Genomic DNA, 53,840 nt, shown 5'->3' with positions numbered 1-53,840 from the left:
CAAAATAAAAGTAGTTCTTGCGAGAAGAGCTGAGTAGAAATAAAGTATAGCCACATAATATTCACACTATCCAAACTGATTGCTCACAAAATATGATGTACTTACAAGGATAGCGTAAATGCTTAATAAATATAGCTAGCTGCAGAAAAATGAGCATGTGAATGATAAATATTATTTAGCCAAACACACAACAAAAACAACACTTCTCTGACATGATCTTAACAATTAGAATAGTGGAGCAAAAGCTAAGAGCGGAAATTGCATAAATCATGATCTCCCTGTAGAAACGAATAACTAACTTGGAAATCACATGGGCATCCAATTGAACCCCTCAAGTTAGTAGACAATAACGTAAACTGAATTAGCATAATATGTATCTAACTGAGCCCTCACCCAACTTTCCTTCAAAATCATTATAAGTAAACATGAATATCTTGTGAACCCGGAGTAAGGACTAATGAATCACGGCCAGAAAAAAATAGGACATGCACAATCCAAATTAGCACAACTGAAGTACACATGGTGGGAGATGGATGCGCTAATACCTGCTGCATAGATCACGTCAAGATCTGGCAAATATGATTGAGAAGAGGAGATGCTCAGGCATCCCAAAGAAAATCACTCTCGTCTTTCGGCTGGGTAATTCCTAGTAGGAAATCAAAAAATTAAACCACCTTGTGATTTTCTCAAGCACTCGACATGTATAAACAATTTAATCTATGCCCAGGCTAGGAGAATAGAAGAACCTGTGGGATCGCTGAACCAGTAACAACAATGATCCGAGGACCGGGAGGCGGCGGCGTCCATGTCGGAGGGACTCGATCTGCGTCGGTTAGACCAAGAACGGCGGCGTGTCCACCTTGAAGTCGGAAGAGTCGTGCATGTGGGGGCAGTTTCTATCGTAATTTTCGGATCTAAACAAGGAGTTAGCCTGTGGCCCTGTAGGAGTAATTAACGGAATTGTTTTGTTGCGGGGAAAATTGGAGGGAGGGAGATCAAATGATTTTGGACCGTATGATATAGACGGATGGATGGTATGGATTCAATTTTCCAATGGCACTTCGTGCCTTTATAAGTAGTAGAGATAGAGATAGAGATAGAGATAGAGATGCGAGATGAGTAATTATCTCTACTACTTAAAAAGAACGAACGTGTTCCCCCTTCTCCCCCTACTTTCGTCGTCCTTTCAGTCGTCCATCCCACCAAAACAGGGAATATCTCACGCTGCAATCCAGCAATCAATCAGTCAATATCACTCACGCTACAATCCAGCATTTTGGTCATCCTAACTTTCCCAGAATATCAACTCGCGCATTTAATCAGCCTGGGCCGCTTTAGGAATCATCAGCCCAGAAATCACGCTATGGTAATCTCACAAATTACCTTCCTCAGACATTTCTCTACTATTAAAAAGACTAAGAGCATCTCCAACAGACGCGCTATATAGGCCGCGCGGCATAAAAACGTCCGATATAGCGCGCGCGGGAGAGAATGTGGCGCTCCAGCAGGCGCGGTAAACGGCGCGGCGCTGTAAAAATTTTAGGGCGCGCGGCATTTTGCACAATCCGGAGCGGCATATCTAGCGCGTCGGCTACAGCGCGCGGCATCGCTCGTCCAAGCGCGAAAAATCCCCCGCGCTGAAACTTCCTCTTCCGCCTCGCCGCCCGAGCGCCCAATCCGTCGTCTCCGCGCGCCGCCGGTGAAATCCCGATGATGGAGGACCCCTCCGGCACCCCTCCCTACTCTGTCCCACCCTCCGCCGCCACCACTTCCGCCGCACCACCGCCAAACCCTAGCGGCGGCGCCAACGGCGGCAACGCAACGGTTGCTGTGCGCGCCCTCTTCATCCCGCCGCGCGGGGCTGCCGCACGCGTACGGCTGCGCTGCCGCGCAGATGGCCGCGCAGGGCGCCGGCGCGCGGCCCGCGCCGAAAGAGGGGAAAGGCGCCGTCGAGCAAACGGCCGCACATCGGTCCCGCCTCCGTCGCGCCGCCGAAGAAAGCGAAGGCGCCCGTCCCCCGCCGGCCACAGCCTCCTCCTCCGGCGACGAACCAGGCGCCTCCTCCTCCTCCGACGACGACGAACCAGGCGCCTCCTCCTCCTCCTCCGCCGGGCGCACATACGGTGCACGATGAAATGCCCGAGGGGTAAAAAACACTACTTTTTGTCCAAATTCTACTTTAGATGCATACCTAGCCGGGAAGTGATGAATTTCATTGCAATGTAGAGTCGATGATGCGGCATTCATGGAGGCAATGAATGTTGGATCCTCGTTCATGCATGAAGAAGCCGCCGATGGAGAGGAGGAATATGAGGATGTAGACGAGGAAGGAGAAGGGTTGATTGAACCTCGGCCTCCCGGTCGGTCCGCCAACTACACCATAGCGGAGGACAAGTTGCTTTGCAAGACGTGGTTGACAATTGGAATGGATCCAACTACCGGTACCGATCAAACAAGAGAAACATATTGGATGAGGATGACGGACTACTTCAACACACACACAAGTGGGAACGAGCGAACCATGCGCTCACTTCGGTCCCGTTGGTCCGGCATCAACACCGATTGCCAAAAATGGGCGGGCGTGCAAGCCAACATCGATGTTCTCAATCCAAGTGGCACTAATGAGAATGATAGGGTAAGTCATTCTACTATGTTCACCATATGGCTCATATGAGAAGAATACGGTTCTACTTCATATAGCTCATCTATTTTCTTTTCCGCATATATGTAGAACTCCATGGCTCAAGGATTGTTTAGGGATGTGGGAAAGAAGAACAAGAAAGGCAACAAGATTGTTGGCAAGCCATTCACCTTGCATCATTGCTATGACGTGCTAGGGAATGAAGAGAAGTGGAAGACGCGCGGCAAGTTGGATGCGGCAACTATGGCAGCCCATGCTACCGGTGATGCAACAATCATCGATGATGATGATTCAAGTGATGAAGGGAAGAAGAGAAGCTCCACTCCTCACTCCGTCAACAATGGGCGGAGGAATGTGCATGGTAGGAAGACCGCCAAGGAAATGAAGGGAAAGAAGGCCGGAGATGATGACATTGCCATGGCTATGGAAAGGATTGCAAATGCAAGGTTGCAAGCAAATGAAGATAGAAAGATGCAACGAAACTTGGAGAAAGAGGCTATGGATGCTATTGAAGCTAGGAGAGCCGCTTTGGAGGAGAGGATTGCCGCCAACGAGGAGAAGAAGTTGGCTTTGGAGGAGAAGAGGCAAGCCTCCGAGGAGCATGCACGCCTAGCGGAGAAGGAGAGGAAGCTTTTCTTGATGGATACTTCCCATATGGATGAGAGGCAAAAGGAGTACATCAACCTTCTTCGCGACGAAGTGTTGGCCAAAAAGAGATTGTTGGTAGCCAACATGAACACTTCCACTACCGGCATGTTTGGAGGAGGCATGTTTGGAGGAGGCATGCCGACGTTTGGACGAGGCATGGGAGGCATGGCCGGCATGGGAAGCATGCCCATGCCCATGGCCGGCATGGGAGGCATGGCCGGCATGGGAAGCATGCCCATGGCCGGCATGGGAGGCATGGCCGGCATGGGAGGCTATGGAGGCATGGCCGGCATGGGAGGACCAAGCTATGGAGGAGTCTTTGGAGGGACCATGGGAGGCTCGGTGAGTGGTGTGTATGGGAGTATGGGAGCACCACCGGGAGGCTTCGTGTCTTCCATGAATGCTACTATTCCTCCTTCAACCCAAGATGACGAGGAAGAAGAAGAAGCTGTTGACTTGGAAAATACGGAAGTGTGATATGCATTTGTGATATGTGTTCCACTTTGTCCATTTGAACCATATGTCGTGTGTCATTGTTGAACTACGTCATTTTGTGTGTCGTTCTTGAACTATGTGATGTATGTTGCACTTTGTGTCCACTTAAATTATGGTACATTATTTATTTCATGAATTATGTGTGATTATTTGATCTTTGTGATTGCAAAATAGTATACAAAACTGTTTTCCGCGCCCGCGCGCGCTGTATTTTGCCGCGCCCGGCGGAGGACGATTTTTTCCGCCCGCGCACGCGCTGCATTTTGCCGCGTCCGGCGGGGGAAAATACGGCCCAGCGCGCGCTAGCTGTTTACAGCGCGCAGAATCAAAGGTTTAGCGCGCCTGTTGGAGATGCTCTAAACTTATTCCCTATTCTCCCTACCTCTTGCTACGTCAAAACCTTCGTCTTCCCGCTCGTCGCGCTTCCACTCGGCCGCATGCGCCTACATGGGCCAGGCCCACCTATCGAGTAGACGTCGCACTTCTTTCCTCGAGCGGTCGCGCCCCCAGCCCCCCCCCCCTCGCTCTTCTCTACCTTGGCCCTCATCCCGTCCAACCCTAGCCGCCTCTGCCTCCCCCCATGCGACGCGATCTGGTTCCTCCTCTACCGCGTGACCCCCATCCCGTGGGATGGTGGCGGCGCTGCTGGGCCAGCCAGCGGCGGTTCTGTCGGAGAGGCAGGCGCCGCGGCTCACGACGCTGCTGGTGAACTTGACGGTGGAGCGGAGCCTGTGGCTGGTGCGCGTCATGCTGGGCGTCGATGCCACCGTGGCCGACCTCGCGCGCGCCGCCGTCGCCGCCAACATCGCTGAGGGACGCAGGCCGCCGCTCCACACCGACGCCAATGAGGTCGACGCGACCGCACGGTTCGAGCTGCATCTCTCAAAGTATTCCCTCGACGGTAAGAGGACCTCGTTCGATTTCTGAAATTGTCCACTGTATCAATCGCTCATCGCTGATGATGGATTCTTCGTTTCTTGCAGCGCTGAACCTTGACGAGAATGTGCTGGATCTGGGGTCTCGCAACTTCTTCTCTGCGCCAGAATATTCTGAATGGATTATCTGTATCTCGCACCGCCGCCTCCACAGTGCTCCCTCTCGCTGAACCTCAAGAGTTAAGAGTGTTCATACATGCTTAGCACTTCAGTTTCAGATACAGGGCCAGTTCAACTGAAGGTATGCATGTATTCTTTCCAGTGACCTCTACGGCTCTACCTATCCTGGAAATATCAAATTGATGATCCTTCTGCTTATTCAGGTCTCAAATACTTAGTGATGGTATTCTATAAGAATTTTCTTGTTATCTTGTGCTAGATAGGATTCATTTTGTTTCAAGTACAAAATGCTCATATTAGTTATAGAGCTTTTCTGGTCTTATCAGGAGAGGATCAGAGTGTATAGTTTGTAAAAAAAACTGAAGTTCGACCTGCTCTTATATAATTCTTCGCAATGCATTATAAATTGCCACCAGAATCCAGTACACTGGTATTGCGTTGAATGTGTGGTTCCTTAGTTTGACCCGTTTGTATTGCTAATGAACTGTGATTCTGTTTTAAATGATAAGGCTGGTTTGACACCAGGTGGTGCGGAGGTACCTTGCAGCCTTGTCGACAGGGAAATGCTAGACATGATCAAGAGTATGCCAGAAGAGTTTCAGCCAGCCACCCCCAAGGGGCCTCACCCAAAATGGTGTTACATGTCCCATGTGGAGTGTGGGCCCTGGCCCGTCAAGTACCCACTTTAAGGTTGTCATTTCACATGATCCCTTTAGTGGAATGTGAAGTCTGAATGGATTGCATGGATCAGACCTGACCATTTATCCATGTCACGTACTGAGCTCAAACCCTATTATCCCTGGTGACTTACCGAAGTGGAAACAGACAAAGGATTCCTGGGGTGCAAAAATTATTGCTGCAATTGTGGTACACATAGTTGTTTGTATATGACAACTCTGTGTGATACGATTTTCAGAAGTTTGTTCCTCTTACTTTTCTGTAGGTTGTTGCTGAGATGGCTGCGATTTGATTTGGCTTTATCAAAGGATGTGTTTGCCTCTTTGATGAAGGAGTTAGTGTTTTAATTCTCTGCAGTTGTTGTAAAATTTTCTTATGTACATGTTCTTAAAGTAATGCAAAGTCTCAGCATTTTCAGAACTACAAGTAATACAGGTTAGTCTTGCCATTTTTTCTGGATACTGAATTGATAACCTCATGATAATTGTCAGAATCCTGTTTGCTCTAACGAGTTATTTACTTACCTACTCTATCTATATATGTCTAAACAGCTATTCTCACACATTGCTTCTGATGCGACGCTTAAACCATTGGGCCACTTTGGTGAAGCAACCAATGCTCCTAATTATACCAATATATGCAGGGGAGTATGTCAAGCAAGATCTCTCGGTTATATATGGTTAGAATTTAAATGCGATGGTAATTCTTGAATTTAAAATTATAATTTATGGCTTAAGTAGTACTTGGAGTCTTAGATTGGGTCAATGATTAAGAGAGAGGAAAAAGCTATTGCTGTTCCAAGCAATGGAAATCATTTGGTGTAATTACTACTTCAGTCAATCTAAGTATATAAGGCATTGGTCCAATTTTGTTTTGCAACATACATGGATGCACGTAAGAATTATCTTCCTCTGACTAAACCTTGATGCTTCTGCTCTTTCCATATAAAAAACTTGAGGCTGAGTATACTATCGTTGATATGTTCTTGGAACTTTACATGTCAAGCATTTATTATTATTTCAGACAAGATTGAAATTTATCATTAGATATTTATTTGTACGTCTGCTAATATGATTTTGCGCTACTTCGCTGGTCTTCTGGTGCAAAACCAAAATTGGCAAATGAGAAAGTGAAAGCTGACAGAGAAAAAAAAGCATAACAAAAGAACATGATCAAGGAAAAACGAGTCAAGAATCAAAAAGACTGATAATTGCTTGATGAAATTCCGGTATGAGACATGCGTCCATGGAGAACTCCTTCCTCACTACCTCGGCACTGTCACAGGTACATCTCTCTCGTCTCTCTCTTTGATGCCTTCTTGCGCTGGCAGGCATCATGAACGGGTAGATGTATATCCATCATTTTACGTGCTTGTGCTTGTACATGCTTCGTTCTTACTTTTAACAAGTACAAAATCCTTTGTTCTTAATTTTATCTTTGTCAAGGTAGATTAGGCCCCTGCTGAATATTGAAGAGTTGTATGTCCAACAATTGGGAATCCTTCGACTGTACTTGAAAAAATACTTATGATTTGTTCTTTCTGCTACCGTGGGGTTGGAAAGGATGCTAATTGTGGTAATCACTTTTTTCAAGAGAGTACTGTTTGATTAATGTTTTTAGTTCTGTTAATTAAAGAACAAAAAGTAGAGAAGTAATCATGTGTGTCTATGTTTTGTTTCACAATAACTATTTAATTAAGCTCCTACATGCCCTGTCTTTGGGAATTATTTCCAGTGCTAAATTAGGGGAGAGAGGCGCTGCCCCATGACACGGCTACAATTTGAAGCTGGTAATTCCGAGTGCTTAATTGTTCTTAGTTTTGTTAATTTCCTTATGCTAACAGACTAACACAATTATTGGACAAATAATTGTTTCAACAGCTTAGTGGAAGGAACATGTGGTGCACTATGAGAACATCAGATGATTTGTTGTTACCATTGAGTAAGGTGCTTATTTGGTATCATTTCTTGTATTTGGAATTTGTGATGTTAAATGGATCCCTGGACATGCGCCTTGAATTTGTGGGCCTAGCGGTATTCCTACTGCATTTGTGATGCATTCAGCTTTTAGGCTTTTAGGCATGTGATGCTGTTACCATCACAAGTTTATAGTGTACGACCATATTATCATTCGACCTGCAGAAACCCCCTTTTCGTTAAAGTAGTTTTAAAATTTTCTTCATTATATACTTAACAATATTTCTCTGGCTATTTATAGTATTCGGCAGAGGATGAGAAGATAAAGTAAATTATAATGGCCACATACCTTCAGAATTTTCTTAGGTTCTGTTGTTGCACAATGGGATTAAATTGGAATATAAGCAGCTCCTATCCTTATGAAATGCAAGTGCGTATTTTATGGTAGGACCATGTCTTTGGACCCTCTTCCCTACGTACTAGCGGTATCTACATAACACCACATGTGTCCATTACGTACTCAAAACATGTGAAAAAAGTACGGAAAGTGCGTTCATTTAACTATCTGATATTTGCAGAAATATATTTAAGAGTACCAACAATTAGTGTCATTCGAGTACGAGTGCCTAATTCTGCTCCCAAACAAACACAGTCAAACTAGATCATATCTGTTCCACTATTTTAACGTTCATAGGAAAAATGAATCTTCCACTAGACGAAAATGGTAGCCCCTGTGCACATACTATAAATATTGTGTACCGTTAAATGCTGACAAGCCTTCAAGATGATTTGCTACACATACTTCTCCTTTATGTGGACCTGTATCATGTTTCTATAAACCGTAGTATAACTGGTTGCATATATGATAAGTAGTGATGTCTGACCTTTTACCGTGTTTAAGCTATGTTTCCTCTTACATTTTCATATTAGCTTATAAGAAACAATTTCCTTATTTTTTGAAGTAAATGTACATCAGTGCCAGCTAGCTTCCCCTATGTATTGAAACTGATGAAGTAGACAGTCTGCATCGAGGTATCTATTATGTTAGCACCTGCCATCGAAAATACCATGTAAATTTTTATCCTTCTACCTATTGATTTAGCAAGTATAAACACTATCAATGCGCCACAATATCAATCCCTTAAGTATCCATGTAATGCCACACATTTTTATATCCACCTACCTATTGCTGTAGAAATCATGCACACTACCAATGAACCCTGACATCAAGTAGCTAAGTATCCATGTATAATATTATTGTACTTGATTTGGTCCTGATTTGCTTAAGTTTCCCCGTTTCATTGATGTTTTGAATCATCAATAACCGAGATGGGATTTCCGGTTGGTTTAGGGTCACATGAATTATGCCTCAATATGTAGAGTATTCAAATATATCATGACTTGAAGGTATGCCACCTTTTGCTTTTTTGTTTTTGTTTTGATTCACTAATTTCTAAACCTACTCATTCTGGTCTTGCTTCAGTTGCTTTACATCCATTTGTCCTTTCCCCCTTTTTTCTTGAGCATACAAAGTTAGGCATCTACTGCGGTTTTCATTACCTTTCATTGAGTACATGTTCCAGTTTTATTGGTTTTGAAGTATGTGTACTGTGATTAAAATAGGGAACACCGTGTCTTCTACATATTTTTTTTCATCTAAAAGGTATATATGTGGCATTACAAATTTTTCAAGAAAGGTATTATGGCATTCATCCTGGAGACCAAGATGCAAAATGACAAGCAAGCTTATCATTTGTCTAAGCTACAGCACTTGCAGAAACGGTTTTTGTGGTATGTCTTTTGCATATGCCAACACACATTGTAATATGAAAAGCTCATCATTCGTTCTACTATTTTTTGATAAATCATTTGTATCCCTTAAAGAATCATCGAGGAAAATTTATTTTGTGGATTGGTTGTAATCGATTCTGATCAGCCATTTTCTCCTATGCTATAGGCTGAATGTACTGGAAAATGCATTGGAGAGACTGAAACAGGAGATCTTAGAGAGGGAGAAAAGAGGTATGCAGAATGGGTCCGCAAAGAGACATACATGGACGCCAAGGAAAGCATGTAAATAAAGGATTGACACACAAATAATGTATTTAATTAAGTCATGTATTGAGGAATATACGGCACATGTTTCCAGTACTGAAACTCACTATCTTAATTTTATGATATATTGAATTTGATGCTAGGGAAGATGGTTACTTTGGTGCATGATCTTATAGCACCTTAAGGAAGTTTATAAATGTATTATGGTATCTATTTGTAAAACAAAACTATTTCTTGCGGTCTGCTATTATTACTGAATGGCTCTTTGTATTATTTATAAAACTACAAGGTGGTGTCATTTCATTTTTGTTTCAACAAATATGGAAATAAAACTTTGTCTGCTGCGCGAGCTCCCATATATACAAGAAATAAATCATTTACATCATCATATATCAATAAACCTTTGACATCATTACATTATCATAGATTGTAGTAAAAGTTGACATGAGAAATTGTTCTTTCGTAAGATGAACCAGGTCCACACATAGCATGATTCCACTTACCGGCATGGCTCCATTTTTTCCTATTTTTTTCTTTGATTTTTTATTTTAACTTTCTTTTTTGTTTTTGATTTTTCATTTATAATAGCAACTGCATGATATCATCGTTGTGTAGTGGAATTCATACTTGACGTTGCCGGAGGTGACAGCGGGGGTACAAAGATCGATCGACACAAGTGGATTTGGCTATGCTAAGTGTTGGAGAACTCAAGAGAGATAATGAGCGGTGAGGTGCCTTCGGTGGAGGAGTAAAATGCGAGGCACTAGGCTGCAAAAGAGACGGGTGGTGAGTGAGTCGCACTGTAGCGCGGTTCTTCTCCTTTTCGTTTGATGAGTGAGTTTTTAAGCTCGTTTTTTCCTATTTTTTTCTTTGATTTTTTATTTTAACTTTCTTTTTTGTTTTTGATTTTTCATTTATAATAGCAACTGCATGATATCATCGTTGTGTAGTGGAATTCATACTTGACGTTGCTGGAGGTGACAGCGGGGGTACAAAGATCGATCGACACAAGTGGATTTGGCTATGCTAAGTGTTGGAGAACTCAAGAGAGATAATGAGCGGTGAGGTGCCTTCGGTGGAGGAGTAAAATGCGAGGCACTAGGCTGCAGAAGAGACGAGTGGTGAGTGAGTCGCACTGTAGCGCGGTTCTTCTCCTTTTCGTTTGATGAGTGAGTTTTTAAGCTCATCTAAAGGCATCAGGCGCTTCTAGGAGGCTAAGCAAGTTCAAAGGAACTACAAACGTGTATCATTTCTCCTCCTGATAAATACGTCTATCATATTTATAATTTGCCAATTGGTGACTTCATTTTTTTGCACCAATTTGTTGGTCCATGTAATAGTTTCTCTGTTATTTTTTTTTAATAAATATGATATATCAATTAACAACTGACAAGCAATTGATTTAAGAGCGAGTATAGATAACAGAAAATGTCCTACACATATTGATTCATTCCCGACATGCAATAAAGCATTCTTAAAACTTGATTTTGGATAGAGAAGAAATATGACATGTTGTTACAAGATTGGGATAAAGAGGTGTGAGGTGAAAACTGATTAAATTGTAAAATAAATTGCCAGATGATACATTTATGCATCGCACCCGTGGCAACGCACGGGCATTTGTACTAGTATTCCTTAAAAAACGCATCGCATCAATGTTTCATCTCTGTTGTACTACCGCGCGGAAAGGCTCTTCTCGTCCACTCATTCTATCTCAAGAAAACAAATCGCCACAACACCCAGGAGGAGCTGCGGTGCACGGACGACTCCGCCAGACCGCCGCCGACAAGCGAGCCAGCGAGGAGGAGGCGCGGTGCAGGGAGAGCTCCACCAGACCGCCGCCGACGACCGAGGAGGAGGCGCAGGCCAGGCTCCATCGCCCCCGACGAGCGAGGAGGAGGCGTGGTGCAGCGAGGGCTCCACCAGGCGCCGACGACGAGGGAGGGGAGGCGCGGCGCAGCGAGGGCTCCTCCAGGCCGCCGGCGACCACGAGGAGGCGCGACGCCGTGAATGCTACCGCCGACGAACACAAATCGACGAGGCCGTCGTATAGTGCGCACCTTGGCAGGCGGCCAACGCATAGCGCGTATCTGGGGAGGCCGTCGATGTATCTGGGGTGGAGCAGCGATCCCGCCGGCCTCCTACGCGCCCCGCCCCTCCGATTACATCCGCCCAGGAGGAGAGCGGCGGATCAGCCGCCGAAGATGAGGCAGCGCCGTGCCGGCCGTGGACGAGGAGGCGGCGCTGCTGGCCTGATAGAGCGGTGGCTCGCACGAGGCAGGGCCCTGCCGGCCGTGGACGAGGAGACGGCACGGCGCTATGGCCTCAAATTCGTTATGGCCGCTATGGCCTCAAATTCATTGCAATTTCCGATGGCCTCAAATTCATCGCAATTCCCAGAAGAAACACGGCTCCCTCAAATTTCTTGATCTTGCTGCTTATTTTTTCTCTATATCTGAATCCTATTCCTTTTTCTTCCAATGTGTATCTATTTCATGTTACCTGACGGAAGGAACTGCTTCTCTCGCTGTAACCTTCATACAGGAGGGGCAATCGCGTTTTGGACGCGCTGCTCTAGAATTGTGGTGATCAATCGAGTAATCGACCTGTAATCTGTAGATTAATCGAGTGTTCCTGGTTCGTGTGATTCGACGGCAAGAACAACTTCACTAACAGCACGTCCAGGGACCTCTCTCCCCTTGCTGCCGGCAAGAACAACTTCACTAACGCACCCAGTGTGCGCTCCGCCCTGGATCCTGACGGATTCGCTGCTGCTGAAGCAATACGAATCGGGGCGGCCGAATCCAGCCGAGGCGAAGTGGTCCTTTGCTCACGACGCGCGCCCGGCCGCCGCGAGAGCACCTCGCCCTCGCGTGGAGCATCAGGCCGCAGCGCGAGGTGGGGAACGAGGGGCACAGCAGACGAGATGGGGAACGGCGCGTGGTTTTTTTAACCGGTGGGATGGCGCGGCGGATGGCCAGGAGAGGACCGCCGGCGGCGGGGGCAGCGGTGGACAGCCGAGACGGAGGCGGCTGGGAGAGAATAGGCGGCCGGTATCGGACAGCCGGGGCAGGGGCAGCCTCGGCTGGGAGAGAAGGGGCGGCCTGAAAGTGGCGGGGCGAGCAGCGCCGCTACTAACAGGTAACAACCGTGTATGGAGGCCGGCGGTGAGGCGACACGCTTGCGGAGGTGGCGGCTGGAGGAGGATCCATGGAGAGCTCGCCGGAGTGCAGGGAAAAGACACATCGGCGGTGGTGGCGTGGCGCCGTGGCCGTGCGGTACAGAGAAGTTTCGGTTGTGTTTGGGAATCGCTAGGTAGAAGACAACGACGAGATAAGGCTTGGGACGGGTCCACCATTGCTTTAACATCTAACGGATAATAAACGGTGTTAGACACGTGTCAGCCAGTTAGGGGGTGCTCACGTACCCCTGATCACCAGGCTTCATCCGTAAGCTAGAATGTTGATTAACATAAAAATAAGAAATTATCCTAAATTATAGATTAAAATAGAATAAAGAAAGTAAATACTTTATTTCCCATCCTCCTAACGTATTCATACACAATCAAGCTTCTCTCGCATGTCTCTTCCCTTTCCTCGAATATGCGTACGTACTCTCAATAGTTAATATGGTCCGGTTCGCAGGGGCGGAGACAGGGGGTCGAGCAGGGGCTAGACCCCCCAACGATCGGCCCCCCTATACATATATACGTCTAATTACTGCATGTAATCACGTAATTAGTCTTACAAGCCCATATCTATTATCGTATAGCTAGCTAGATATTCATCCAAGCCCAATAAAATAGCCCATTAAACCATCGTGGAGGATTAGAGATCTGAAAAAATATCGGTCGCTGAAATCTGGGAGCGTAGTTTGGCTAGTCTGAGGGTCCTCAATGCGCCGCCGATTGATCTATTGGCCTAGGGCGCCTATCACTGAATCATGGGAGAAGTAGAGGATGTCCCCATTGCGAACTATGTCTCCATCGCCGTCTGTGGGACGCCATGAGCGAGGCTACGGACGCTGCCGTCGTGCCGGCGTCGGCGTGATGTCGCCCATGCTAGGCGGCATCCCAACTTGGAGCCGAGCCATCCAACCGATCGAGCACCACACGCACATCTCTGAAGGTAGGTATACAGAATCACAGAATAATACTACTGCTTGCTTCGTGTGAATTACAATCTACTCGCCATCTAGTATTAGTCTGATCTGTAGACGATGTGTTTTTATACTGCCTAGATGGATGTGTTTCTCTCAGCAGTTATGCACCAATTATCACAGGCAGAAAAATAATACAACATATATAATATGTTATTAGAAACAAGTTTTGTTTCCAAAATTTGATCAAGTAGAAATTTTGGTTTTCTTCCATACTGCCAAACATTTATATCTGTATGGCTTGATGTCAATCCATAAACTATAGACTTGATATCAGTGATTTATTATCCCTTGAAAAAAAATCTCCGCCCCCCTCATGTTCAAATCCTAGCTCCGCCCCTGCCGGTTCGTGCGATGGAAAAAGAGGAGAATTTATCCATTGACCTGGCTTGTAATTCCAGGCTACTAGTATTAGTATTCAAAACAAAAGTTCAAAACTATATACACAGCCTAGCTTGTTCCTCTCGCCTCTTCAAGTCCTGATACTTTTTTGTTTGTTTGAGAGTAGTTTATCATGTTTACCGCGCGATTCAAGTCATGATACTTGTGTTGTCTTCATTTCAAAATAACTTCTGTATGTACTTTATGTACATGCATATTAATGTATAGATGCACCCATATCTCGAAGATGGAGTACTACTAACCCATTTTTATCCTATATATTACTTTTTTTAAAGGTGAAATTGCACAGTAAGCCAACTTAAAAAAACATTTTAAGTTTGTTGCAAATACTAAAATGTGAACCACGGTGACTGACATCTCTTTCCGGTCATGCATGTGTATGCATGTGTGGGTGGTCACAAGACTAATATAAAACCAATCTCCCAAATAATAAAATGCAAAACAAAGATTAACTCTGGAATGCCACCACCACACCAACAACAAAAGCTCTTTTGCTTCTTCCCCTTGACCCCTTCACACGACACCACAGAAGACATTAACAAGATTGAATTCAAGCAGCAGCCCGCGTTGAGCAGCAGCTGTTGGCTGATCAGGTCGTTTGTGTCGCCAGCAGAGACACGTTCTAGATATAAATCGCTGGCGACTTCGCTTGGATTCGTAAAGCTAGTTATGCGGTTGGCGAGCTGATTTTTTTTTCTCGAAATGGGGCTATGCCTCGGCTTCTGCATCATAATAATGGACACGGCCATTTATTATAAATAAGTTTAAAGTAGTAGTAGTATCGTTTACTACTTACGCATCACCGAGGATTGATACAAAAATCAACCATCCAAAACAACACATACTATAACTACAAATCAACATAACCTTCTAGTATGCGGTTAGCGACTGATATATAATAATAATAATAATAATCTCGATAAGAAAGTTCATTGCAGCGCAAGCCTTGACATTGATATATAATCGTTTCGTTTTTTCTTGAGGGAGATATATAATCGTTTGCAGCAGAATGCAACGTTGTCTACTCCAGCTCGGTTTACAAAACAGAAATTCGCCATAGAGTCAGTTGTAGTACTTAAATGTGTGACGTCGTGTGGCTCAGACAGTAGAAGAAACCTTCCACGTGGAAACTGATACTGTAAAAGACAGAAGAAATGTATACGGAATTAGTCGTACTACAAGAATTCCGATGACAGGAAATGAATTTTCTTCGTCCATCATACACACCTGGTCACCTGAATCTAGGGAGCAGTAATCAGTACACGTGGGATTTAGTTACTAGCCTTCTTACTTGGAGGAATATACTTCTGCCAAAGTCAATAGTGCAATTAGTGGTGGCGTTGAGTGCAAGTGGGGGAGCTGATTATAGCAAGTATAATAATGTGATGTCAGGTTTATCTAGAGCAGCTGGTAACATGCACCTACAGTATATTGTTTCCATTTCAAGGAATAAAGCACACACGTATTTTAAGACAAATTTTGATCATAAAAATTGAGCAACAAATTCTTGATTATATTATATGTAATTAGTATAGTTGGATTCGCATTGAAAAGCATTTTTTAATGATATTAATTTTATACAAATAATCTTTATCTATTTAAAGTAATTCTTGGTCAAACAAAAAACTCGTAAAGTGAGGATGTCTTATTCCTTGAAACGGATGCACACACCAAGCAAGTCCCTCAACATCGCGGAGACTTGAACCTCCCTTAGCTAGTCCTTCCCTCCGGCCTTCATGAAATTCTCTTCTTCCGACTTTCATCATGGATCCATAGTCACTTGATATCAACACAGAAAAAGAGCTTCACGCCGCTCCCTCCAGACCAATTGGTCGGAATAAAAACATGGGTGCGCACGACCGAATACCACCGATCCAGCAAACTCCAGGCAAAAAGCACTGTTACATTCGCTGGCGGAGCCTTCCGGAACTCAACACACCGGCCAGATCACGAGTCCAGGCCTCCGGTAGGTCCTCCTTTTCACACAAGAGAGGCCCTAGGACCGCCTCCTTCATTCAGGTCGGACCCCCACGTCGGCGACCATCCCGGGCTGGCCACTCCAACCCTCCACCGGCGACATCAGCCATCGTCGGCTTCCACGCTCCTCCATCTCGCCGTCGGAACACAGTGATAGATCGTCAGATCCACCATCACCAACCGCAGGCCGACCCTCTCCGGCGAAGATGAGGGCCACCTCCACCGTCGAACCCAAGGCTACTCCTCGGGCGACCTCATGTCACGGGTGAAGCCCGAGATCGCCTCCACTCACCGACGAGAGGCGGGGGGGGGGGGTTGGCGCGGACCATGGGTTTGGCCGCCTCCCACCACCAGCCCCTGCCGGAGTGCTGCGAGAGGAGAGCCGACGGGAGGAGGGAGACCGCGGCGCGGGCCGCCACCGCCCATCCCATCCCGCCGGCCGGTCCGCCAGGGGACAGCCGACGGGAGGAGGGGGACCGCAGTGCAGGCCGCCGTCGCCCATCCCATCCGATCCGCGCATGCCAGTCCGCCATGCGTCAAGGAGGGGAGATCCGGCCGCCGTCCACCACGCATAGACAAGGAAGGGCCCCCGCCGCCGCCTCGCCCCGTGGGTCTTTGCCTCGGTGGCGCTACCGGCGGCGGCGGCGGTTAGGGTTGGGAGGGTGGGGCGCCAGGGTGGGGTGCGGGAGAGTTGGTGTGCGGGAGAGGTAGAAGCACGTGTATTTGAGCTTTGCTTGTCACCTAAATATCGTATATGTTAGCTGTAAAACTGGCTATAGATGGCATAACAATATGCTAGCCAACATTTGAATATACTATTGTTCGGCTCTTAAGCTAGGGGTGAGCAGTCCTACTAACTCAAACAATACAACTGACTCTCCATCCATCCACAAAACAAGTACTCTCTCCATCCGGGAAAGGATGTTGATATTTATCTAGACACACATGCATTTTGATATGTTTTAGTGTAAAGTTTCTCCTTTTTACATAGATCACAAAAAATATTGGTTTTTCGTGAAACTTAGCGAATGCACATACATTATGGAGATGTACATGTAAAACAATTTATCCAAATTTTTTGACATTTCGAAATATATTTTTTCGGTAGAGGGAGCATACACACCCGGGAGCTGTTGTGGGTATACTTCATGGGTGTACCATCGACAGTGTTGTGGGTATAATTCATGGGTGTACCATCGACAGTGCCTAGATCCGGCAAGCCCGGGTGGCCCACGAGATGGTGATGAGGCATGTGGCCCATCGGGCGGCCCGATTGCTTGTTGATCATGAAGGAAGAAGTCCGGCCCAGGATCAGTAAGCCGGATCCGTACCGACATCAGGAGTAACCCGGATCCACGGAGGCCCATGAGGAACCCGGATCCAGTACGACGTATATGGAAGGCGGATCCATGACGTGCACGGCAAGATATTGTACCGTAGCTAGGCTGTCTGTAATCCGGCTAGGACTCTCCATGTAAACCCTAGATCCGTGCGCCTTTATAAGCCGGATCCCGGGAGCCCTAGAGGCACAACCACAACTCATTGTAACAACGCGAAAGCGCCCGGATAATTCTAGACAAGCAGCGGTAGGCCCCTGTCATCGTGCAGGTGTTCCGAAGCTGGGTAAATCGCGTACCACCGTCCCGTGTGCACTCCGCCCTATGGCCCCTACTTCTTCTCCCCCTCGTGAGGATCCCTCCTCCGGGGTACCGTCGATTAGGCAACGACAGTTGGCGCCCACCGTGGGGCTGTGGCGTCTGGAGGCCGGAACCGGGAGGGTTCCGCCATGGGAAGCTACGACGACACCATCACTGTGGGGCGCGTCCTCTACGCCGGAAATCTGCCGATCGTCCCTCCGGATGAGTGTTGGATTCCGGCTAGGGCAAACCCCGTCAAGCTCTCCATCGTCCCAATTGGCGGCATACACATCTTCATCGGGGAAACCGTCGATTCCGACGGAAACCCACTGGTAAGTAACGCGTGACGCGACCGCCGCAGAGCTGGACGCTGTCGCGGAGGTCCGATCCGAGATGCGGGAGCTTCCCAAGGAAGATTCCGCCTCGGATCCGGAAATTTCAAAGCCCACCCAATCCGCCCCCGAGCAGGAAACAACGGTGGAAGACCAATGCGGATCCACCGGGTCTCCCGGGTGTTAGAAAAGCAGAGGTGCCACTTCGTACACTTCTTGGCCCACACCGCCGGAACCGCCCCTCAAGAAGACGGAGCTGGTCCCGAGCGAGTAGAGGCACCGAAAAACGACGCGGATCCGGATCAGGCTGAGCTTGTCGGAGAAAGCGGAACTCCGGTTGAAGAGTCGATTCTGGGCAATCTGAGCCCAATTTCCGGAGATACCCCCTCCATGGACACTGACGAGTTTTACCGCAAGCTAGGGGAGTACGGTCTCGGTGATCAGCCTGAAGTCGACTCCGCCCAGCCTAAGCAGGTTCTCGCAACGATAGCAGCGCAGGGACAAACTGGATCTGAAGAGGCAACCAACCAATCTGACCCTCAGCCATCCCACCAAGGATCTCCAATGTCTCAGGAGCAACCCCGCAGAGATTCCTCCCCGGAGGAGCACCCGACGAGCGAAGAGATGGTTGCGCGAGCAGATTCTTAACAAACCTATAACCCCAGGCGACGCCGCAGATCTGGAGGCTCTAGAGACCACTATAAAGGAAATGCTGGCCACAGCCAAGAAGCTCGCCGATACCGAAGCCGCGTTAAGGGAAGAAAGGGCAGAAGCTGCAGGTTTGGCGGACCACTTCGACAGACAAGACCGCGAAATTACTGCCACACTCGAACAGGTCAAGAGCATGGCAAAAGAGTGGGAAGTAAAGATGACCTATGCGCAGGCGGAGGCTGATCGAATTGTTAGAGAAGCAATTCCGCCTCGCAGAATCAACTTCGCCACGCCCGCAGAGCAGCGGCCGCTCGAAACCCCAAAGGACAACATGCTAAAAGCTGCGGAACTATTGAAGAAGAAGGACGAAGAGGTTGATATCAACTATCTTCGCACACTCGTCGCTTCAGCAATGCAGCAGCAAAGCAAGGCGGATACTTCGCGCAGGTTGGAATCCAATCCGGATAACTGTGTATCTACCGCGCAGAAGGGCGCCCGCGCTGATCGGCGACCCGATGATGAATCACACACCGGATCCTCGGAGCGCAGAAGGAAAGCCAGGGAACACCCAAATCCGATCCCCGTACCATCAAAGACGCCACCGTCAGATCCAAGAAAGGGAAAGGATGCAATGTACTCTGGACGAGACAAATACCGCAACTCCTCTCCTCCGCCCAACGGTTACCCGCGACCCCCTCGCCGCCGTAGTCCAGCCGGAAACACCAGGCCCCCAGGGCATGGTGGGATTGTTATCCGCGACAACGTGCTGCCAAGAAACAGAAACAGGGAGCGCTCGCCGGAACCTCGCCGGAACCTCGCCGGAACCAGAACAATGTTCATGAGCCCGAGCCCAGGAGGAGTCGGAATGAGGAGCGCGACCCAGAACCTCGCCGGAGCCGCGACCCAGAACCTCGCCGGAGCCGCGACCCAGAGCCTCGCCGGAGCCATGACCCGGAACCTCGCCCGAGCAGCCAGCGCCACGGCGAAGGCAGCCACAGAAGCCGGAGCCAGCACCAGGAAGGCCGAGGAGAATCAGATGGCGGAAGCAAGAAATCGAACCGCCCACCTCGTAGGTCTCCCTCACCACCACCTAGCGGTGGCGGCGGAGGTGGAGGCGGAGGCAACGGTCGAAGATGTCACTCTCGCTCAAAATCTCCTCGCCACGGCTCGCGCGACGCGCGGGATCGCCTTAACGAATACAGAACCGACTACATTGGTCCGAAGTGCTTTGGCAGGATGATTCGAGAGGAACCAAAGCCAAGGATGAACCTCAAGCTACCCGGAAACCTGAAGCATTATGATGGCACCGAAAGGCCGGATACCTGGATTGAGGATTACTATAATGCTGTAACCTTTACCGGAGGAACCCCTAACATCGCCTGCCGCATGCTTCAGTTGTACCTTGTAGGTCCAGCCCGGATCTGGCTCAGCGACCTCGAGAAGAATTCCATCTTTTGCTAGTTTGACCTGAAGAACGCTTTCGAGAAACACTTCAGGGGCACATACAAGAGACCTGCCACAACAAGCGACCTGCAGGCATGTATCCAGAAGAAGGGCGAAACATCGAGGAATTTCCTCACCCGATGGTTGGCATGCAGAAACGAGTGCGAGAACGTTGACAACCGCACAGCAATGCACGCCTTCATTGGGGGCTTGCAGCGAGGAGGATTGCTGCGACACAAGCTAACTTGCTTGGTCAATGCAAATAAACTGACGTTGGACGACATGATCACCATCGCCAGCGATCACACTGCCGCCGATGACGACGCAGGCGGTGATCTCGCAGCTACAGCAATCCCCCTGCATCAGCAAAAGAAGAACCGTGACAACGGTAGCAGCAGCAACCATAAGCGCAAGAACCCTGATGACCAGAAGAGTGGCGGATCCGAGATGGTCGCCATGGCGTTTCAACGCGGAGGTTCAGGAGGCGGAAGAGGACGCGGACGTGGAGGCGGAGCCGGCCGGGGTCAGCAGCATACCTCCGAGGTCACTGCTGGCGGATCCCGCGCTCCGCAAACCTACGAGGAGTACAGAGACATGCCCTGCCTGGCCCATCTGGATCCGGTTACAGGGAAGTCCACTCACACCAACCGCAACTGCAAATGGGTCAATGATCTAAAGAACGACCCGGAGGCGAGGATACAAGCGCGCCGGAAGCACCGCCCACGCGGCAAAGGTGGCAAGGGCAAGAACAAGGACAAAGAGGAAGATAGTTCCGAGGCGATGGATGAGGATGATAACTCGCCGGATCCCAAGGCAGGATCCGCAGGTAAATCCAACCCATTCGACAAAAAGAGCGTGGGGGCTTACCACACTTTCCTCGGAACCCCAACAGTCCGCGCTACCAAGTCAGCTACCCGGATCCTGAACGCCACAGTTCCGGCTGTGCCACAGTACGTCCGGTGGTCGGAAATCCCGTGCACGTTTGATAGGGCGGATCACCCTGCCATTGTGCCAAAAGAATGCTACGCCTTGGTTGTAAGTCCCCGCATAGACGGGTATGATTTCTCCAAGTGCCTCATGGATGGTGGAGCCAGCTTGAACATCATGTACCTGGAGACTCTAGAGCGGATGAACCTCACCAAGGAACAGCTCAAACACAGTAACACTGAGTTTCATGGCGTGGTTCCGGGTAAGAAGGCGAATTCCCTCGGCAGCATCACACTTCCCGTGGCCTTTGGCGATGTTCACAATTTCCGCGAAGAGAGGATCACGTTTGAAGTTGTGCCCTTCAAGAGCTCCTACCACGTCATCTTCGGCAGGCCCACCTACCATAAGTTCCACGCAAGAGCGTGCTACATCTACAACAAGCTCAAGATTCCGGGTCCTAAAGGTATGATTACCGTGACCGGAGACTACAAAAAGGCTCATGAGTGCGAGTTAGGCGAAGCCGCCTTCGCAGAGTCTGTGATATCTGGAGAGGAGCTGAAAGGCTACAGAGCCGCGGTGGATCCGACTGAGATGCAGACCACCAAGAAGCAGATCTCCGAACAGAAAACCTCCTTCAAGGCCGCGATAGAAACCAAGAAGCACGACCTCATCCCAGGCGACTCTTCCAAGTAGGTTTCAGTCGGAGCCAACATGGACCCCAAATAGGAAGACGCGCTCGTCGAGTTCCTCCGCGCTAACATGGATATCTTCACATGGCAACCTTCTGACATGTCCGGAGTACCTAGGGAACTCGCCGAGCACTACCTCAACATAAATCCGGGGGCTAAACCGGTGAAGCAAGTTATGCGACGCTTTGGAGATAAGAAGCGCCGCGCCATAGGAATGGAACTAGCTAAGTTACTAGAGGCAGGTTTTGTAATAGAAGTTATCCACACAGATTGGGTCGCGAATCCCGTCCTTGTACCCAAAAAGAACACCGAAATACTAAGAATGTGCATCGATTACTCTGGCTTGAACAAACATTGCCCGAAGGATCCGTTCCCCTTGCCGCGCATTGACCAAGTCATTGATTCGACGGCGGGGGCGGAACTTCTGTGTTTTCTTGATGCGTATTCCGGGTATCATCAGATCCGGATGAAGGAATCCGACCAAAAGGCGACTTCATTCATTACCCCGTTTGGCACTTACTGCTATGTTACCATGCCTTTTGGTTTGAAAAATGCAGGTGCCACCTACCAACGTACGATGCAGCGGTGCCTGAAGGACCAAATTGGCCGAAACGTGCACGCTTACGTCGACGACATCGCGGTCATGACCCGGAAAGGATCCGACTTGATCAGCGACCTCACGAAACCTTCGACAACCTCCGCAGGTACAAGATGATGTTGAATCCGCTGAAGTGCGTTTTTGGCGTGCCAGCCGGAAAACTCCTTGGCTTCATAGTCTCTCACAGAGGCATTGAGGTTAACCCGGAAAAGATCAAGGCAATCCTGTGCTTCAAACGACCAACTTGTCTCAAAGATGTGCAACGACTAACTGGTTGCGTCGCAGCAATCAGTAGGTTTGTTAGCCGTCTTGGCGAGAAGGCGCTACATCTGTACAAGCTGCTGAAGAAAACAGACAAATTTGTGCCGGGACGACGCAGCGACGCAGCTCTTCGAGGGTTGAAGGAAATACTCACCTCCCCACCTATCTTGGCAGCTCCAGCAGAGTCGAGCCAATGCTCCTTTATCTGGCAGCTACCAACAAAGTCATCAGCCTCGTCATCGTGGTGGAGCGGAAGGAAGAAGGTCATGAATATGACGTCCAAAGACCTGTCTACTACATCAGCGAGGTGCTGACGGAGTCAAAACAAAGATACCCTCACTTTCAGAAGCTAGCCTATGGAGTGTTCCTGGGCAGCCGGAAGCTGAGACACTATTTCCAAGAGCACCCAGTAACAGTTGTGAGCAAGGCTCCGCTGTCAACAATTCTTAACAACGCTGACGCAACAGGACGTACGGCTAAATGGGGCATCGAATTATCTGCCTTCGACATCGCTTACAAACCTAGGAATGCGGTTAAATCCCAAGTCTTGGCAGATTTCGTCGCAGATTGGACAGAAGCTCCGGATGCAAGTCTGGAGCCGGAACCAGAGACATGGGTCATGCACTTCGATGGATCCAAGCAGCATCAAGGCTCAGGAGCCGGAGTCACCCTGAAGTCCCCTACCGGAGAAGAACTGCAGTACGTTCTGCAGATCCACTTCGAAGCTACAAACAACATGGCGGAATATGAGGCTCTACTACACGGTCTGCGCATCGCTAAGGAAATTGGGATCAAGCACATCATATGCTGTGGAGATTCCGACCTGGTGGCACAACAAGTAGCCGGAACCTGGAACGCCAGAAACTCCATCATGGCGGCCTACAGAGACGAAGTTGATGAGATCGCCAAGTGCTTCCTCGGATACGAAGTCAAGTACGTCAGGAGAGACGATAACACAGCGGCAGACATGCTATCCAAGCTCGGATCCGGCAGGAAGCAAATTCCGCCTGGCATTTTCTTGGAGCATCTTCGGATACCCTCGGTGAAGGGCGCTAACCCGGAAAACCCAGAAGTGGCAGTATCTCCGGCTAGGGAAGTGATGGCTATCATTCCGGCTTGGACACAGCCTTTCCTGGATTACCTCATTGATCAGAAGTTGCCAGAGGACGAGGTCCTCGCAAGACAGATCGTCAGACGAGCAAGATCCTACACAATTGTTGATGGACAGCTCTACAAACAAAGTGCAGCAGGGGTATTTCTCAAATGCGTCTCCAATCAAGATGGCATTGAAATCCTCAGAGAGATCCACGCAGGGGACTGCGGGCATCATGCCGCCCCCAGATCGCTCGTTGCAAAAGCTTTTCGGTTAGGTTTCTATCGGCTCACAGCCTAAAGAAGACGCTGACAAAATAGTCAAGACCTGCCGAGGTTGTCAGTACTACGCTACTCAACCAAACGCTCCAGCCCAAGAGCTGAAGACCATACCTATCACCTGGCCATTTGCGGTCTGGGGGCTCGATATGGTTGGTAAATTAAAAAGATCATCTCCTGGCGGTTTTGAATACCTCCTGGTCGCTGTTGACAAGTTCAGCAAATGGATCGAGGCTAAGCTAGTGAGAAAAGCCGATGGTGCTACGGCACTAAAATTCGTCTGCAGCCTCGTGATGATATTCGGCATCCCACACAGCATAATCACAGATAATGGCACAAACTTCACTCAAGGAGAGTTGAGGGATTATTGTGAAACGATGGGGATACGGCTAGACCTTGCATCTGTGGCTCACCCACAATCCAATGGTCAGGTTGAAAGGGCTAACGGCATAATATTATCAGGAATTAAACCACGCCTTGAAGAACCGCTGCGACGAGCAGCAGGAGCTTGGGCTGATGAGTTGGAAGCTGTCCTGTGGAGTTTACGAACTACACCTAACAGATCAACAGGGTTTACCCCTTTTTTCCTGGTATACGGATCCGAAGCCGTGCTTCCCTCCGACATCATCCACGACTCACCGCGAGTTTCCGCCTACAATGAAGAAACAGCTGACGAGGCCAGACAGCTATCTGTGGACCTGATCGAGGAAGCTCGGAACTTAGCTGACCAGCGCTCCGCCATCTACCAGCAGAAGCTCCGACGTTATCACAGTCGTCGAGTTCGGAAACGCTCCTTCATGGCAGGAGACCTGGTCCTCCGCCTTCGACAGGTGAAAGACCATAAGCTGCAATCTCCATGGGAAGGACCCTTCGTCGTTAGCAAAGTGCTCCATAACAGGTCGTACTACCTTGTTGATTTCCGCGAGCTGAGGGATAGACCTGCTAACTGGCACCGGAAACGCAAGCGTGAGGATCCGGATGACATCTACGATGAAACAGATCGCCCTTGGAATATCGCACAGCTACGTCCTTTCTACACTTAGCATATATTTTATCCGAGTTACAAACTCTGTAATAGTTATACATGATCAATGAAATAAAGCTTATGGTTCACTCTCTGAGTCTTTTACCTCCTTTAATTGTTCATTATTAGATCGTGTATGTTTTCCGACTAAAACCGCAGAGCTGGATTTTTCCGCCTAGGCGTGTATAAAGGTTGTGATTTTCAAAAATCGTCCTTTAGGACGTGAGCTTAAGTTTTCTGATTAAGTTGTTGTTTGTTGCGAACTCGTGGATTCCTAGTAGCGATTTCCGGCACCTATGCTTGGGGGCTTGTTTCCGCGGTTATTGACGGATTGCCATTGGGCTTCGTCGCCGCTGGCGAGTGTTTCCGGCTAAGGTCTTCCGGCTCGCGGAAGGTCAAGCGGGCAAGCCGGAAAACAACGAAATCAGCACTTGCTTTCCGACATAAAAACGAAACATGCACATAACATTAACGGATAGCAGGATAAGTGTTTCCGCCCCATGCATAATCGTTTCGTCCCTAGCTACTTAAGAATTATTACAAACCCACTCCGGGGCCAAAATGATGCAAATTGTTTCATTGTTTAAAACAGGAACTCTACTCGGAGTCCTCCTCTTCAGATTGCTGGTAGGTGGAGCCGTCGTCGCTGTCACCAGATCCGGCTTCGAAGTCGTCACCAGAGTTTCCTCCGGAATGCTCGCCGCTTGACTCGAATCCTTCCCCATAATACTCCGGCTCACCTGCTTCCTCCTCTGCATCGGAAAATCCTTCGGGCAGATCGTGCTTGTTATACCAGAACGAGTGATCCACTCGCCTGACAAACAACTGCTCGTAGCCTTCGGTTTCCGCGAGGAGGGCACCCATATCGGAATCCTTGGGGGCTCCGCGTGCAACATCCGCCAAGTTGAGTGAGGGGAAGTGAGCCTTGCAGGTGGCCAGGACTAGGGAGGCGGCTCCGCGTGCTGAAGATTTTTGCCAGTCCCTGATGAAATCCGGCACCTGTTGCATAAGTTTGGTCATCGTGTCGATGATCGTGGTTTTGGCCTTCTTCAGAGACAGAGTCTTGGCAATTCCGCGACAGGCTTTGAATAACGCGTCGATTGAAATCCGCGCTTCATCGTATGCCTCCGTCCTCTTCAGGTTTGACTCTTTTGACCACTCAAAGTCGAGGCTTGCTGTGGAAGAAGGAGGTTCAGTTCCGTTACAGAAAAGCATACAAGATGGTCGGAGCACGACGCGGAAAAAACGCTTACGGAAGATAAGTTTGTCAATGGCCTCCGCCTCCGCTTCCAGAACTCTGTTCTTGGATATCACGGAAAGCACGCGGCCCTGGCTTTTCTCCAGTTTTTCATTCAGCTCCGCCAGGTCGCGGGTATGCTTCTCGGAGAGCTCTTTCCTCGCCTGAGTCTCCTTGTTGGAGGATTCTTGGATGAAGGTTTTGAGGGATTCGTTCTCCGCCTCAAGCACCTTGACCTTGGCGGATAGCTCATCAAGCGAGGAGTGCTTGGCAGTTTCTTCTGAAGGCAGAAAGTTGCACATATTATGCATCCTGGGCAACTATGTCAGCACAAAAAGTAAAAACCCGGATCTCGTACCTTGAAGGCGGGTCTCAAGCAGCTGGATAGCCTTTTGGCTATTTTCCGCGTTCTGGCGCAGCCCCTCGATCTCCGTGATTTGCTCCAGCACGTGCACGCGTAGATCTTCGTGCAATTTCCGCGTGGTCTGTGAAGCAGCAAGGAGTTAGTCGGATATTAAAATCTTGGGGGCTAGCGAAGAATTCAGTCTTGGGATAAAAATTTTAAAATTCCGCCTAAAAGTACATTTTGGGAAAGCATCGGCTAATACATGTTACACGGAACTATATCACCCAATGCTTGGGGGCTAGTATTACCTGCCGCACTTCCTTGTGCTTGGCGAAAAAATCCTTCAGGCTGTCCTCCAGGTTCGCGAGCTCTCGCATCTCCTCGTCCGGCTTTCCCCACACCTTGTTCAGCATGACGGAAACCTCCGCGTGACGTTGTGCAAGGGTAAGCTTTTGGAGGGACGGAGTTGGTTGGAGGTTGACTCGAGTCGCGTTGGTAACTTGGAGGAGCTTAACTTTTTGCTCCTGCTCTTCTCTAGTGGGCCCCGCGAAAGCGGAGCTTGGCTGCTCTGGCGGAGGAACGGGTGAGGAGGTCCCCTTGGCGGAGTCACCATGGTGGGCGGGATCCTCAGGAAGGTCATCAAGGTCGATGACGTCTTTCGGATCCGGCTTGCTGGCAGATGAAGCCTTGGGCGGAACTTCAACCTCAGGAGTAATCCGGAGATGGCCTGGCTCTCTTCTTTGGGACCCTTGGGGCCTTGGGGGGCTGGCTTCCGGAGCTTCAGAAAAAACATAAAAGTAAGTTTGAGCGTGAAACCAGAACTTGGATCTCGGAAATAGGAGCTTACCCGGAAGGCTTGAAGAAATGCTGGATGGCAGGCTGCCCCTTGTTGCTGGTGTTAATCAGCGAGAGGCGCTTCTTTTCCGCCTCCGCTTTCCGGGTAGCCGCAGTGCTAAGCACTTCGCGGGGGCGTTTCGCATGGGGGCTGGAAGGAGCCGGCTTCTTCCTCTTAGCAGGGCGTGGGGCTTCAGGAGCTTCCGCCTCCGATGCGGCATCCGGATCCGTGTTACCGGTGGAAGGAACCCGGAGGAGAATTCCGAGTTCGCTTTCTTCAAGCGCCTCGAGCTAATGCAAAGTTAAACACTTAGACAAAAAAGTAGATGCGAAGAGAAACAAAAGATTAAAGTCGAGACGACGTACCGCGGTTCCGGAATCATTCGTATGAATGTCTTTATTACACACGTGAACGTGAAGTTCACGTGGGATTTTGATGAGGAGCCGGATTCTCTTGTCGATGGCGTCGGCGGAAAGATTATCTTTTGTAGCGCGCATTGCGTCGTCGCGCCCTGTGTATTGGAACATCAGGCGGTCCCTCTGTTGGAGCGGTTGGATCCGCTTGGTGAACCAGGAAAGGGTTAAGTCCTTCCCCGTCAGCCCCTCTTCCGTCAGCTTACAGATCCGCCTGACGGCGCGTGTGAGCTGGGGCGATTCGGAAAGGTGGGGGCAGTGCGACCATGCCGGAATCTCGGTGGCGGGGCAGTTCTTGAAAGGCGGCAGCTTCTTTTCGCTCGCGGGGTCAGAGACGTCCTTCAAGTAGAAGAAACCCCCGGACCAGTACCTCGCGGATTCGTGGCGGTCGGTGGGGGGGTAGACGCGACCCGGGCGGAGTATGAAGGTGATGGATCCGCAAGTTGCCAACTCGGAAGTCTGCCGGATCTTCTCCTTCTTGACAGTAAAGAAATATTGGAACAGAGAGAGCTCGGGGGTTACCCGGAGATGGCCTTCGCAGAGGGTGACATGGTTGCTGATGGCAAGCACGCTATTCGGAGATATGTTGTGGGGTTGGAGCCCATACGTCTTCAGAATCTCCAGGAAGAAGTCCGAAGGCGGAAAGGAAAAACCGCGCTCCACCAGTGCCTTCGTCAGCACCATCTCGTCGTCCCTCGGAGCTGGAGCTAGTTCATCTGGAACTGACCTCCAGCTTCCGGGTTGCAGGAAGCCCTCCGCCTCGAGGTTCTTCAGCTCCATCTCGGTGGTGGTGCAGGGCCACCATTTTCCCTTAGCTTCGGAGTCTCGCTTGCGAGCTTTCGACTTTTTGGCAACCTCTTCCGCCTGGTGCTCCGTTTGACCCGCCCCGGAGGCTATCTCCGGGTGAGCAGAGGTCCCCTCAGCCTCCTTGCCGGAATCCTTTGAAGGGTCCAGCCTGACTGGAACAAAGGGAGGAGGGGCGGAGGAGATTGGGGTCGCCATGATAGGTTCCGAGGTCGGAGGCGGAGTCGTTGAAGACATCTGAAGAAAAGGTTTTGGCGGAAAGCGCTCTTTAGTCGGATCCAACGTCATCTTCCCCAAAGTTCACCCCTACCAACTACGGCGCGAAAGAGAAGCTCGAAGACTTACCGTAATGGCGTATGCGGTGGTCGGAGTTGCCGGCGACGAGTTTTCCGCGCGGTGGCTCGCCGGAGTTAAGAACACGAAGAACACTGCGGTGGTGGGCTCGCTCCGGCGATGCTCCGGCGACTATTCCGGCGGGTTCCGGCACGGCGGAGGAAGAGCTCACGGGCGGCGCTCGGCAGAGAGGTGAGAAGGGGGGTGAATGAGGGGTAAAAGGGTCGACGGCGGATATTTATAGGCTGAGGGACAAGATTCGTGCTCCGCATCCTGTGGTCGGAACGCAAGCGTCGCGCCGTTGGATGTGTGACACGTGTCCCAAACCCAAACAGTAAAAATGGCTAGAGATAAGTTACCGCACAAATCGCGCGAAAATGGCGCCAGAACTGGCGGAACCGTTTGAGTCTTTTAAGATTCCGGGTAATTGCGTGAGGATAAGTTGGCTCTCATTCGTAAGCAGGGAGTAACCCGGAAATGTTCTTTGGAACGTCGACGGATGAAGTCCCGCAGGATGGGAGCATTTTCCGGCTCTAAGTTGGAAAAAGAAGAAAATGCGAAGTTGGAGTTCTTCATGTTTCTCCGCGTTACCAACATTTGCCGGAGGTCATGATGGATTAGCAAGGCGGAAACAGCAGGTGAAACTCGGAGAACTCTGGGGGCTACTGTTGTGGGTATACTTCATGGGTGTACCATCGACAGTGCCTAGATCCGGCAAGCCCGGGTGGCCCACAGATGGTGATGAGGCATGTGGCCCATCGGGCGGCCCGAGCTTGTCGTTGATCATGAAGGAAGAAGTCCGGCCCAGGATCAGTAAGCCGGATCCGTACCGACATCAGGAGTAACCCGGATCCACGGAGGCCCATGAGGAACCCGAATCCAGTACGACGTATATGGAAGGCGGATCCGTGACGTGCACGGCAAGATATTGTACCGTAGCTAGGCTGTCTGTAATCCGGCTAGGCCTCTCCATGTAAACCCTAGATCCGTGCGCCTTTATAAGCCGGATCCCGGGAGCCCTAGAGGCACAACCACAACTCATTGTAACAACGCGAAAGCGCCCAGATAATTCCGGACATGCAGCGAGTAGGCCCTGTCATCGTGCAGGTGTTCCGAAGCTGGGTAAATCGCGTACCACCGTCCCGTGTGCACTCCGCCCTATGGCCCCTACTTCTTCTCCCCCTCATGAGGATCCCTCCTCCGGGGTACCGTCGATTAGGCAACGACAGGAGCTGAATTGAATTTCCGACAAAGTTTGACTTTTGCAACTCAGAAGACGAAGTAAATACAAAGGAAGGAGTAGTGTCTGCTTCCAACCTGCACCTGTTAGAAACGTGCAATGTCAGGTGATAGCGGGCCAACGAGTGTTCTTTTTGAAAAACTTAGAGGACTGTCTAGTGATTCTTTTGCAAATTTTCGAATTGTGCTTGTTTCCTTTTTGCCATTTTCTCCACGTGAACCGAAGGACTAATTCTGAGGCGGGAGGAGAGAGAAGCAATCATGTGATCGCAATGTCTACCTTCATCTCTCTAATTTATTTTGATTTTGTGCAGTGAATAATCTAATTTATAAAACTTCATTTGATATATTACTTTATCTTATCAGCCGTAAATTAAGATTATCAACACAAGCAGAGGCGGAGCTATGTACAATTCAGGGGGGCCACCACCCCCAACTTTTTAAGAATTACTGAAGGAAAAAAATTACAATGCTTAAAAGAGAATTTTTTTAGCATTTTGCCACCCAGATATAGATATTTTGTGTTTTGCTCCCCATAATTCCTTGGCAAGCTCCGCCACTGAACACAAGATATCTTGCTAGTAATTGACTGGAGTGATCACCAACTAAAGATTAATTAGCTAATTAATCTAAAGAGGCCTAACTGGCTTCTAGAAGGTGTGTACTAACCTGGTGGCCACGCCGCCTCAACGCTCGTCTGTTTTGAATTTCATCAAGTGGAGCGAGGGGGAAAATCCACATAGTCTCTTTCTTGTGCTTCGGTTGGACGTCTTGTTGTAGACTTTTTTCCCCCTCAAAGAAGCAATACAATAACGAAGCCCGAGTTATACAGGAATAGTCATAGTAAAAATAACTTTCGCAAAAAAAGAAAGTCATAGTAAAAATAAAATTCATGAACAACCATGAGGGGAGTTTGTGTTCGTCTCCAACCCGCACATGCGCTCCCTCTCCGCGCGAGCTAGGAAGTCAACACATGTTGCCAAGAGTCGCTTGTGACCAGACAAGAAGAAGGCAAGTGCGGCTTTGCACTGAACGAACCAGTACATGCGAAGGAAACCCAGGAAGCGGCGGTAAAAAGCACAAAAACCATCTAGGGTTCCATTCTTCTTGCCGGCGATATCACCGATCCGCGCCGTCTCCGGTGGCCTTGGGATTTTGGAGGTGTGGCGGACAACGATCCCTCGCCGGCGGGGAGTTTTCGTTCTTAATTTAGTTTGTTTTTCAGTCTCTTTTTTGGGATGGTGAGGCGACGGCTACATTCTGAAGTTAGAATAAGGTCCTCCCCGTCCTATCCTCGCTCCGGTGGTGCATCTAGCGTTGACGGAGGGTGTGTGGAGTTGTGTGCCCGTCGGATCTCCTGGGATCTGGTCGGTTTTCGTGTTTGTTGCTGTAGTTTCATGATAGTCTTTTCCGATTTTCCGATGTACGGTTGTCATCATTGGCGATGGTTGCTGCTCTGGTGCGCTGGTCCTTTAGGACCTTAATTAGCACGACGATTTTCCGTCCGTCTACTACAACAAGCTCTACTACGACAAGTTTTGCCTGACTCCTACGATGGAGGGGCGAGGACAGCGGCGCGCCTTTGGCTCGTGCTAGTGTTTGTAGTCGTCGCTAGGTGGTATGAGTACCAATTTGTAATTTTCTTTACTTTTTGGGTTATTTGTACTAATGTTGACGGAAATTCAATTCGGCTCCCGGGTGCGTATGCTCCCTCTACCAAAAAATTATATTTCGAAATGCCGAAAACTTTGGACAAAAAATTATACATGTACATCTCCATAATATATGTGCGTTCGTCAAGTTTCACGAAAAACTAATATTTTGTGTGATCTATATAAAAAAGAGAAAGTTTATCTTGTGAAAAGCATTATTTTTAGCACTGAATTTTGTCTTTTTTGCACACGTCACATGATAAGTTGATTTTTTATGAAACGACTTTGTGAGCACGTAGCACATGAAGATGTACGTGCGAGCTTTTAGTTTCAATTGTTTTAAAATTTAAAATGTATGTAAAATACATTTTAAAATAGGGAGCATATGCACCCATGTTCCAAAACACCGCTCCCGTTATGTTGATGATTATTAATTGATCGGTGGATTTCTCGCAAAAAAAAGAAGGCAAGTGCGAGATAAGGAGACCCAATTATAAATATTCTAGAAGTGTTTGAAAAATATTTAGAAGGATCTTACAATTATTCTAAGTCATTTTATAAGTATTGTAGTTCTTTTATTTAATCCCAATTAAACCAAGTTTTAACCATATTTTAGTAGTATGATAATATTTTAATTCGTAGTTAAAATCGGAATAGCAAGACTATCTTTCTTTTAGATATTAGCTATGGACTTCAGTTTTTGTTAGAATTCTAGAATATTAAGACTCTATTTAAATCTCTTTAAAGTCTATTATTAAAGATGTGCTAAAAATAGATTTACAATATAGCACGAGGCCAATGATCGATTCGTCCAGAAGAAGACGACGCCTCACGCGGTGATCTTCTGAAGCTTTGTTCTTTCTAATCTTGGGTGGAACCTGCTGCTTATGGCTTGCCCGCTATGCTAATTTCCTTTTCTGATGCGCTAATTATTACCACGAAGAAATCAACAAGGTTGGCAAAACCATCCTACGATCCTCCGTTCCATGTTAACTGTCGCAAATTTATCAAGACACGAAGCGTCTTAATATGTAAATAAATACATGTAAATGTATAGTACAAATTTGTTACTACTATTTCCGAAATCCCAACAGACAAAAGGAAGCTTCTGCTACTAGACTCGAAATTATTTTCTTCCCCACGAATTTCAATGCAGCCTCAGAGTCACCAAGCTACCTGGCAAGTTCCTTGCAAATACTACTACCGAAAAGTCTACGACGGCGACTGAGAGTGAGTGGCATCTCTTTCCGCTCATGTGCTCCCAAAACTAAAACCAATCTTCCAGAAGAAATTAAAAGATTAAATCAAGCAGCTGGAAGACCAAAGCACTTTCTTCTTCTTCACCTTCTTCCACCTGCCGCAAGATTGATTCAGGCCGGTCCCGCTTGGCCGGCGGACTTTCCCAAACAGCAGCCTAACTTTTCATTCTCAATTTCCATTTCCATTTCCATTTCCATTTCCATTTCTTCCCCGCCGCGTCCATTTTCTTTCTCAGTTTGTTGTTGGCTGATTGATCAAGTCTTGGTCTCCCTCCACCGTGTTGGCCTGCTCCCCAGACAAACACGCTCATAAATTGCCTCTGATTCCGCTTGGATTTCTCCAGCTAAGCTAGCTGTTCGCCATTAGTGGCTTTCCTCTTCTTCTTCTTCCTCCGGCCGGCCCCTTTCTTGATTCATTCATTCATTCCATTGATTTCCTTCTTTCTCGGCCAAATCGCCATTGCCGCCCAAATCTTGCACATACCCAGCCATCCACGCGCTACTGCAGCTAGCTTCACCCTCCGTAGCTCCCTCTACCATCTACCTACCTAGCTAGCTAGCAAGAAAGGTTCTTGCCTTCCTCCTTGCCGCCAGCAGAGCAGAGTCGAAATGGGCGGCGACGCAGAGGGCGGCCGGGGGAGCCGACGCCGGAAGCGGAAGATGATCATGAGCAAGCTCTACACCTACGCGGCCTGCGCGCGCCGGCACAGCGCGGTGGACGACGAGGGCTCCCGGATCGGCGGGCCCGGGTTCTCCCGCGTCGTGCACACCAACGACCCTGCGGCGGCGGCGGCCGCCGCCGCCGCCGGGTACTACCGGTCCAACAAGATCTCCACCACCAAGTACAGCGCCGTGACCTTCCTCCCCAAGTCCCTCTTCGAGCAGTTCCGGCGGGTGGCCAACATCTACTTCCTCATCACCGCCCTGCTCTCCTACTCCCCCATCGCGCCCTTCCGGGGCTCCACGGCCGTGGCGCCGCTCGTGCTGGTGCTCGTGGCCACCATGGTCAAGGAGGCCATCGAGGACTGGAGGAGGAAGCAGCAGGTCTGTATAGTGCCATTCTCCCTCTCTCTCCCCCCAATTTCCATTCTTGGATCTGAATCTGCTTCTTCAGTCAACTCAGGCAGCCGTGGCATCATTCCTCCTCGAATTATAACCATTTAAAAATATATTCCATTCAATCCAGCTAGGTAGCCTGACCAATTAAACCCATTTGAGCAAATCTGAAGGCAGGGTTGGTGAACCAAATTATATTTGTAGAATGTTTAGATACTTATGTGTGGTCCAATTTAGTTGGCACATCAACTCCTCACAAGAACAATTTATATGCTAATAATTCGGCCCCATTTGGCACACCTACCTTTCTAAAATTTATCTGCCAATTTTGTGCAATCCCACTACCCTGCCTATTTTACTTCTGCTCTGACCAATTCACTAAAAAATATTTGCTGTTTCTTCTACTGCTTTCTCTAAGCTTACAAACACTGCCTGTTGCTTTCTCTATTCAGGATATTGAGGTGAACAACAGGAAGGCAAAGGTCTTCCAGGATGGCGCCTTTGCCCAGACCAAATGGACGAGGCTCCGAGTCGGCGACGTCGTCAAGGTCGAGAAGGACGAGTTCTTCCCTGCCGACCTCGTCCTGCTCTCCTCCAGCTACGACGACGCCATCTGCTACGTCGAGACGATGAACCTCGACGGTGAGACCAACCTCAAGCTCAAGCAGGCCCTCGGCGTGACCTCCCACCTGCAGGACGACGAGAGTTTCGCTGGTTTTGGGGCCGTGATAAAGTGCGAGGACCCGAATGCGCAGCTCTACTCATTTGTAGGGAACATAGAAATTGAAGACCAGCAGTATCCGCTCTCGCCGACCCAGCTCCTGCTCAGGGACTCCAAGCTCCGCAACACCGAGTACGTGTACGGCGCGGTGGTCTTCACGGGCCACGACACCAAGGTCATGCAGAATGCTACCAGTGTCCCATCAAAGAGGAGCAAGATAGAGAAGAAGATGGATGGGGCCATCTACCTGCTCCTGTCTTCGCTCGTCCTCATCTCGGTCATCGGCTCGGTTTTCTTTGGCATTGCGACAAAAGATGATCTGCGAGATGATGGCAGGGTCATGAAGAGGTGGTACCTTAGGCCGGATGACACCACCGTCGTCTTCGATCCTAAAAGGGCGGCTACATCGGCGGTGCTGCATCTGTTCACGGCCATGATCCTTTACGGGTACTTCATCCCTATATCGTTGTACATCTCCATCGAGCTCGTCAAGCTGCTGCAGGCAATGTTCATCAACAGTGACATCCTAATGTACCACGAGGAGAGCGACACGCCGGCTCGCGCTAGGACGTCCAACTTGAATGAGGAACTGGGTCAAGTACACACCATACTCACAGATAAGACTGGGACCCTGACTTGCAACTCCATGGAGTTCATCAAGTGCTCTATTGCTGGTACGGCATACGGGCGTGGGATCACCGAGGTCGAGAGAGCCATGGCGAAGAAAAAAGGTTCCCCCTTGATTGCCGATATGGAGATTGCCGTTGATCAGCCAGAGGGTAGGTCTGTGGTCAAAGGATTTAACTTTGCGGATGAGCGTATCATGGATGGTGAATGGGTGAACCAGGAAAGCTCCGGTGTGATCGAGATGTTCTTCCGGTTGTTGGCCGTCTGCCACACGTGTATCCCGGAAGTCGACGAAGTATCAGGGAAGGTTTCCTATGAAGCAGAGTCTCCTGATGAGGCTGCTTTTGTTGTCGCGGCACGGGAACTCGGTTTCACATTTTACCAGAGGACGCAGCCGGGTGTTTCTCTGCATGAATTGGATCGCTTGTCTGGACAACAAGTTGACAGGTATATGGGTTTGAGCTTCAGTTTTATCACTGTCAAATTTCAGGAATGACCTAGCTGTAACACTAACTTTTTTTTACCATATTTGGCAGATTCTATAAGGTCTTGCATGTCCTTGAGTTCAACAGTACTCGGAAGCGGATGTCGGTAATAGTTAAGGACGAGGAGGGGAAGACATTTCTCTTTAGTAAAGGTGCTGACAGGTTAGTACTACTATCAAATCTGATACATCTATTCTCTCTTTACCTTTATGATGGCTATATCTTGACTTGTGCTCAACATGCGCAGTATAATGTTTGAGAGGCTATCGAGCTCCGAGAGTAGTTACAGAGAATCGACGCAGAAGCACATAAATGAATACGCTGATGCTGGTCTGAGAACACTAGTTCTTGCATACCGTCAACTCGGTGATGCGGAATACACTAAATTCGACAAGAAGTTCACTGCAGCTAAGAATTCTGTCAGTGCTGATCGAGACGAGCTAATTGAAGAGGCTGCAGATTCGCTAGAGAGGGGTCTGATTCTTCTTGGTGCTACAGCTGTTGAGGATAAACTACAAAAGGGGGTACCAGAATGCATCGACAAACTTGCCCAAGCTGGCATCAAGATATGGGTGCTGACGGGTGACAAGATGGAGACTGCCATCAACATCGGGTATACAATCTGTCCTAGAAGTTTTGATGCTTATAGCAATATTTTCAACTTTATGAATCTAAAAATCTTAAATGCTCCTTTTCACAGATATGCATGCAGTCTACTCAGACAAGGGATGAAACAAATTACAATCACACTGGATACACCAGATATCATTGCCTTGGAGAAAGGTGGTGACAGAGCAGCCATTACAAAGGTAGAAAAAGCATTCCTGATTATAATTAACTAGTCTATCTTTTTTTTTTTTTGAAAATGGAAGCTTTTATTACAAGCAAAACCAAGTCTCTATGTAGTACACGGATCATGATCATGATCTCATTTTGTGCATGCTGTGTTAGTCTGTATATTGATCAAACACTGTGTCTATTTGGAATATTAACACTGCTGAATTTTCTAAATATATTGCAGGCATCAAAGGATAGCGTTGTACAGCAAATAAATGAAGGAAAGCAGCTCATAAACGCATCTGCTAGTGAATCATTTGCTTTGATCGTCGATGGTAAATCGCTTACATATGCCCTCAAAGACGATACCAAGGGCATGTTCCTTGATCTTGCGATCGGGTGCAATTCAGTCATTTGCTGTCGCTCTTCTCCAAAGCAGAAGGCTCTTGTAAGCATGCCTCAGAATTGCATTCTTTACATCCAGGAAATAAACTAGGCTAGTCAAAGCCAACACTAGTAAAGTTTTGTTTCTAAACTGGTATTGTCATTTCTGTTGTAGGTCACTAGGTTAGTCAAAGCCGGCACACATAAAGTTACGCTGGCAATTGGCGACGGTGCAAATGACGTAGGCATGATTCAGGAGGCAGATATTGGGGTAGGAATCAGCGGTGCTGAAGGGATGCAGGCTGTCATGGCGAGCGATGTTTCGATCGCACAGTTCCGCTTCCTTGAGCGTCTGCTACTTGTCCATGGGCATTGGTGCTATAGCAGGATCTCGTCAATGGTATGCATACAATCATTGGCATTTTGTGTTACTCTACTTATTTATGAACCATGCAGTTTGGCTGATTGTCTTGGTTTAATGGATCAATAGGTATGCTTCTTCTTCTATAAGAACATTGCGTTCGGCGTGACCCTGTTCCTCTATGAGTGCTATACTTCATTTTCTGGCCAAACTTTCTACAACGACTGGTCAATGTCGCTCTACAATGTCCTTTTCACGTCGTTACCTGTGATCGCCATGGGCGTGTTTGATCAAGATGTTTCCGCTCGGTTTTGTCTCAAGGTACGTACATACATCATTAATTTCCGGAAGCTAATAGTGAATGGAAAATAGAATACATTTCTGACTGTTTCGACCTGGAAATGCAATGCAGTACCCAATGCTCTACCAGGAGGGTCCTCAGAACCTGCTCTTCCGGTGGTCGAGGCTCCTTGGATGGATGTTGCATGGCGTTGGCAGCGCCGTGATCATCTTCTTCCTCACCATCGCGTCGCTCAAGTACCAAGCGTTCCGCAGCAACGGCCAGGTCATAGACCTCTCGACCCTCGGTGCCACCGCCTATACATGTATCGTTTGGGCCGTCAACATGCAGATGGCGATCACGGTGAACTACTTCACCCTCATTCAGCACATCTGCATCTGGGCCGGCATCTTCCTGTGGTATGTCTTCCTCCTGGCATACGGTGCAATCACGCCGTCGTTCTCGACCACGTTCTTCATGGTGTTCTCGGAGGCGCTGGGTGGCGCGCCGTCCTACTGGGTAGTGACCCTGCTGGTCTCGGTCGCAGCGCTCATCCCCTACTTCACCCTGTCGGTGGTGAAGACGTGGTTCTTCCCGACCTACCACAACAAGATCCAGTGGTTGCAGCACATGGCGAAGGATGATGATCCGGAGGCGGAGCTGGGCATGATCCTGCGCCAGTTCTCGGTGCGGTCCACGAGCGTGGGCATCTCGGCACGCCGTGACGCCAAGCTCGTCCGCGTCAGCAGCAAAGGTCTTCCATGCTGACTAAATCACATTCTAAAGGTGATCAGTTTCCATAGCATAATACCATAGCAGATCTCCTGTAAATATATCATCAGGTGGCAAAAATGAAGGTTCTGCTTGCATTACAAGTGTTAGTGATGAGCTAGTGACGTTAATTAGGGTTTAACTGTACATGAGGAGTCTGGTTTTTGTTTAGGAGATGACAGTTGATGTACATTGGATGGATGTAAGTTTAGGAGCTCACTTAATTTCTTCCCCTCTGTATTTTTGGGGCCTCATTCTTCCCTTTCTTTTTTTCGTTCCTTTATTTTGTGCTTTAGCTAGACAAAATATCTTGTTGGGAATAAAGCTTGTATATTATTTTTGTCCGTGAAAGAAGTGCTGCCCTTTGGGGTTGACACTGATGTATCTCTCTTGTCATTTTCTTTGCTTCTCCATTTATTGGAATCCTAAAGAATGAGATTGCGTCTTGATTTGAACCCCAACTGTTGAAAGGGACATTGGTTTCCCGAAAATTCAACTGGAGCCTGAGCTCCATGTAGCCAGGTTTCTCAAAAATTGGAGAAGTTCTTTTTCTCACTTCATTTTTCTTTAGCTTAGTCATACATGTACATATGGATGTCTAGTACATACATTTAAATTGCCATCGATTATGCTCTTATTTTTAATTACTTGCACACAAAAAGACAAATGCAAAGACTAAAAAAGATTTGTAATGCCTATTCGAGCAACATTTTTTATATTTCCGTTTAGCCCAGAATACAACCTAATTCTCGACAAGAATTTATAAGTTCATACAAATCATCTCTATGTACAAATATAAACATCAACAACTTCAAATTGAACTCGTTTCTCCTCAACAAATAAATGCTTGGGCTAACAAAAACCTACCTAATGGAGAAGTCGTTGGAGAAGTCACAAGGCCCTCTACTTTTCATTATAAAACCAATAAACGAGAAAAAGATGGATTGTTTTGCGAAAGAATCTTTGGACCCATAAAAAGTGGAATTTGCGCTTGTGGCAATTCTCGAGCGAGCGGAGCTGAGAACGAAGACGAAAGATTTTGCCAAAAATGCGGAGTAGATTTTGTGGATTCTTAGATACGAAGATATCAAATGGGATACATCAAACTCGCATGTCCCGTGACTCATGTGTGGTATTTGAACGGTCTTCCTAGTTTGCGAACTATAATTTTGTGAAGTGAAATATGATTTCCTATATTTTTTGAAAATAAATGGCAACTGTATACTTTGCATTAGTTTCTAGTTTTATGTTGCTGAACCTAATAAAAATTGATTATTATGAAAATCTGGGATAATATTTATTCAAGCTTCAAATCTGAGTATGGGAAAGTATAAAATTAACACGGGCGCAATATAAATCATATTTTCAAGCTCTGTAGGGATCCGCTACTTTTTTGTGTACATAATTAGCTGGACATGATATCATGAATCACGTGTGATGGGCAATTGACCATGACATGAGAAAAGAAATGGTCAAATTGATCTGATGACTGGCCTGAAAGCAACTACATGGCAGAAACTTCCCTTTCTTGCACGGCACAGTTCGTTACAAAATAAATTTCTCCTGCCTAAATTAGTTTCCAGTCAAGGTCATTGTTCCATGTTTCTAGAAGAAGCCATGCATGGAGAATTGTTGATACGTATTTAGGTGGACAGTTTTGACCGCCGTCACCCGGGACGAAAATGTCAACAAAATCGCGCACGTGGCAAACCCACGCCGTCGCTGAAGAAGCCAGTGTATTTGGTCAAACCTGTCCGTGAGATGGGACCTACATAAGCAACTAAGTGTACCGGAGTAGTCACAAAAAAACTCTGCACTCGAATGTATATATAGGTAAATTAGGAAAACAACTAAAAAATGCCGCTTCCTTTCCAAAACAAATTTTACATTCGTCCAAAATAAACTTCTCCGATCTAAATTTGTTTACGGGTTTCAAATTTCGTGAAAAACGCAATTTATTTCTGAGCTGTGCAAAAAATAAAATTAGGTTCTTGTTTTTGACAAAAAGACTACATCTAGAAAGCTAAAACCCTTTTCAGAAGGCAAACCGTAGAAGATGGCCGGTGGTCGTGGTTTTTGACGGAGTTGTGGCCCGTGGTCCTCTCTCCTCTGGGCTTGTATTTTCTGATCTTTGGCTTTGTTTCCAATTCTTTTTTGCATTTATTTTATTTTTGGCCAAGACTTTCACTTGGGTTTTTTGTTTAACATTAGACTTCACAATTTTCTCTTAAAGAAAATTCCTATTAATTTTATTCAAGACTCATTAATTTCACTCAGGGCATGTCCATACATGTCCATACGATGGTGTAGCTCTAACGGCATCTCTTTTTGGCCAATACTTTCACTTGGATTGAACGTTTGGGGGACACCTCCGCTTCGTGCCGTGCCCGTCGAAGAACATATCCACCGGCCACCGGCAGAAGCCACAACCAACCTCCCGCATCAGCAGCGCGGCCGGCAGCCTCTGGATGCCGAGTGGGTCATCACTGAGGACGGTGATGAACTCAAACTTCCACTCCTCCTCAGAAGACGATGACGGACCAACCTAAAGCGACCGGGTGCATGCCTTGCTGCTCCAGCACGGCCGCGGCGGCCAGATCCTCGACCAGCCATGGATCGTCCCGCGACCTCGACTCCTGAGATGGTGGCGGCTAGGGTTGGGGATTGAGGCAATAGGGTTTGTGTGAGGGGCGATGCGCAAGCACCCCTTTTTACACACCAGAGGGATGTGAGGGAGTGGTGGCGCGCATTAACGTCGGCACAAGAGAGCTAGGCGCGATGAGACATGTCACTTCGCCTATGGGGAACTGCGCCGTCTCTGCGCGCCATTTACTTTCGTCGAGATGTAGGCGACGGTTGCACGGCGTTCGTGTCACAGTGACACATCGGGCCCGCCACTCACCGCCTCGCTTTTCTGTCTGTCTGGCACGTCCGCAGCGTCCCTTGTTAAGCAGGGATGGACTCGGGACGCCGGACACCTTTTTGGATCGCCCGAGGTTAAAATGACCTTTGAAATGTGTGGTTGTATGTGGACGGTAAAATATCCGACATGCTCCAAAAAGCTTTTGCGGGGGCGATTTGAGGGATGCGACTAGAGATGCTTTAACATAAAGGAATGTCAACTAAACTCAGGCTTACAATTAGCACATCGAATCCAACAAGGAAGAAAATGAGGGAAACCATGTTCGGCATGAGCAATCCCTGTTGCCTGCCGGCTGTCGCTTTTCCTTGCCTCCATTGTCTACTTTCTCTCTTCTACTGCCAAACGGGCATGGATGTCGCGTCGCCATACGGTCCAGGCTGGAACCTAGATGGGCCTAAATGGGCCGGCCCAGTGTGTTTGGGCGTCCTTATACTGTGGGAGTTTATCTGCGAGCTCGGTTGGCCACATACGGGTCTCCCGAGAGATCAATGAAGGCAGCCTTTCGTCGTATGCCACTATTCTAAAGGAGATTGAAGAAAGAAGACGCACCTTTCATAGTTTAATAGTAATTCATGAGAAAAGAAAGATGAATACAGAGACCCATAATCTTGCTAAAAGTGTTGTAAATCTTGAACCAGGACGTTATGTCTTGTTTGGAATCACCCCTGACCCTCTTCTTGTACCTCTAAAACTTTGTTGATTAATAAAGAAGGATCTGATGCTTAAAAAAAAATCTGCGAGCTCCGGGTGTGTGAGGCGTGATAAGCCTACCAAATCAAATCAGTCCAGCGTCACGTACAAGTAGAAATGACACCAAGTACTTGCTAGCTAGCTAGCTACCACTAGTAGAAAACCTCTCATCAATACCGGTTCCAGAGGGACATTCGTACCGGTTGAGCAACCGGTATAAATTATCCGACACTAAAGGCCCCCCCCTTTCGTACCGGTTGCTTACGAACCGGTATAAAAGGGGCCTCCACGTGGGCCACCAGGAGAACTCAGGGCCAAGGAGCTTTGGTACCGGTTGGTAATACGAACCGGTACCAAAGATTCCCACCCGCGGCAGGGAATTTGCCCGAATCTCTGCCGCAGCAGAGAATTGAAGTTTTAGGGTTTTTGGAGGGGTTTAGGGATATCGGTTTGTTTCATATCGCGTCGATGCACCAGAAACACATTTTGGTTTAGGTAGTACATGAAGATCAAGATGATGCATAGCAAGTTGGTGCATATAATATAACACACATGTAATTGCATAAGATCGCAAATTAAGAAGCACTATGCATGAAGATCGATCTTCATGCATAGTGTTACTCTCTGAGGCGTACTCTATATATGTGTTGACTGCCAAAACCCACCGGCGGGCAGCGGCCTGTCAACACTAGTAGAGCCGGGAGGAGCCTAGAGCTGCGGCTGGCTGAGACCCCTCCGAGCGACGGCCCGCAATGCTCTTCTGGTCACACGCGGCGATGCGAAGTGCAAGGGCGTGCCACCTGACCTATACCTGGTCAGGAAGGTGATGGGGATGCCTCGCTTAGTTCCTCGCATGGCATACACGTAAACATTAAATACGAGCCTCGATCGGCTCTCGAGTTATCCCGTGAATCGGCTCAAAGAGCCGATCCACCCATGATTCGTACGGGGTGCACGAATACTTGGTGATCCCGCTTGATCAAGATATAGCTAATGAGATCTACGACGATTTAGGGTTTTCACCGCATAATCGGATCATCCTACTCCAGGTTGGGCCTCGCGGCCACGCACGGTGCTCATAAGCCGATCCTAAACAAGGCCTAAAAACCAACATGACGTTGATCCTCGGAACATCCTGTTTAGGACTTGCGAACGCCACCCTACGTGCCGCTGGATCCTCCCCCTTTGTAAGGCCTAACTATTGCAGTATATTAAACTAATCCTTGCGAACAAGGAGCAATCGTAACGGATCAGATCTACTAGATGATGAACAAGCAGGTGCCGCCCCACACCCGAGATAGGCGTGAGGGCGGCTAGACATGCAAGGGTTGCACTACGTAAGCATGTTATACGAAGAACTATGCTAACCCTAACACATCTATGATAACTACGTTGCTCGCCATCAAAGACGCTTCAAGCACGAGCAACGCATGAACAACGTGGAGCTTGTGCTGCCTAGATCGCAAGATGCGATCTAGGCAGCATGTCGCTACCTGATTGAAACCCTCGAGATGAAGGAGTTGGCGATGCACCGAGATTGGTTTGTTTTGGGTTGAACGTGAGTTGTTGTTTATTCCATAAACCCTAGATACATATTTATAGTCCAGGGGACTTTCTAACGTGGGAATATCCCACCGTGCACGATACAAACTCTAATCTTGATCTAGAACATAATCTACTATAATTAAAGATACACGGGCAAACTAGCCCAAATTCTCCGTGCAAGGCCGCTCGCATATCTTCCACGTGTAGTCTTCCAAGCCCATCTCTCTTACGGCCCACCTCTGGATTTGTCCAAAATCTGGTGATAACACATGCCCCCCTGGTTTTGGAAATAATTTTTCCAAAATCATTATGCTTTCCTTCGTCGGGTCATGTCGTGGCAGAGCAGAGTTGTTGCAGTATCCGTTATCATTATGCCATGTCTTCTCAGCTTCTCTGCAAAATTCGATAGCTCCGGCGTCATCTCCTTGGAAACTGTAATGACATTAAATTTCCACCAGGCTTCTCATTATTTAACTGTGCCGATCAACTAGCTTTCTTCATCCCCTTCCTCTGTTCCAGCCCATCGGCACCCAAAAACCCTCTTCTCCCCAGCCCATGTCTTCCTCTTCCTCCTCCTTCTCAAACCTCTTCCCCCCATTCTCGCCGAAGAAGAACGAGGACAAGCCTCATTCCGAGGTGAACCCCCTCCCCTCCGATAATGAGAAGAAAGAAGGAGAAGTAGCGAAGGCCAAGACCTTCCCCTCCGCCAAGCTCCCGCTGAAGAAGCGCTCCCGTATGTGGGCGGACAGCGAGGATGAAGATGACGACGAAGAAGAAGAAGAGGAGGAGGAAGATGAATCTTCCTCTTCCGCCGGGTACCCGCCAACCAAGCGCTTCCGCTCCTGGGCGGACAGCGAGGACGATGATGATGACGAGGAGGAAGAGGCTCCGGCCACGGGCTGGGGTAGCAGCGACGAGGAGCTCCCTGGGAGCAGCGCCGACGACATCGACGGCGGTGACGACGAGGACAGCGACGACTAGTAGAATAGGACTAGTAGTAGTAGTGCGCTAGGTACTAGATCCCTCTTTTGAGAGCCAATCGGCTCTTTCTTGTAAAGCCGCTCCTCTGAATTAATGAAATTGTTCTTTTGATTCATCCTTCAATTGCCCCAATTTCATTCCTTCCGCCTGTCTTGTCAAGACCGATAGCAATGTATCGGATTTCTTTTCTTTTGGACGCCCATGAAGCCGAACTCTCATGTCGATTAGCTCGTAGGCCAAGAACTTCTCAATTTCAGGCTGCGATTTGGTATCTGACCATAATTCTTCGCAATCCCTTAGCCGATGACTATTCATCGGCTATTTTGAGAATCTAGTCCCTTTCTCCCTCTTGCAGCGACAAGACGGTCCAAACTGGTAAAAACTGACGGCCTCCTACCCCGATTCAGAGGAGATCACAATGCAGGGCCAGTCGATGCGACTCCAATCGGCTTCCCAAAACAGAGCAGTCACCAACCAGCTGCCCCCCGAGTCTCAGTCGAGGCGAGAACGGTAATGGATCAGCCGAATGTGCCGCCTACGCAGAGTTAGCCGATTTCAACAAAATCGGCTCCCCAAAGCAGAGAACCTTCAGGGTGAGCTGCCCCCCGGGCTTCTTCAGTCTACTTCGCGCCTTGTAGGTCACTGACCGTCGATGCCGGTCTTGCTTCGCTTCTTAATTCTGAAGTCGATGCCCTTCCATCGGCTGAAATTTTTTTTTATTTGGCCGATTTTTAGAATGAATCGGCCCCCAATATTCCACTGCACGCATGTCTGCACATGTTCATCTGCATATGTCCATCTGACTATATGCCCCCCGAGCCGAATCTGCCAAATGACTGCAGATATCGGCTTTCATGGTTAGTCAGGGCACTGCACTTGCACGTCGGCTTCGCAAAGATTCATGCTGACTTTCATCTGCCGACGTGGCCGCTGCCCAGTAGATCGTTGCTGACCACAAACAGAATATGTGCAGAAGATAATTTTGGCCGATTGCTGGAATCGGCCTCCACATTGCTTGCTCGATGAAGGTTTTGTAATGTCCCTCCATAAATTTTTGGGGCCGATCACAAGGATCAGCCTCGCACGGTTCGCTCATTGGTTTAATCTTGCTACTCGGTCAGGCTGGATAAAACCAACCCAACCTCTGACTTGATGCGCCTGCTTTCGTCCACCTTGAGTGCATCATATAATCGTGGAGCACTAAGCTCTGTCGGCAAGACGAGCACCATGTTTGTGCCAGCCGATGTTTCATCATCGGCTCTCCTTTGTTTGGGGCGCCACTCCATTCTCCGTGGACGACCCTCTTCATCCAGGGCTCGCTGAACCTTTGCAGCCAAATCAGGCCGTGCCTTCCTTAGCGTATGCAGGTATAACCTTTCGGCTTCCTCCAGGCCGCGTAACCGCTGAACCCTGCGTTTTTGTGAACGGCTGAGTCCGTTAGGGCACCACCTTGGACGGTGGTACCTGTCTTCTTCTTCTTCTAGTCCCTCGTCTTCGGAATCCTCAAGATCTGCCCAACGAGGTGACTCAGTGCGTTTGCTTGGTGGTGGGAAAGGCCCTAAGCGCTTGAACACAGACACGTTGGCTGCCTCCTTCTTCTTCTGGTTGCATTCTGGGCAATTGCCGATTGTGGGCAATCGGCTCATTCCTGAATCCCAGCAGTGTCTGAAGAAAGGGCAGTCCCAGTGTCTGGCGTTGTCATCTTGCTCCCTTGATTTTTCCGTGGCACGGCGCTCGTGCCCCTCCTCATCGCGATCCTGCCGACGATGTCTTCTGGCTTCTCTAGCCAGACGATCTCCTTCATCATCATAGTTGGACCGTCGGCGTTGGTCATACTGACTCACATATTTGTTGAGGAGGTGATCAGAGAAAGGTCGTTGATATCTTATATTCTTCACTTCCCCCTCTGTGACGTAGCGCTTGCCATCATGATGGAGCCGATCGCGTGGAGCGGCCTCCTCTGTGTCCTTGCTATGAGAGCAGCTGCCCTCATCTCCATCTTTGCCAGAGTGGTTCCCAGGTCCTACCATGTTGATGCCGAACGTGGGACCTGGCCGGCAACCCTCGGGGTAGGTGACTTCCACCATGTTAACGGCGGGGAAGGGTTGGGTGTCGACCTTCATGGCGTACTGGTTGAAAATTAGACGCCCCTTCTCTATCGCCGCTTGGATGTGCTGACGCCACACCCTGCAGTCGTTGGTGGCATGGGAGAGCGAGTTGTGGAATTTGCAGTATGGCTTTCCGTTCAGCTCTTGCGCCGTGGGGAACTTGAGACCTTCAGGAATCGTCAACTGTTTCTCCTTGAGCAGGAGGTCGAAGATTTGTTCAGTCTTGGTCACGTCAAAATCAAATCCCCGGGCGGCCCCGGTGGCTTTACCCATTTGCGGGACACGGGGGTTCCTCCCCGAGTCCACTCAGCCATCGCTACTTCTTGGTCTCCCGCAGAACTTCGTCTTCCTCTCGCATCGACCGGGACCACCGCACGCTTGAACTTGTCTTGGTACAGGTCCGGGTAGCGCTGTTCATATGTTGATAGTTTCGAACCATGTGCGCCAGCCGAGGGATAATCTCGCTTGGGAGGCCATGTCCTTGAGCTGTGTTGCAAGGCCAGCTACCGCCAACTCGATCGCTTCCTTTTCAGTTATACGAACCGAATAACATCGGTTCCTAAGATTCCTGAAGCGCTGGATGTACTCTGTCACCGTTTCTCCGCGCTTCGACGTAGTTGTGCTAGATCGGCAATGCTAGACTCGGAAGCTTCGAATGGTATTGCGTATGGAATTGTTCTTCCAATTGCTTCCAAGACCGGATGGAGTTTGCCGGCAAAGAGGTGTACCATCCAAAAGCCGATCCCGTGAGGGACCGTGAAAAGAGCCTCACGCGTAGCTGATCCGACACCGAAGCCGGTCCTAGTTGCGCCAAATATCGGCCGACGTGCTCGATGGAGCCGGCGCCATCTGATCCACTGAATTTGGAGAAGTCGGGAGCCGATATTTAGGTGGCAGCGGGATCATCTCGTACTCGTCGGGGTACGGCTTGGAATAGCCGATTGCCCTTCTTTTCGGCACCATGCCGAACCGGTCTCTCGGCATGGTACTGATCTGATCCGCCGTGCTGGCTGCGAAGTTGCACTCGAAGATTCGCCGGGGTGGCGTACTTAGCCAGCCATGTTTGCTTTTCCAGCTTCGAGCCAACCGCAGGAGCCGGGCTCGGAGTTTCGTCGGGGTGGCGTACTTAGTTAGCCACGTCTCGCTTTCATGCTCGTCGCCGACGTTTCTCCCTGTTTTCGCCGGAGTCCCCGATGTTGTGGCCTGGTTTGAGAGTGCCCAGCTTGCCACAACCGGCACATACGTGCACGCGTATCCTTGAGGGATCTCCTTAGGCGCCTCGGTCAAGAACTGGTAGTCACTAGGATCACCACCAATCTTGTAGACGACGAATGCCGGTGTAGCCGGCACTTCAGGTGGTGCTGCCAACGCATATGGCAGCGGTGGACGGGACTGGAGTGGCAACTCTCCTTGATGCGTCCCGAGAGCTGGTCCTGACGGCGAGTACTGGTGGCTCATAATCTCCTGGATCACGCGCGAGCGAGACGCTCCAACACGTTGACCAAGTTTTCGCAGTGGCGGTGTAGCGAGTGAGCCACCAAGTAGTTGATCTCCCGCCGCAGCCCTCGGTGCGTTCCTCCGACGGGGCGAGAGATCTATCCCATCGAGTGCACCTTGCGGTGAGAATCCCTTCCATCCGATGCCATGGGAACGGGTTCTTCGAAAAGAGCCGATGAGGTCGGCTTCGAGGGTGACCTTGATCTCGTCATATTTCTTCTTGAGCTCGGCAGGCAGCTCCTCGTAGGTGACTGGCGTGCCGTCCGCCGCCATCTCAGATGTAGATGGCGATGTGGTTGATGTAGACGATTGTCCCACCGGGCGTGCCAGAATGTGTTGACTGCCAAAACCCACCGGCGGGCAGCGGCCTGTCAACACTAGTAGAGCCGGGAGGAGCCTAGAGCCGCGGGCTGGCCGAGACCCCTCCGAGCGACGGCCCGCAATGCTCTTCTCGGTCACACGCGGCGATGCGAAGTGCAGGGCGTGCCACCTGACCTATACCTGGTCGGGAAGGTGATGGGGATGCCTCGCTTAGTTCCCGCATGGCATACACGTAAACATTAAATACGAGCCTCGATCGGCTCTCAGGTTATCCTGTGAATCGGCTCAAAGAGCCGATCCACCCATGATTCGTACGGGGTGCACGAATACTTGGTGATCCTGCTTGATCAAGATATAGCTAATGAGATCTACGACGATTTAGGGTTTTCACCGCATAATCGGATCATCCTACTCCAGAGTCAGGCCTCGCGGCCACGCACGGTGCTCATAAGCCGATCCTAAACAAGGCCTAAAAACCAACATGACGTTGATCCTCGGAACATCCCGTTTAGGACTTGCGAACGCCACCCTACGTGCCGCCGGATCCTCCCCTTTGTAAGGCCTAACTATTGCAGATATTAAACTAATCCTTGCGTAACAAGGAGCAATCGTAACGGATCAGATCTACTAGATGATGAACAAGCAGGGTGCCGCCCCCACACCCGAGATAGGCGTGAGGGCGGCTAGACATGCAAGGGTTGCACTACGTAAGCATGTTATACGAAGAGCTATGCTAACCCTAACACATCTATGATAACTACGTTGCTCGCCATCAAAGACGCTTCAAGTACGAGCAACGCATGAACAACGTGGAGCTAGTGCTGCCTAGATCGCAAGATGCGATCTAGGCAGCATGTCGCTTACCCGATTGAAACCCTCGAGATGAAGGAGTTGGCGATGCGCCGAGATTGGTTTGTTTTGGGTTGAACGTGAGTTGTTGTTTATTCCATAAACCCTAGATACATATTTATAGTCCAGGGACTTTCTAACGTGGGAATATCCCACCGTGCACGATACAAACTCTAATCTTGATCTAGAACATAATCTACTATAATTAAAGATACACGGGCAAACTAGCCCAAATTCTCCGTGCAAGGCCGCTTCAGAGATCTTCCACGTGTAGTCTTCCAAGCCCATCTCTCTTACGGCCCACCTCTGGATTTGTCCAAAATCTGGTGATAACAATATGTCTATTACATGTAGCATAGTGGTACTCTTCGAGTGAACTATATATGTAATATGTACATCTTCATTCATAGTGGAACTCTGCGAATGGTGGTATGACGTCCCGAAGGAAGAATCCCACCAATTCCTCGCCTATTGCTATGAAGCGGTCATTGATTGAGAGCTTGTTCCGCTTTCTTGACAACTATAAAAGAATAAGATACAAATGAATACATGAGCTATGTGCGTGTGTATATATATATATTCAAATCACAATGAAACAACTATTACTGAAACTCAGCACAACTTATGATAAGAAAACAAATTTGTGAATATTGTTTTCGTACCTCTTTATTTCTTTCATTATTCATTCTCTCGCTGACAATTCTGTGGATGTACTCGCAAACGTAGAATCCATAGAGATCAGTCCCTTGTGGTTGTTGCGGGCATTTCTTTACAGAATATAATTCAATCAAACAATAGTCAAGTATGATAATTAAAGGTGTGTGGACCTAGGTAGTACTACTTACTTTCGCCTTCCATCGCAGCTTCGGTGGCCATTAATGGGACTTATCTTCCTTGATGAAAGTTTCTCACACGCTGCCCGACAAAAGAAAATGCATAAAAGAGTTATCAATTAGTTCATAGCAGAAAATTAACGAAACAAACCGATAAGAATTAAAATTACCTTTTGAGCATTAAATAACAAGACAAGTATAGTTCCAATTTTTTGCTTAGTGAGTCAAAGACTTCAACTTCTCCAATTTGCATATTGATGACGAGAAGAATAAAGTGAAACCTACGCACGTTTAAATATGTAGTTTCATATATATAAGTCATTAGTTAAAATTTTGACATACGGTGAGCAAAATATAATGTGTTATAAGACAGTAAGACTCACTCGAAGTTGTAAGGCCAAATTATTAGCTTTTTGTCACGTTGTCGCTTCAAAAACCTTAGCAAAATCTCCGGTGTATCCTTGTTATAGACGGGATCTTCTATGGTTTTAACATGCATTGTGTGCGGGTCAATGAACCCAATGTCCATGATTTCGTCCCTTTTGTATTCGAGCATCTTCGATCTGCATAATATAGTGCACAAAGGATTATAATCTGCAGACAATGAACGAGCTGAGCTAAAGACTTCTCAAATTAAATAAATCACTTACAGACAATAGGAACTGATGATAGATTTGTCGAGGGCCCGGAGATTGTATAACTGGAAAAGCTCGTTGAAGTCAACGTTCACACAGCCTGGAAGTAGTGCTCTTCCCTAACTCGCACCATGATAGTCTCGATCCCTTCCTTTGAGGCATTAAGGTACCACGAATGCAAGTTACGCATACATGTTGGTAGCTTCCTGAGATTCTCGACCAAATCTTTCCCTTGAACAAATTGATATGCTCGTTCAGCGAAGGCGAAATCGGTTGTGTCTTGTCGAGAACTTTCAACGGGCTTCCCATCAAACACCTTGAGAGGGGCGACCGATTGAACGGGTTGTTGTCCGAGCTGGTAGACTTGGTGTATCCCTTTTATCTCCCTGATACCCGATTGAACGGGTTTTGTCTCCTCGATCATCTTGTCATACGACCTTTCAATAGAACGCCTATAGTCAGATGGCGGCGATGGTACAGGGTCATATAGATTCTCAACGGTACGCATAACTTTCACCGGATCTAGTGTCTTCTCGAAAGGTATCTCTGGCACTTTCGGTGCAAATTTTTTTTTCACCTCGGCCTGAACGGCTTCCTTGTTTTCCCCGGGTGTTTTTTCCCAAGGTAACTTCTCAATAGGCGGCAGTGGTTTCTCCTTTCTAGCTTTCTTCCTAGGCGGCGTACCGTTCCGCTTAACGGGCGCTGTCTTACACGGAGGATCTCGAGGTGGTGGACTCACGCTGGGGTCCCTCTCAGGTAGGTGTGGACTTTGCTGCTCATGTGGACTGCTAGGAGGAGGAGTCGAAGGCCTTTGATGCTCATGTGGAGGAGTTGGTGGCCTTTGCAAAAGGACGATGTACTTCTTCGGCCATAGGGCGAAACCGTGCTTGACATCGGCCAGTGTCCTCTCATCATCATCTCTAGGAATATCAAGCTCCACTGTTTCAAAACCCGGAACAACTTCATCCACCCCGACACGAAGAGCAGGCCAATCATTGATGGTTACAAATAACAACGCTCGTAGGTTAAATTCCTTTTGTTCGTGCTCATCCCACATAGGTACACCTTCGTCACGCCACAACTCTAAAAGTTCTTCAACCAATGGCCTCAGGTACACATCAATGTCGTTGCCGAGTTGCTTCGGGCCCTGGATGAGCACTGGCATCATAATGAACTTCCGCTTCATGCACAACCAAGGAGGAAGGTTATAAATACATAGAGTCACTAGCCATGTGCTATGACTGGAGCTCTACTCCCCGAAAGGATTAAAGCCATCTGTACTTAGACCAAATCTTAAGTTCCTTGCATCATCGGAAAATGACTTGAACTCTTTGTCAATTTTTCTCCACTGCGACCCGTCAGCGGGGTGTCTCAGCATCAAATCTTTCTTACGGTCCTCTTTGTGCCATCGCAACAACTTGGCATGCTCTTTGTTCTGGAACAAACGTTTCAACCGTGGTATTATAGGAGCATACCACATCACCTTCGCAGGAACCCTCTTCTGTAGGGATTCGTTGCATAGAAAACAAAAAATTTCCTACCGCGAGAACGCAATCCAAGCCAAGATGCAATCTAGAAGACGGGAGCAACGAGGGGATGATCAAGACTCACCCTTGAAGATTTCCAAAGCCTATAAGAGTAGGCTCTTATTGCTGCGGTAGACGATCACTTGCCGCTTGCAAAAGCGCGTAGAAGATCTTGATCACGGTGCCACGATCGGGCAGCACCTCCGTACTCGGTCACACGTTCGGTGTTGATGAAGACGATGTCCTTCTCCCCGTTCCAGCGGGCAGCGGAAGTAGTAGCTCCTCCTTGACTCCGGCAGCACGACGGCGTGGTGGCGGTGGTGATGGAGAACTCCGGCAGAGCTTCGCTAAGCGTGCGGGAGAGGTGGAGGAGAGAGGGGGTGGCTAGGGTTTGGAAGAGGGGGTGGCCGGCCTCAAGGGGTGCGGCCAGCTTGTGGCTTTGTGGTGGCCGGCCCCCTCCCCTATGCCCCTCATTATATAGGTGGAACCCCAAGTGTTGGACTACAAGTCTTCGAATAAGACCCGAACCCAAAACCTTCCATGTAGTAGGGAAACCTACCCAAGGTGGGACTCCCACCCAAGTGGGATTCCCACCCTTCCATGAAGGGGTGGCCGGCCCCCTTGGTGGAGTCCACCTTGGACTCCCCCCTCTAGGGTTGGCCGGCCATGGGGAGGTGGAGTCCCTTCGGGACTCCTCCTTCCTTAGTGATTTCTTCCAGACTTTTCTAGAACCTTCTAGAACCTTCCATAAATGCACCGGATCATTTTCAAACTTATAAAATGACTTCCTCTATATGAATCTTATTCTCCGGACCATTCCGGAACTCCTCGTGATGTCCGGGATCCCATCCGGGACTTCAAACAATACTTCGAACTCCATTCCATATTCAAGTTCTACTATTACAACATCAAACCTTAAGTGTGTCACCCTACGGTTCGTGAACTATGTAGACATGGTTGAGATCTCTCTCCGACCAATAACCAATAGCGGGATCTGGAGATCCATAATGGCTCCCACATATTCAACGATGACTTAGTGATCGAATGAACCATTCACATACGATACCAATTCCCTTTGTCACGCGATATTTTACTTGTCCGAGGTTTGATCATCGGTATCACTCTATACCTTGTTCAACCTCGTCTCCCGACAAGTACTCTTTACTCGTACCATGGTATGTGGTCTCTTATGAACTTATTCATATGCTTGCAAGACATTAGACGACATTCCACCGAGAGGGCCCGGAGTATATCTATCCGTCATCGGGATGGACAAATTCCATCGTTGATCCATATGCCTCAACTCATACTTTCCGGATACTTAATCCCACCTTTATAACCACCCATTTACGCAGTGGCGTTTGATGTAATCAAAGTACCTTTCCGGTATAAGT

At 48.6% G+C, this 53,840-nt stretch overlaps 2 protein-coding genes across 2 annotated transcripts; both read left to right on the top strand.

The window, feature by feature from the left end:
* The first annotated feature begins 4,414 nt into the window (after positions 1 to 4,414).
* Positions 4,415 to 5,809, top strand: LOC124646980 (uncharacterized protein At4g22758-like). The gene is made up of 5 exons (XM_047186999.1): positions 4,415 to 4,685; positions 4,768 to 4,848; positions 4,938 to 4,960; positions 5,298 to 5,375; positions 5,783 to 5,809. The coding sequence occupies exons 1-5, from the start codon at positions 4,415 to 4,417 to the stop codon at positions 5,807 to 5,809; spliced, it is 480 nt and encodes a 159-aa protein (XP_047042955.1).
* A 27,313-nt stretch (positions 5,810 to 33,122) lies between these two features.
* Positions 33,123 to 38,882, top strand: LOC124708031 (putative phospholipid-transporting ATPase 9). Its single transcript, XM_047239722.1, has 9 exons — positions 33,123 to 34,120; positions 34,585 to 35,927; positions 36,017 to 36,127; positions 36,213 to 36,578; positions 36,666 to 36,774; positions 36,987 to 37,190; positions 37,302 to 37,526; positions 37,617 to 37,808; positions 37,900 to 38,882. Exons 1-9 carry the CDS (start codon positions 33,686 to 33,688, stop codon positions 38,533 to 38,535), a joined length of 3,621 nt encoding a protein of 1,206 aa, XP_047095678.1. The 5' UTR covers positions 33,123 to 33,685; the 3' UTR covers positions 38,536 to 38,882.
* The last annotated feature ends 14,958 nt before the right edge of the window (positions 38,883 to 53,840 follow it).

This window comes from Lolium rigidum, chromosome 4 (genome assembly GCF_022539505.1).
Source record: "Lolium rigidum isolate FL_2022 chromosome 4, APGP_CSIRO_Lrig_0.1, whole genome shotgun sequence".
NCBI classification, from domain to species: Eukaryota; Viridiplantae; Streptophyta; class Magnoliopsida; order Poales; family Poaceae; genus Lolium; species Lolium rigidum.
This window is presented reverse-complemented; position numbering and strand designations above follow the sequence as displayed.

Bases quoted from the DNA above. Each gene is read 5' to 3' on its own strand.
- LOC124646980 (XM_047186999.1), top strand. From the start codon at position 4,415: ATGGTGGCGGCGCTGCTGGGCCAGCCAGCGGCGGTTCTGTCGGAGAGG. The intron at 4,849-4,937 runs GTATCTCGCACC...CTTCAGTTTCAG, and splicing joins ATATTCTGAATGGATTATCT to ATACAGGGCCAGTTCAACTG. The intron at 5,376-5,782 runs GTACCTTGCAGC...ACTTTTCTGTAG, and splicing joins TGACACCAGGTGGTGCGGAG to GTTGTTGCTGAGATGGCTGC.
- LOC124708031 (XM_047239722.1), top strand. From the start codon at position 33,686: ATGGGCGGCGACGCAGAGGGCGGCCGGGGGAGCCGACGCCGGAAGCGG. The intron at 34,121-34,584 runs GTCTGTATAGTG...TTCTCTATTCAG, and splicing joins ACTGGAGGAGGAAGCAGCAG to GATATTGAGGTGAACAACAG. The intron at 37,527-37,616 runs GTATGCATACAA...ATGGATCAATAG, and splicing joins ATAGCAGGATCTCGTCAATG to GTATGCTTCTTCTTCTATAA.